Raw genomic sequence first — 72,089 nt, 5'->3', positions numbered from 1 at the left:
CATACATGTCGCGTAACAAGAGGGTTAACACGTTATGCTCTTATTGCGAAATTTTATTAATCGTCATACAACTCGAACTTGACTTGGGTGTATGAGTGAAATCGTGGATTTCAATATTTCTTTGGGTTTTAATTATTTTATGTAGTCCAAAAATATAATAAAATCTTTGTGGATTGCCACATCAGCTTGTTCTATGGGGAAGATTAAGAAATCCGACTGAGTGATCATTAAAGTGCAGCATGGATAGTTGAATGACTTTTCTGTTACAAATGAAAGAAAAATAATTTTACTCCACAATTTCAGATAGTTAATAATGAACTCAAATGTGATATTAAATATTCAAAATAACCCCGAGCACATTCATTTGTAGTTCAAATCCATAACCTTTTAACGCTATTTAATACCATCGAATTGCATTGTAGATTTCTAGGTTATAGTTTTTTACTTGACTTACTATTATGGAGTCCCTTTAAAAATACTAAGTAACTATTTTCTGTTCCGTTGTTTCCTAGACTGGAATCCCATAGAAATAGCAAGATCCAACTATCTGTATTTTGTGACAAATACATTAATTGTTTGCACCAAATCAAACAATTTAATCTTAGTTGATTAAATTAAAACTAGAGTATTTTAAGTGATAAAAGTGTGTGTAAAAACACATATCTTATATTTATTAGCTTGGTTATATATTTCAGACAGTATTGCTTGATAGAAACTACATTTTGGTTTTTCATTTCTTCTGCATTTATTAATGATGTTGAAGCAAATTTCACTTCAACGCACTTTTGGCTTAAATCATTACTTTCCAAGCCCCTTCCAGAGGTAGACTTATAAGAGATTTTTGTTGGGATTAAAAGATTGGTGAATGAAAAATGGAGGGAAGAAAGTGAAGGAAAAATAATCTTTCTTTTGCTTTGGAAAGAACAAATGTCCCTCATTGGTGGAGGAAAAAAAAGTAAATGTGCTTATATTGATAAAACACTTTCCTTGGTGTTAAATAGGTTGGAAAGAATGTAAGCCTCGCGTCGTCGTCGTCGTCGCTTCTCACTCGGCTTCGGCTACGGCTTTGGTCATAGATCAATTAATTAATTTTTTTGGACAAAATGTCTTTCAATTATTTAATTAATTAACTAAAAGTCCACCAGGAATAACCCAGGACCCGCGAATATTTTAAACGATTCTCGTTCCCGCCTATTCTAACAGCCATGGCTGTTTTTCAGAAATAATGCCAGAAAATGACTATAAATATGCCTTGATCCCAGAATCTTTCCTTACAAATTTTTTCGATCTTTTCCTTCTTCTTCTACACGAAATTGTCTAGTGTATTTTACAACCATTAAGTGGTTCGAAGTTTATCAGAGTTTTTGGTACTAATACACTGGTGAGTTAAGTCGTTATATCATGGGAGGATAATATTCTAAAACTCAGGTACTTGAGTGGAATAATTTTCTTAAGAGCACACTGTGCATTCAGTGGGCTCGATTTCATTCTAAAATATATTTTTAGATTCTGTTTCTGATTATTTAAATTTCTACTATACTACTATTTTTCTGTTTCTGTTTTTTTTTTTGTTTTAGAAAACTTGTTGTTTCATATATTTTATAGTATTACAGTTTGACTAACTATCTTAAGGAAATTATTAATATATTGTATTCTATATTCTGCTTTGGAGATTAAAACCTTTGCGATTTTCCACTCCGTCTGAATTTTTCTATTTCTGATTTGAGATATAAAAACTTCAGGGGAGTATTAAAATTCAGAAACGATTTGAAGAACATAAAAACTTCATCGTTTTATTGTGAAACAGTATATACAAAACTTTGGTTTTTGTATATTTAACGTACTGCTTATCATTATTTACAATATTATTTAATGTTATATTTTTTGCCATTAATTGAACTCTTCTGTTTTGGACAGTGAGAAATGGCAATTGATAATAGAAATTTTTCTGCGACTATTGTGGCAACGAAGATAGCCTCGTCAATTCGAACTGTTGTACCACCGATCGAAAAATCGGGGAAATATTTTGGAGCCAACTTCAAAGGATGGTCGCAAAGAGTGTTATTTTGTGTAATGACCCGGTCAGTAGTTTTGAGAGTTGTAGCCCTATTTTCCCATTTACTGCTCTTTTCCTACTTAATTGTTATTATATGACTTGCTGGAGTAGTTGGTTCGGTTCCAGGAAGGTCTCGGAATGAGCTAAGACACTTAGTCTCAAGGTGGGAAGCTTAAGTTAAAAGGTTGACTGGATGCTGACTTATGTGTAGACGACTCCGAAATGGGGTTTTGATGGTTCCGTTAGCTCCGTTGGGTGATTTTCGACTTAGGAGTGTGTCCGGATGGTGAATTGGAGGTCCGTAGTTGAATTAGGTTTCAAATAGCAAAAGTTGAAAATTTAAAAGTTTGACAGAGGGTGGACATTATGGTTACAAGGCTCGGATTGGGGTTCCGAGAGTTGGAGTAGGTCCGCAGTGTCATTTGTGATTTGTGTGCAAAATTTAAGGTCAATCGGACGTGATTTGATAGGTTTCAGTATCGAATGTGGAAATTTGAAGTTCAAAGTTCATTAGGCTTGAATCGTAGCTCGATTGATGTGATTTGAAGGCTCGACTATGTTCGTATCGTGTTTTAGGACTTCTTGGTATATTTGATTGAGGTCTCGGGGGCCTCGGGTGGAGTTCAGATGGTTACCGGATCAACATTAAAAGTTGAGAGGCTGTTGAAGCATACCAGTTCTGGTGCAATCGCACCTGCGGAGTGGTAATCGCAGGTGCGAGCTCGCAGGTGCGAGCAGGGGAAACACATATGCGATATGGAGTTGGGCGTGCAGGGGTCGTAGGTGCGAGGGAATTGCCGCACATGCGTGGCCGCAGATGCGACGACTAGGGCGCAGAGGCGGAGTTTGGATCAGGGGATGTGGAGCGTGGATGCAGAAGAATTTCCACAGGTGCAGACTCGCACCTGCGCGTGGAGGATCACAGAAGCGGATGCAGCGGAGCCTTGGCAAAACCGTAGAAGCGCGAGACCGCAAGTGTGACTAATTGAGTCGCAGGTGAGAAAGCATTAGGCAGAATATTAAATCGAGGGTTCTGTGGGTTTTCTTCATTTTTGAACAATCCAAGCTCGGGATTAGACTATTTTGAAAGGGATTTCGAAGGGATTCTTGAGGTAAGTCACTTGTGGTAAAATTTTACTCAATAATTTTGTTTTCCCATTGATTTTCCCACCTAGATTGTGTGGTTTTGAGGTATAATTTTGGGAGTTGAGGCTAGGGGTTTGAAGAGTTTAAATTGGGTATTTGGGTGTCGATTTGGTGTTAGATTTTGGTAAATATGGTATCATTGGACCCGTGGTTGAATGGGCTTCTGGATTTTGTGACTATTGCTGGGTTCCAATATGTGGGCCCGGGGGACGGCTTTTGAATGGACCTTTTAATGAACAACTTAGTGATTTCATCTGAATTGATTCCTTTAACTCGTGTTGATTATATCGAAATATTTGTGACTAGATTCGAGGCATTTGGAGGCCGTTTCGCGAGGCAAGGGCTTGTTGGAGTAGAGTTTCGCACAGTTTGAGGTAAGTAACACTTCTAAGCGTGGCTCTGAGGGTTTGAAACCCCGAAATTTTGTGCCATGTGATTTATGTTGAGGTGACGTGCATGCTAGAAGACGAGCGTGCGGGCGTGCACCGTAGAATTATGATTTGGTCGATTCCCTGGAATTACGTAGAATTATGGGCGAAACCCGGAGCAAGACCCACTCCCCAACCATGAATGCAACGTCGCGAACCTTCCAATCCGTATAACTCTACTTCCTGGACTGGGCTGTACGAAGTCGATCCTGAATCAATTTAATCTTCGCCAAGGCATCCTGAACCAATTCTGTGCCCAATAGTCTAGCCTCACCCAGCTCAAACCAACCCACTGGGGACCGGCACCATCTACCATACAAAGCCTCATATGGTGCCATCTAAATGCTAGACTGATAACTGATGTTGTAATCAAACTCCGCAAGTGGCAAGAACTGATCCCTAGCACCACCAAAATCTATCACACATGCACGAAGCATATCCTCCAATATCTGAATAGTGCGCTCGGATTGTCCGTCTGTCTGAGGGTGAAATGTTGTACTCAACTCCATACGAGTACCCAACTCACGTTGTAAGGCTCTCTAGAACCGTGATGTAAACTGCGTTTCCTGGCCAGAGATGATAGATACCGGTACGCCATGAATCTTGTCAATCTCGTGGATGTAAACCCGAACCAATTGCTCCGAAGAGTAAGTAGTAATTACAAGAATGAAATGAGCTGACTTGGTCAATCTATCCACAATCACCCAAACTGCATCGAACTTGCTCTGAGTCCATGGGAGCCCGACAACGAAATCCATAGTGATTCGCTCCCATAACCACTCTGGAATCTCTAACTTCTAAAGAAATCCACCCAGTCTCTAATGCTCATACTTCACCTGCTGACAATTTAGGCAACAAGCTGCATATTCCACTATGTCCTTCTTCATCCGCCTCCACCATTAGTGCTGCCTCAAATCCTGATGCATCTTCGCGGCACATGGATGAATGGAATACAACAAATTGTGAGCCTCCCGGAGAATCAACTCACGCAAACCATCTACATTAGGCACACATAGCCTCTCCTACATTCGTAACACACTGTCATCTCTAATAGTGACTTCCTTGGAATCACCATGCTGAACCGTGTCCTTAAGGACAAGTAGATGGGGGTCATTATATTGACGCTCCCTGATACGATCATAAGGAGAATACTGACAAACCACATAAGCCAAAACTCGGATCGGCTCGGAAACATCTAATCTAACAAACTGGTTGGCCAAGGCTTGAACATCCAAGGCTAAAGGCCTTTCTGCTACTCGTAAGTATGCTAAGCTGCCCAAACTCTCCACCTTACGACTCAAGGCATCACCCACCACATTGGGCCTTCCCAGGATGATAGAGAATGGTGATGTCATAATCTTTAAGCAACTCCAGCCATCTACGCTGCCGCAAGTTAAGATCCATCTGTTCAAACAGATGTTGTAGACTCCGGTGATCGGTAAAAACTTCACAAGGAACACCATACAAATAGTGCCGCCAGATCTTCAAGGCATGAACAATAGCTGCTAACTCGAGGTCGTGGACATGATAATCCTTCTCATGCACCTTCAACTGTCTAGACGCGTAGGTAATCACTCTACCATCCTGCATCAACACTGTACCGAGACCAATGCGTGACGCATCACAATACACCTTATAAGACCCAGATCTAGTAAGAAACACTAACACTAGGGATGTAGTCAAAGTAGTCTTGAGCTTTTGATAGCTCTCCTCACACTTCTCGGTCCACCTGAATGGAGCACCCTTCTGGGTCAATCTGGTCATAGGTGATACAATAGACGAGAAACCCTCTACAAATCGACGGTAATACCCCGCCAAGACAAGAAAACTCCGGATCTTCGTAGCTGAGGACGGTCTGGGACAACTTTGCACCGCTTAAATATTCTTCGGGTCTACGTTGATCCCCTCACTCGATACTACATGACCCAAAAATGCCAATGAATCTAAACAGAACTCACACTTCAAAAATTTTGCGTACAATTTCTTCTCCTTCAAGGTCTGAAGTGCAGTCCTCAGGTGCTGCTCATGATCCTCCCGACTCCGGGAGTACACCAAATTGTTGTCAATAAACACAATGACGAAGGAGTCAAGATAGGGCTGAAATACACTCTTCATCAAGTGCATGAATGTTATTGGGAGCGTTGGTCATCCCAAAAGACATCACAAGGAACTTGAAATGACCATACCGAGTCCTGAATGTAGTCTTCGAGATATCTGGCTCCCGAATCTTCAAATGATGATAGCCTCAGCGCAAGTCGATCTTAGAGAACACTCTGGCACCCTGAAGTTGATTAAATAGGTCATCAATATGTGGTAATGAATACCTTTTCTTCAATATAACCTTGCTCAATTGGTGATTATCAATACACATTAGCATAGAACCGTCCTTCTTATTCACAAACAAGACAAGAGCACCCCATGGCGACACACTCGACCGAAAGATGCCCTTATTGAGTAACTCTTGCAACTGTACCTTTAACTCATTCACCTCTGATGGGTCCATACGATAAGGTGGATTAGAAATGGGTTGAGTGCCCGGTAACAAATCAATGTCAAAGTCAATATCTTTGTCGGGCGCCATGCCCGAAAGATCAGCCGGAAATACATTTACAAAATCCCTAACTACCGGAACTAACTCGACGGTAGGAGTATCAACACTAACATATCTCACATAGGCCAAACACACATCACACCCCTTCTCAACCATTCACTGAGCTTTAAGAAATGAAACAACCCTGTTAGGAACATGATCCAAGGTACCTCTCCACTCTGTTCGCGATAGACCTAGCACAACCAATATCACCGTCTTGGAATGACAATCAACGATAGCTTGATAGGGCAAAAACCAGTCCATGCCCAAAATAACATCGAAAGCCAACATATTGAGCAATAATAAATCAGTTCTGGTCTCAAAACCACTAAGAATAATCAAACACGACTAATACACACGGTCAACAATAATGGAATCACCCACATGGGTAGATATATAAACAGGTAAACTTAGAGAATCACATGATACACCCAAATACGACGAAAAATAATATGACACATATGAATAAGTGGATCTTGGATCAAATAAGACTGATGCATCTCTATGACAGACCGAAATAGTACCTGTGATAACAGAGTCTGATGCAATTGCCTCTGTCCTAGCAGGAAGGGCGTAATATCTGACCTGGCCTCCCCCTCTATGGCAACCTCTACCTATTCGACCTCCACCTCTAGCTGGCTGTCTAGGTAAGGTAGTAGCTGGTGCTGTAATCATAGCCTAAGGACCCGGTGGAGCACGCGGTGCCTGAGAAATCTGTGGAGGAGTACTGCTCTTAAATCTGGGGCAATCCCTCAATAAATAACGAGCGTAGCCACACTCAAAACAAGCTCTCGGAGGACGTGGCTGTTGCGACTGACTCGGGCCTAATCGACTGGACTGACCACTGGAAGCACCTCGTACAGGAGGCACACTAGACACTGGCGATGCATAATAAAGATCTTGGGGCCTAGTAGTGGCCGGAGCACCGCTCGCGGCTGGAAGTGCTGAATGAACAGGGTGACCCATATAACCTCTGCCCTGACGAGCTGTAGTTGGAGCACAAGTACCACTGTAAGTGCCAGACTCTCGAGACATCTTGGTCTCTCTCTCCTCTCTATCCCGAGTGAGAATACCCTACAACCTCCTAGCAATCCCCACTACCTACCGGTACGCAATATCCATCTCCAACTCGCAGGCCATGCTGAATCTGATACTGGGGTTGAGCCCCTCAATGAACCACCAACCTGCTCTCGAACAGTAGCGACCATGGCTGGTGCATGCCTGGCCAAATCATTGAATCAGACCGCATACTCTGACACGGTCATAGCACCCTAGTGCAAGTACTCAAACTCCGCGTGCCAAGCATCCCTGAGACTCTAGGGAATAAACTCCCTCAGGAACATATCTGAGAACTGAGTCGAGGAGAGTGAAGCTGCCTTGGCCGGACTATCCACACAAGGTTAGGCAAGGTACTTACCTTTACGGAGTGAGACCGATATTCCAAAATTGCCTTATTGTTTGAATTGACCTCTAGAAAGCTCAAATCTATCCAAATTAACTATATAACTTCATTAATATACATCGGAAATAATTTCGGATAATAAAATATCGACTTAAAATTTCACATTAAAAAGTCAACAAAAGTCAATGCGGGACTCGCCTCTCTGAACCCGACATAATTTTCATGAAATCCAAACACGCATTCTGATACGAGTTCAACCATACCAATTTTATCAAATTCCGATAAAGAATCGTCCTCCAAATCTATATTTTTCTTTTTTGAAAACTTTTACAATTTTTCCCAATTTCCAACTCAATTCACTGATTAAATGATGAAGATAACAATGGATTCGTGTATTATAGCTAAATCTGAGTTAGAATCACTTACCCCGAAGAATTATTTGAAAATCCCATAAAAAATCGCCACAAACCGAGCTCCTAAAGTCTAAAAATGAAAAATGAGATGAAACCTCGTTCATATAGTACAAAATCTGACCCCCATTGTGCTGACCGCACATTTTCTTATGCGGTCGCACATCCCAGGTATTGCGGTCGCACTCCAAATTGTGCGGCCGCACTTCAGCAACTCTGCACTACCAGGCTTCAGTAAATGGACCATAACCTTCTGGAAACTAGATTTAAAGGGCTACAACTTTCGTTTTTGAATCATCTCCAAATTCGTTGTAGAGTAAAAGATATAAGCCTCCAAAATCGGACCATCTAACCTGCAGAACCCCCTGAAGTGCGGCCGCGAGAAGAATTGTGCTGTCCGCACTTTTGCTCTACGGTCCGCACTTTTTCCTCTGCGGTCCGCACTTTTCCTTTGCCTCAGCACTCAAAAATGTGCCCTCGCACTTCCAAAAGTTCTAAAACAATATTAGAGTGCCAAAATGCCTGGACTCGCTCAAAACTCACCCTGAAACTCACCCGAGCCACTCGGGATATCAACCAAACATACCAACAAGTCCTAAAATATAACACGGTCCTGCTTGAGTCCTCAAACCATATCAAACAACGTCGAAACTATGAATCGCACCACAAATCTAACTCATAAATTTTCAAATCTTCCAACTTCCAAAACTCGTACCGAAACATATCAAATCAATCCGGAATGACTTCAAATTTTGCACACGAGTCATAAATGGCATAATGGACCTGTTCTAATTTCCAAAATCGAACGACCCCGATATCAATAAATTCAACTCCCGGTCAAACTTTCTAAAAATCTTCCATTTTTTAATTTTCGCCAAAATGCGTCAAATTGTCCTACGAACTTTCAAATCCAAATCAGGACATACGCCTAAGTGCGAAATCACCATACAAAACTATTGGAGCCATCGAAATTCCATTTCGGAGTCGTTTGCTCAAAAGTCAACTCTCTGGTCAATTCTTTTCTCTTAAGCTTCTTAAATAAGAATTGTTCTTCCAATTTAATTCTGAATCATCTGAAAATCAAACTCGACCACACACGCAAGTCATAATACACATCACAAAGCTGCTTGGGACCTTAAGTCACTGAACGAGACGCTAATTTATAAAACGACAAGTCGGATCGTTACAATTAATCAACTGATCTTTGACCAAAGCCGAAGCCGAGTGAGAAGCGACGACGACGATGCGAGGATTACTTTCTTTCCAATCCATTTAACACCAAGGGAAGTACTTTCTCAATATAAGCACATTCACTTTTCTTTCCACCATCAACGAGGGACACTTGTTCTTTCCAAAGCAAAAGGGAAATCATTTTCCCTTCATTTTCTTCCCTCCATTTTCCATTCAGCAATCTTTTAATCCCAACAAAAATCTCTTTATTGATTTATAAGTCTTGCTCTGGAAGGGGCTTGGAAAGCAATGATTTAAGCCAAAAGTGTGTTGAAGTGAAATTTGCTTCAACATCATTAATAAATGCAGAAGAAATAAAAAATAAAAGAAAAAGAAATGTAGTTTCTATCAAGCAATGATATTTGAATATATATATCCAAGCTAATAAATATAAGACATATGTTTTTACACACACTTTTATCACTTAAAAACTCTCGTTTTAATTGAATCTACTAAGATTAAATTGTTTGATTTAGTGCAAACACTTAATGTATTCGTCACAAAATACGGATAGTTGGATCTTGCTATTTCTACGGGATTACAGTCTAGGAAACAACAGAACAAAAAATAGTTACTTAGCATTTTTTAAGGGACTTCATAATAGTAAGTCAAGTAAAAAAGTATAACCTACAAATTTACAATGCAATTCGATGGTGTTAAAAGGCGCTAAAAGATTATGGATTTGAACTACAAATAAATGTGCTTGGGGTTATTTTGAATACTTAATATCACAGTTTAGTTCATTATTAACTATCGGAAATTGTGGAGTAAAATTATTTTTCTTTCATTTATAATAGAAAAGTTACTCAACTATCCATACTGCACTTTAATGATCACTCAACCGAATTTCTTAATCTTCCCCATAGAACAAGCTGACGTGGTAGTCCACAAAGATTTTATTATATTTTTAGACTACATAAAATAATTAAAACCAAACAAATATTAAAATCCACGATTCCACTCATACACCCAAGTCGAGTTCGAGTTGTATGACGATTAATAAAATTTTGCAATAAGAGCTTAACGCGTTAACCCTCTTGTTACGCGACATGTGTGTTTTCAAATCCCATTACTCTGTTAGATCTAATTCTTCAGTAAATCTAGAGTTGTCAATATGGACCGGGATGGTTAGCCTAGCTTGTCCCATGTGGGCTTTAGCAATTGACGGGCTGGGCTAGCCCACCATTTTGAGGGGCCTTATAATGGTCAGCCCATTCCAACCCTATGTGGGCCACGAGCCCCACCGGCCGACCCATCATTTTTTAAAATATAATTTTATTTTTTCTTTAAGTTCTAACCTAAAAAAAGATAAATATTTTAAAGTTGAAAAATATCTTATAGGAAAAATTCCGCAAAACTTAAATAACTTTTTATATTGTTCTAATATATCACAATAAACACTAAAAAGGTAAAAGACAATTGTAACGACCCGGTCGGTCGTTTTAGGAAGTTATCCCCGAACCCCTATTTATTATTCCCTCTAATTAATTTTTGGGTATTGTGACTTGCTGGGAGGATTTGTTTGGGTTTCTGAGTGAAATGGGACACATAGTCCCTAAAATGGAGGTTTGAGTCATAGGAATTGACCGTAGTTCGAATTGTATGAAAACAACTGCGGAATGGAGTTTAGACGGTTCCTATAGCCCCGTAGGGTGATTTTGGTCTTTGGAGCGTGTTCGGATGTTAAATTGGAGGTCCATAGGTCATTTTAGTGCTAATTGGAGAAAGTTGAAAAAAAGATAATTTTTGAGAAGTTTGACTGGGAGTGAACTTTTTGATATTGAGGCCGGATTCAGATTCCAAAAGTTAGAGTAGGTTTGTAATGTCAATTATGACTTGTGTGCAAAATTTTAGGTCAATCAGACTTGATTTGATAGATTTCGGCGTTGGATGTAGAAGTTTGTTTGAAGTTCATTAGGCTTGAATTGATGTGTAATTCGGGTTTTTTGTGTTGTTTGATGTGATTTAAAGGTTCGACTAAATTCGTGTGATATTTTAGGACTGGTTGGTATATTTGATTTATGTCTCAGGAGGGGGGAGGGGGGCTCGAGTGAGTTTCGGATGGTTAACGGATCAATGTTGGACTTTGAAGATTTTCTAGTGTTGGGCTGGTTCTGGTGTAATCGCACCTGCGCAAGGTTGACCGCAGGTGCAAGCCCGCAGGTGAGAGCAATGGGGCGTAGGTGCGGGTCTAAGAGAATTGGTCAGTGGTCGCATGTGTGGTGAGAGGGCTGAAGAAGCGGTGTCGCTTCTGCGGGGTAACGATCGCAGAAGCGGGCGAGTACTTGGGGAGGCTTCCGCAGAAGCGGACGAGGGACCGCAGAAGCACATCCACATATGCGGAGATTTGCATGCAGGTTCGGAACTTGGGGATTTAAGTGAATTCCCGAGATGCGGAGACTTCACCGCAGACGCGAAATTTGGTCCGAAAAAGCGGATTGCCTGGGTAGATTCTATTAATTCAAAGGCTCGGGATTTTTATCATTTGTTGGGCATTTGAGTTCGGGTTTGGCGATTTTTGAGAGCATTTTGAGGGATTTCTTTAGGTAAGTCCCTTGTGCTTATTTTTGATCAATAATCGTTTTTCCTCGTTGATTTTTCCACCTAGATTATGTATGTTTAAGGTGAAATGTGGGAGTTTGAGGCTAGGGATTTAGAGAGTATAATTTGGGGATTTTAGTGGCGACTTGGTTCCGGATTTTGATAATTTTAGTATGGGTGAACTCGTGGTTGAATGAGTGTTCGTATTTTATGACTTTTACCCGGTTCCGAGACGTGGGGCCGGGTCGAATTTTTGGGATGATTTTTTGATTCCTTGCTAAAGTCATAGATTTATGATTTAAATTAGTTTCTTGTAATTGTATTCATGTTATGAAATTGCTTTTGACTAGATTTGGGCCATACGGAGCCAGAAAGTCGAGGGAAAGATATTCTTACCGATTGATTGAGTGACATTTGAGGTAAGTGACTTGTCTAACCTTGTGTGGGGGAAATACCATTAAGATTTGGTACTGTTGTAACAATTTGTGATATGTGAGTGCTGTGTACGCGAGGTAACGAGTGTGTACATAGGCTGATTATGAAAAATTCGGCTCTTGCTAATTTGTCATCTTTTAAAATACATTCACCGAGTTGTCATCTTTTAAAATACAGTAACTGAGTTGCCTTAGCATATGTAGTGATCATGTTTAGTTTATAATCGCATGTCTACGTGTATTTTTCCTTAGGCATTGAGTCTTATGTGGAAATTGTATGATTGAAAACCATGTACGCTAGGTGACGAGAACGTACTTGGTTTATATGTGCAAATTATGTTGGTTAATATTCGTAGACACCCTTATGTATTAAATTAGAAATATTGCTCGAACTAATTAAATCTCTTATTTGTCATGCCTCATTCCTTATTTGTCGGGGTTATTTTTATATGATAAGTTGGTGTGATTGCTACTTAACTTTTATGTGAACTCTGTATTTGTTTGAGTTGCCATTTTTATGGAAAATACTTTTATTATTGATTTTATCTTCAGATAATTTAAATGGGAAATGTAATTAATAAGATATATAAATCTATTTATTTCCTGAAGTTGTGATTTAAAAGAGGTGTTGTTCCATGATGAATTACTTTTCAATTCATGTTGTTAAAATTTGGTATTGAATTATAAAGGTCGTGAATCATATTGAGGCAAGTGCTAAATTGTAAAATATTATTCGGTTGAGTTGTTCACTCGCGAAAATTTTGTCAAGATGTTGTACACATTCTGATCGAGCCGTGTGTTCCTTATTGTGGAAAATAATATTATTGTCGATTTCTGTGGCAAGTTGGGATATTTGAACACTTGGTGTGCAATTTGTGATATGTTGCAATATTTGAACACTTGATGTGCAAATTATGAGATGTTGTGATATTTGAGCACTTGATGTGCAATTTGTGATATGTTGTGATATTTGAACACTTGTAGTGCAGTTTGTCAGCATATTTACTTTGGGACTACGAGGCGTTTACTCGGGAGATCCCCCTGTACTGTATATTTACTTTGGGACTACGAGACGGCACCTCGGGAGATCCCCTTGTCTTGCATATTTACTTTGGGACTACGAGGCGGTACCTCGGGAGATCCCCCTGTCTTGCATATTTATTTTGGGACTACGAGGTGGTACTTCGGGAGATCCCCCTGTTGAGCATTTACACTTGGGTTTACGAGGCGTTACCTCGGGAGCACTCCTGTTGTTTATCTCTATTTGTTGTGCTGTTACTTATCTGTAAATTCTTGTCGTTCACTTCTCAGTCATTTCATTAAATTATTATGTCTTCTGCCTTGTGAATTGACTATACGGTTGTGATAGAAATATGGGCACGAGGTGCCGTGAGATATAAAAGTGGGCAGAGACGTGAGATTTTTAGGATTATTAGGTGAGGTGTCAATCAATGGTTTTACTTGAAAGAAACTATATTTGAAAGGTCTTTATTTGAAAGAATTATATTTGAATTGTTGTATTTAAAAGAATTACATTTGAAAGGTTTCTATTTAAAAGAATTATATTCGAAGGGTTTTATTTGAAAGGATTATATTTAAAAATATTTTTTTGAGAGGATTATATTGGGAGATATTTGTTTGAAAGATTCGTAGTCGTAAGGTATTTACTTGGAGGAAGTATATTCGGGATATATTTAATTGGAAATGCTTACATTCTAAAGATTTTTATTTGGAAAACTTATAGATAAGATGTATATTTTGAAGGGCTTGCTTAATTAGTGATACTTGTATTTATTATTCGTATGAGAAATATTTATGGTATTCTTGCTGCTTTGCTGTTTATATCACCAGTTGATTATTGTTGTTATCATAACTATCTATTTTCTATTATCTTTATATGCTATATTGCACATGTTATTTGACTAGTGTGTGTTTTGACTGTACCTTGCCACTGCTCCACCGAGGTTAGTCTCGATACTTACTGGGTACCGACTGTGGTGTACTCATATTAAACTTCTGCACATTTTTGTGCAGAGCCAGATATTGGAGATATTGAACTCGGCAGAGTTAGTGTATTGATCGCAAGGATTCCAGGTAGAGTTGCTCGGTTGTCGCAGTCCCTTGGAGTCTTTCCATTTTTATTGTACTGTCACTCTTATTCGAATAATATTGTATACTCGATCTTTGAGATCATTGCATGTAATCAGTTAGAGTTCGCGATTCAGTACTACCAGTCTTGGGAGGTTTTTATAATTATTTCCGTTGTTGGTTTTGACACTTGTATTGAATAAAAAAAAAATGGCTCGAATTGTATCTGTAATCGGCTTACCTAGTCTTAGAGACTAAGTGTCATCACGACGCCTGTGGTTAGATTTTGGGTCGTGACATTAATCTTTTTGGATAAAATTTCTTTCAATTATTTAATTAATTAATTTAATCAACGAAAAGTCAACCCGGAATAACCCAGGACTCGCGAATATTTTAAATGATTCATGTTCTCGCCTGTTCTAACAGTCACGACTGTTTTTCAGAAACAGTGCTAAAAAATGGCTATAAATATGCCTTGATCCCAGAATCTTTCCTTACGAAATTTTCTGATCTTCTTCTTCATCTTCTTCACGAATTTTTCCAATGAGTTTTACAACCATTAAGTGGTTCGAAGTTCATCAGAGTCTTTGGTACCAATACACTGGTGAGTTAAGTCGTTCTATCCTGGGAGGATAATATTCCAAAACCTCAGATACATGAGGTAATAATTTCCTTAAGGATACACTGTGAATTCAGTGGACTCGATTTCATTCCGAAATATATTTTAAAATTTTGTTTCTGATTATTTAAATTTCTGCCATACTACTGTTTTTCTGTTTCTGTTTTTTTAGTTTTAGAAAACTTGTTGTTTCAAATATTTTACTCCCTCTGTTTCAAATTAGATGAGATACTTTCCTTTTTAGTCTGTTCCAAAATAAATGACACATTTCTAAATTTGGAAATAATTCAACTTTAAACTCTTCATTTTACCTATTTTACCCTTAATGAGAAGCTTTTATAACCACACAAATAATATTGCCCCACAAAACTTTTACCCCCTAAGTTTTTAAGATCACAACTTTCAAAAGTCTTCTTTTCTTTTCTTAAACTCTGTGCCGAATCAAATATCTCATCTAAATTGAAACGGAGGGAGTATAGTATTACAGTTTGACTAACAATTTTAGCTTCTTTTTCTGTTACACTATTTATAGAGGAATAATTCTCTCACATGAAAACAGTCATGACATACTATTCCTCCCAATTAAAAAGAGCTTGAGAATTTCGAGAACCTAAAAAATGTTGGAGTGTAACCTAAGGCTCTCCTCTCTCCTCTTTTTTTGTTTGCAATATTGACTTATCATATAGAGATATTTAAAACAACATATATATATATATATATATATATATATATATATATATAAAACTTACCAGTTTACCATTTCAAAAATATTACTTTACTTCTTTTGCGCTATTTTATATGAAGGCATCTGAAGAGAGAAGCTTAATAGTATATGTTAATTTGACTCGTATATGGTGTTATATTAGTCATGATTGAAAAACATAAATTTGACAGATAAAGCGTTGCAGTTTGAAAAATATTGAATAGTTTAATGAATTTGAGGTATTAAAAGTTATGGAAGTTGTAAAAGAATGTAATGTAGAAGAAGTGTGTGTTTGCGGGTGTGTGTGTGTGTGTCGTCTATTCCTGATCCAAAATTTATGGGAATTGAATGCACAAAGCTCTGAAAGTTGTACACATTTCTTGAACTTCAACAAATTTGTTGAAAAAAATAACCACTTAATACGACTTCCCAGAACTTACTAGATTCAGTTTTAGACTATCATGTGGCTACTTCCGCAAAATATGCAGCTCAATTTGCTTCAAAGACACTCATAGTCACATTACCAAACAGGGATTAAATAATTAACTGCATCTAGACTTGAAACAAGACTGGATTATAAAACACAGAAAATGCACAAGTCAAACTTGGATCTGTATTTTCAACATGGAAATGAGCCAGTTGCCCTTTTTCCCTCTAACTTCTCATATAAGAAACTATAAACAACAAATCTTGGAATTTGGTGATGAAATAAAGTTTATAGTTTATGAAAAAGGACTTCATTCAGCTTCACATTTTGTTGGTCTCCTACAGCATGCTACACTAATTTATCATCGACAGTATCATAAAGACCTATATTTAAGTTCTTAGGTGAATATATATGATGCAAAAGGATGAAAATATCCATGCATGCAGTAGGAGGTGAATCTAGGGTAGGTTCTATAGATTCAATGGAACTAATTGCTTTTGGTTCGAACTATATATACACAACATACACAGTGTATTTTCACAAGTAGAGTCTGGGGAGAGGATAATATGTACGCAAACTTTACCCCAACCTCGTAAAGGTACATAGGCTGTTTCCGGAAGACCCTCGGCACAATTAAGCAAAAACACAGCAGTACTCGAACTATATATACATATGCCAAAAAAAGAAAGGTAAAACAATATATTTATGCATACATCTTAAGTAAGACACGTATACATAAATAAGATCACATTGATTTCAATCCGCGAACTCTAGATCTTAGATTCGCCTCTGCATGCAAATAATTAAACTTCATCACCTAGTAAGGGCAGTAGAGGTATAATTAAGGATGAAAATACTAGTTAAAGATTAAGAAAAGAACACTTGCCCTGCTGAATATCTATAACCATACAGATACCAGTACCATAATTTTGCATCACTTCAACTCTAAGGGATCAAAGCTTTATTGTCCAAAGGAAAAACTTATGGACTCCCCTCATAAGCCAAGGTCTTTTTCACCTAACCTGTTCTTTTTCATCCTTCTTGTGTCCTCAAATCTCCTGACTTTTTTCATTTCTAACACATTTAAGAACTCTTCTTGTTCTCTATACCAGCAAACATATAAAGCCATTGCCACTACTTCATTAAATACTGCTATCCCTTTTGTTGTTGAGCCAGAAATTAGAGATGATGCTGTTCATGTATCTGATAAACCAGCAGCTGATTTAGACTTACCATCTGAGTTCCTTGCTTTCACATCTCCACAACAACTGCCATTTGGAGTCAACCCGAACTTTAATTCTGACAAACTCATCCCTCCTGTTGGCCGTCCATGTACTATGTTTCCAGATTTACTTCGTCGTTACATGTCGTACAAAATCAATGGTTCTTGCCCGGATGATGAGCTCCTGGCACAGAAGCTGCTTCTCAAAGGTAGTGTTAGAAATAAAGAAAAAACTTGTTTAAGGACTATTTCGGTGAAATAACAGTTTTCACTCACAAATCTTCAACTATTTTTCCATTTGAAATTCATATCCAGACACAAAATAACTTTCCAAGTACTCTTTTTCAACTTCAAGTTCAATTACTTTTTTTCTCAACGTCAACCAATATTGGCCGAACGCTTACCATGTAAATATAGGAAAGGTTTAGAATCACTATAATTGTGTAAATAAGAACAGGAGTTACTTCGAAGGGGAGCCTTGGCGTAACTGGTAAAGTTGATAACATGTGACCAGGAGGTCACGGGTTCGAGCCGTGGAAACAGCCTCTTGCAAAAATGCAGGGTAAGACTGCATACAATAGACCCTTGTTGGCCGGCTCTTCCCCGGACCCCGCGCATAGCGGGAGCTTAATGCACTGAGCTACAATTTTAAGAACAGGGGTTACTCAATTCATTCCTCAAAATCTCTTCTTTCTATTTTCTTTACAGGTTGTGAGCCTCTCCCTCGCCGCAGATGCCGTCCTGCTGCTCAACAGGAGTATGTTGAGCCTTATCCTCTTCCTGAGAGCTTGTGGACTACTCCGTCAGATTCATCTGTAGTTTGGACAGCATATACATGCAAAAGCTATGAATGTCTAATCAACAGGAAAAAAAATCAGAAAGCATTTGATGATTGCAAAGACTGCTTTGATCTCAATGGGAGAGAGAAAACTCGTTGGTCGTCGAAAAAGGGAGCTGGCCTTGACTTCTCTATTGATGAAGTACTAGCAGTGAAGAAGGCTGGTACAATCAGAATAGGGCTTGACATTGGTGGAGGTGTGGCTACATTTGCTGTAAGAATGAGAGAAAGAAACATAACAATATTAACAACTTCAATGAATCTTAATGGTCCTTTCAATACATTTATAGCATCAAGAGGAGTCGTACCTTTGTACATAAGCATTTCGCAACGACTTCCTTTCTTTGACAACACACTGGATATAGTTCACTCAATGCATGTCTTGAGTAATTGGATACCAACAACACTACTGCACTTCTTATTATTCGACATCTATAGGGTGCTTCGACCTGGTGGACTGTTCTGGCTTGACCATTTCTTCTGTGTTGGTGAGCAATTTGAGCAAGTCTATGCTCCCCTTATTGACAGCATTGGGTTTAATAAGGTTAAGTGGGTCATTGGGCGAAAGATGGACAGAGGCCCCGAGCTGAATGAAATGTATCTTTCAGCACTGTTGGAGAAGCCACTGAAGAACTCTTGGTGATAGTATTAGATGTTTCTTTTACTTTCTTACTTTTGATAGTTACAGAAGAGAAGACAGGAGGTGTTTTTATTTTTTATTTTTTATTTTTTTTTAAATTATAGATTCATTTCAGATGACATCTTCAGGCATAAACTAACAGTTTGAGGTAGCGTGAGTATGATTTTGTAATGTTGGTGGGCTAAACCTTATTTAGCTTTTGAATTTGCTGAAAACCAGATTCCATTATTCAGAACAGAAGGTTTTACTGTTAAAGTATCGAAATCCATTTGTGAAGCACCAGATTGAAAATGTTTGAAATTAAGATTAATATGTCATTACAATTGACAAAACCATTTCCAAGCAATAGTTAAAAAAAAGGTCCATATGCACAGCATCACTGATAACATTTAACAGAGAAATAATGTTCTGCACGAGTTAAGTTATCCTTAATAGATCTTCTGTTACAATAACTTGAATGTGTTTGAATATAGTAATTTCTAAGTCTTGTGTGATTCTTCCGAAAGGCACCTTAATATCAATCATTGTTTTCTTTGTATCATCCATGCTGAAACTATGAGAAAGTTTATGGATATATGCTTCATCAAAAGCATCTGATAATTCATAGGATAGCCTTTCTGAAGTTCACATGAACTGGAGCTTATCAGTAGACCTTTAATGTTTTCTGCAAGTTATGGTGTTTGACTTACAGGTTGCCTTAATTGATCATTTTTTATCTATGTAATATTTTGCCAAAGGAAGGATAACGCTAAGGACTTAGAATTTAGAAATGAAAGCTTGGAATTGGTTTGACCTTTACAGAGAGCTGAATTAGCAGAAAGCTCCTCTAACTGTGTGTATATATGTGTGTGTGTATACATTACATATATAGAATAATGGTAAACCCTGAATGTTGATGAATAGTGTTGAAAGACTGAAAAGACATTTAATGGGCACGACTGAAAGACAATAGCATATGAAATAGCACATGGTTTTGCATTTTGGTAATCTAACCATCACTTTCTAAGTCTGGCCACAAATTTCAACCCATGTGTTTAAAATATTTTTGTTTTGATCAAGTCAAGATCATGTTGATTCAACCTATAAATGTTAACAGGGTGAATATAAGATCATTTTAGAAGACAGTCATGTTGAATCAATGTTAATCTCAATAGAGTCAATATAAGATCTCTTTCGGAGCTTGTGATAATTTTCTTACTGTCCACTCGGTTCATTCTAATTAAATTGGAGTAAATAGAAAAATGCCAGAAGGAAGGGGACCTTGGAGGAATTGTAAAGTTGTCTCTGTGTGACCTATAAATCACGGGTTCAAACCGTGGAAGCAGCTACTAATGCTTGCATTAAGGTAAGTTGTCTACGTCACACCCTTGGGGTACGGCCTTTCTCCAGACCCTACGTGAATGCGGGATGCTTTGTGCACCGGGCTGCCAGAAAAATGCCAGCCAGAAGATGGAATCTAATTAAGCTCGTGTTTTGGACAAGTAAAGGGAAACATTGCAGTAATGGCAGAATCCTGCCCCAAAGACTGGCTTCAGCCGGAAAATGTAGATTTATGTTACAAATACAGAAATTGATAATGCAAGGTACAAGTACCAAAAAACTACAAATAACACTAGAGAAGCATAAACTGCTACAGTGGATTTATATCTCATTTGAAAAATCATCACTCAAAGCAATGACTAACTACAAGAGATTCTATTTCATCTTCAACTTGGTTGCAATATATACAAACCCCAAAGCTACACAGGATATAACTATATATAGACGAGGTACTCTCAAGTTGTTTCACTGATCAAGTACAACTTCTGACCATCAGAAATCAAACCTATATCAAGTATTTTACCTGCATCTTCTGATAAAATACAAGAGCCAGATGGAAAGTTGAGTTGTTCCGATGCTGTAGTAACGAGCTCTTCCATACTCTTAGGTATCCACAGTACAACACCATGTTTCCTGAGATCCTTGGGCTCCCATGGGTGGAAATGAAACACAGTACACTTCCGTGGGTGCATTTTTTCTGTTATACACAGATTATATGGTTAGCGAGCTTGAAAAAGTTTAGCTAATAGAAAAATGTAGCTAATAAAAGAAGTTATAGCCCCGCTATTCAGCTTTTGGGAGAAGAGTAATGATTGATGACCTACAGGTAATAATGAACATTCAGTTAACCCTTGTCTTGTTCCTCTTCAAGTCACTTTTTCTTGCTTTTTGGTCTTTGGTTTATGTGAGTAATAAAGGGGAGCGAGTGAAGCAAGGGAGTTTCCCAGATCAAATATAGGTACCACATAAAGGGTATTATTATAAACTCCTAAACAGAAATATTTTTCCATTGCATTTGGTGAAAGTGTTCATTTGTAATACCTGAGATCTCGTGTGGAGCAATAGGGAATTCCGATATCTGAGTTGATTTTGCTTCTTCCATAAGCTTGGTCAATTGATTGTTTCCACTTAGTCTAGCTTCATCAAATGGAGTATTCCCCCATCTGCAACATAACAAGTTCCCTTAAAGTTTTAAGCGGCTAACTAGCACAGATATGCACAATTCAGCTAAAGAGCAACCACGATGATTCACCTCGATTAGCCTTAAAACTTGAAGGAAAAAAACTACACCAAGCTCAGGAGAAGAATTGACTAAGAATCTAATAAGCTCGACCTAGAAATAAAACTACCCCATGTCTCCAGTGATCATGTACAATACAAGGCATTTTGAGCTTGAACCATGATGGACTTAACAACAAGCTCTCGTAGGTCATCAAAGAGATATTTTTATAACAGGTTTAACCTCAAGAAAATTGTGTTGGGATCTTTCCTCATGTTTGAGAATTCATTCACATTCTTGATTCGTCTCTATCTCGTTAAGTCGATGACAGGAAAAATACGAAAAGCAATTGTCTAACTTACGATTTCACTGATTAGTGAACAGAAAATCTCACTTTTCACAAGCCTGGAATTGAAGCAGTTAATTTTAAAAGCATGAATCTCAAATTGATTGGGCATTACTATGCTATAATTCAAAAAATAGTAAGAGTAAAAGTTCTCAGTTGTAGTTGATAGGTTAAAGGACGCAAGATTCAAGAACATAATTATGCCTCAATCCCAACTCCCAAGCTAGTTGGGGTTGGCTATATGAATTTGCACTATCCATTTCACTACATTTGGAACCGGATGCAAGATTCAACAATCAACAGGAAATAAATTACTCTCTTATAAGAATTTTCAAATACTGATAGCAACAATATAAAGTAATTTTCATGTTTCCCAACAAATTAGGCACGTAAGTCTACCTTAAGTGTATGACAAAAGGTAGCTTGCTCTAAACTAAAGATTCCATACTGAGCGTAAGAAGTGACTACAATAATGTAGCAATAATTAGCTGGTACCTGTCTTTTGAGAAAACAGAAGCACCAGCTCCCAGAAGCAATCTTGCCATCGTGAATAATCCTTGAGAAGCCGCTACATGGAGTGGTGTTCGGTGATCATAGTCTTTAGAGTCTGGATCAATACCATTGGACAACAGCCTTCGTAGTAGATCTGAATCCCCTTTTGCAACCAACACACACAAAAAGCTACCAGCATTTTCGATCTTCAAGAAAGCACCTTCCTTAACAAGTAATGAAGCAACACGATCGTGTCCATTCTTGATAGCTTCAAACAGCGGTGTGTTGTCAAAATTGTCTATTTGGAGAAGAGCATGAGTTACAATTATATTTGAGAAGAAGGAAGTTCACAGGTGAAGTTCAGTTTGGAAAACTTACCTGAAGCATTGAGATCAACACCTTCTTGGATAAGGAAAAGAGAGATGTCTTCATATCCTCTGGACGCTGCAAGATGCTGTTCATAACAAAACCTTGATTAGGAATATTTGTTCACTCTATCTTCAGCCTTATTTTAGACTCATTTGGTTTGCTTATTTTTCTTAGACAGAATCAGTATTTTGATAAGCAGCACCTGAAACTTAATAACCCATATTCCTTAAAGGAGAATCCTTCCAAACCGTGCTCTATGATTTACTAATTTGCACACCCAAGAAAGAAATTCATGAGCTTGGAAACAAAACTGATTATGAACAAAAAGAAAATCCCACTCATGAACTGACAATAGCTACTCATAACAAACTTTTTGTAAAATAAACAACTCGTCAGAAAATCGAGAAGAAGTAATGGAACAGAAATAATATATGTTTCCATTGGCTAAACCCATACCAAAGGAGATCTTCCATCATAATCTTTCTTGTTGGGATCAGCTCCAGCTCGGATCAGACTCTTCAGCTGGTGCAAATCACCATGATAAGCTGCACTATTCACTTTCAAAGCAAGCTCAGCCTCTTGTTTCCCAATATGGAATGTAATATCTGACTCCACTTGCTTCACACGAAGATCAGATTCCTTTCCCTGTCAGTTTAAGACTGCTTTTAGGCCTTTTGAGTCCATAGGTAGTTCTAATGCAAAAGCAGTTAATTTCCAAAAGGAGAAATACAATTAGTAAGGGTCAAGAACGGTATGCCACCTAAGACAGATTACCTCTAATAAGTTAGTCAAAATTCTTCTCCCGTCATGAAAGTAGATCTCCAAAATATTTGAAAACAATTGCTTATCAATCTGTATGAGTCTGCAGAGTTCACAAACACGGACAGTATATGGTTGTGGAATGTTGCAAAGAATGGATATTTCCCCAAACGAGCTATTTGGCTCAAGAAGTGCTACTGTCTCTTCTGACCCATCTTTCCCTATACCAATTTCCTCCTGGACCAAGATAACCACAATAAGTCTCAAACTATTAGCTGCAACTTGACGTCAAACATGATTAGACAATTCGGCAGTTGTAATATTTGTGAAAAGGTTGGAGCAATGGAAAACTAGAAAACAGGCAGCTATTTTCTCTCCTTTTCTAGAGTTTCTGATCACACCATCACAGTCTAACAATTTCCTACCTACAATTTGGGAACCAAGTCCATGAATAGATCCAGAAACCAGTGATAAAGGTTTGAAAACCTAAGCTAACACATGGTAGAAAATACATTTTCTAAGCCGACAAAATAATATAAGCTTATTATAGCATAAAAGGTGCACGGTAGTAAATACTGAGCAGCCATAACATTGATTCTCGAAATATGGAGCAGCAATAATAATAGTAGAACGATGTACCAGAACACCATGACAGACAAAATAAAGTTGGTCTATGACATGCCCTTGTTCCATGATCACTTCTCCTGGAAGGAAAAATTCTTCACGCACTCGAGTTACCTGAATTGTTTTCAAAAAATCAGTAACTCTCAATCAGCACTAGATTTATCTTCTTTAACTGGGCCCAATAATAATCAAACAGAAAGGTGTGAGGAGGCAAGAATTCAAAGATATACATTAATTAAGAGTAGAGAGAAGAAGCATGCATGTCAAATTGTTTAGCGGAGTGTGACAATGCAGGTTGAAAAGGCAGAAAAGCATGTCTACATGCAGAAAAAAACCCCAATAAAGTTACCTAGGACCAGTTCTTCAAATATGTTATCAACCTAGTATCCCAATCTTGCCTCTCCTTGGGGGAAAGTAAAACAGGTAAAACTCATTAAGCACATTGAAGAAGTACGACCTGCTATACAATTTAATTAAGCAGGCGAACTTGAACTAAAGACGTATTATCTAAGCCGTTTATAAAATTTAGAACATAAGCAAAGACCAGATGTTAGATTATTGACTCACTATGGAACATATGGTGTGGGCCTTCTATTCTTTTTCAGCTTCAGGGATCAGTATAGCAAGTGATGAGGATCTATATATAAAAGCCATCCTTTTCTAGAGGTGTGGCAAAGTATCTCATATAGTACCATGGATCTCAATTAGTGTGAAAATGAAAAGACCTCTTCAGAAAAGAGAGGAGGATAGAAACACTGTTTTGAGATTAAAATAACAATGATTGACCAAGAAAGTAACTTACAATTTGACTTATGAATTCTGAGGAGCAGCCCCTGAAAAGAGGAATATTTTCAATGCAAGACTGATATAATGTCTGGGATATCTGCAAAAAGGTTGAAGTTTTTGTCATAGTGTTACTGAGCGAATGCTATATGCATCGGCAGTGAAAAGCAAAGGTCAAAATAAAAGGCAAGAAAGATTACAAACTTTAGATGTAAATAACCCCCCACCCAAAAAATATTCATGCATAGTATCTTGCTTCTTTTAAAGTCACAATGTGTGGTTTTTTCTACCCTATGATAATTCCAGAGGGGCTCTGTGGGTGTGGAAAACCTAATGCTTTCTGCTCCAACCCTATTAACAAATCCCAAAATAGCACAACCAGAAAATTGTTTTTTATAACCGTGGTGTCCAGGCCAGCTTGTGCGAACCTCGACTAGTTGCACGGGATACTTGCTACCTCCTACCAGCAACAGGTACCAGGTAACTCTGTCCACCAAGGCTTGAACAGATTGGAAGAAATCACCTAGTGTTTTTTGTCTTCGGGATTTGAACATGAGACCTCATGGTTCTCAAGCCACTTCATTGATCACTAGGCCACAACCTTAGGTGCATAACCAGATAATTGTGTTACCAATGAATGATCTCTCGCAACAGACTTACGGAACTGAAAACCGTCCTACGGTAGCGAAATTCCTTCTCGCATAATTAGTGACCTGCAATGTTGTAACAACTGCCCGACCACATACATATACATTTATTTGTCTGTGTGTGACAGAATTAGATTTATATTTCAGAACCCACGACATCTAAGTTATAGATCCGCCACTTTTTTTTACATACCTATTAATCTCTCCACCTGTAACAAAGGAAAACTAACTCGTAATTAACTCGTATGTTCCAAATATAGCACTTTAAGTGAGGAAAACAAAAAAGAAACCCAGCAATTCAAAGAATTGAAACTAGCTGATTCTAATGTCCTAGAGTACTTGAAATTCAATGAATATAGGGCCATGCAAACAATCAGTTACATGGAGATTTTTCCTTTTGTTTATTTACCTTGGCACGGATTGAGATGGGAAGGTCCTGAAGAACAGCTGCATCAGTGTAAGCGCTTTCATATTGTAATCGCAAGTGATCTTTAATTTGAGTACGAATTTCTCTTCCGAGTCTATTTCTGTTCATATAGTTCATAAGATCTGTCATTTTATCCCTGTATCGGACAGTTTTTGATCCCTTGACAATCAGTGCTGTCATATTACCGATCAAATAAGCACCAAGAATCATGTCAAAAGAGACATAAACCATTACGAATATCATTTCCCTCAGATTGACTGCATGTATGTCACCATAGCCTGTAGGACCGAAATACACCTTCTACTATTAGTAGGATGTGATTGCATATCCAGAAAAGGTATATAAAGAATGTCATGAATTAGGAAGAGAATGTTCAAATTAATACTTAGCATGACGAAAGAAAAGAAATCTTCCTTCAAAATGTATGATTTTTTTTCAAAACAAACGACTTCTTTTTATATAGCCTTCAAATAATTTCTTCTGGTTAAATTATTCCTCTTAGCAGTACCAATTTATGAATATTTATATTTATCCATATTCAACAGTACTATCTTCCTATTTTTTGGTTTACCTATTTCCTCTTTTATCTTTTTCTTGGTGCAGGGAAGGGGATGTAGATAAGATCTCATGCATGATACTAGTGATAACTTGATGTGCACATACAATCATTCAATTTTTATGACTACTCAGTTCAACGCTGCCAAATTGATTATTTGTAAATAAAGATAACAGGACATCTCGGAAACAGAAATGAAACATGCATATTTTGAGATCCACCGGGTGTCACGCATTCAGTTTCGTTGATACGCTCAAAACATGCATAAATAGTGGATTAATTGGAAAAGAATGATTACTTAGGCAAATCTAAAGGTATAAAGGTTAGAGCTCCCTTTAGAGGATTAGAATAGATTGAAAAGCCATAACAAGCACTACCACTGTCAGCCAAACCATATTACTTTGTACTATTTCAGACCTGCAGTTGAGGATACTTCTATGATTCAGACATCCGATATAGGATGAGGTTACCAATTCAGACCTGCAGTTGAGGATACCTCTGGGTGCTAGAAAAAATGATCAGAACATGTGGCAAGGGGTCTTGGATAGATGTGCAAATAAACTGGTTCCCTGGAAGAAACAATATTTATCTATGGGAGGTAGAGTCACATTGATAAAAAGTGTGTTAGATGGAATGCCAACCTACCTGATGGCCCTCTTTGCTATGCCTGTTGCAGTGGAGAAAAAGATAAACACCATAAGGAATAATTTTCTATGGAATGGCAATGCTACTAAAAAGAAAATGCATTTAGTCAAATGGCAAGTGGTGTTGAATGATAAAGAAGGGGGTGGCTTGGGGATAAGGAATTTGAAAGAGCTTACTTTTTAAATGGTTATGGAGATTTACTCATGAAGGGGATAAGGTATGGAAGAAGCTGATCAATGCTATTTATGGAATCAAGACTGCTTGGAGACCTTCCTCTTTACACTTGAACGCAAAAGGAGGCATTTGGAAGTGTATTAGTAAACTTTGGGAAGAATTTCTGAAATTTACTAAGCTGGAAGTTGGGAATGGGCAAAGAATTAAATTCTGGACAGATTTATGGATAGGGGAGGAATGCTTACTCTATTCAGTTACTCTGTTAATAAGGGTGGTGTGATTGCTGATTTTTACACAGAGACAGGATGGAAAGTGGAGCTCAGAAGAAACTTGAACGACTGGGAGGTAGATGACTACTGTTTCTTACTTCAGCAGCTTGACTCAGTCTCAATTAATCATAGTAAGGTGGATGCACTGATCTGGCCAGAGGATAAGGATAAAAAGTTTTCAGTCAGAAGCTGTTATAATATGCTGATTAAGAAGTCAAGTCACAGGGTTAATAATTGGCCATGGAAGATGATATGGAAGACAAAAGCTCCAGTCAAGGTGGCATGCTTTGGCTGGATAGCAACCTGGGAAGCATGTTTGACGCAAGATAATTTGCAAAAAAGATGTTTTAATCTTAGCAATAGATGCTATCTGTGTGAAGGAGATCTAGAATCAGTGAATCATACTTTGCTTCATTGTAGAATTGCTAGACAATGCTGGGATTTATTCTTAAACATCTGTGGAATCTCTTGGGTAATGCCACAGATTGTTAGGAGCTTGTTGGAAGAGTGGCATAATGAAAGAGTACCTAGAAGACTGAAGCAAATATGGAGAACCATCCTATTATGCATCTTCTGGACTTTATGGCTGGAAAGGAATCGGGCTTGTTTTGAAGGACACAGGGAGCACATTTTTAGAATTAGAAACAAATGTATTCACAGCTTGTTTTATTGGTGTAAAAGCAGTGTATCAGTGGAATAACAACAGTTTTTTGAGTTTCTGGATCTACTAGGAGTTCTGTAGGATATGGTTGTTTTGGGGTGTTTTTTGTAACTTGTTGTACCATCTTCGTACCTTATTAATGAAACCTTTACCTTATCAAAAAAAAAAAAATCCTAAACTTAATCTAGTCCATAGAAGATAAAATGAACACAAATTGGAGGGCAAAGGTTTCAGTTCTAGTCCTGGATGGAAACTGCCACATGTTGAACTTCAACTTCGGGGTGTGAGAACTTTATAATTGTCAAATGAAATCTAGAGACACAACTTATATCATATGACACAAAATAAGAAGTATCTTTGCAGGCAAAATGTCTGCACCATCCGTTTTAGAACTGGAATATACTTTTTAGATATTTAAGACAGTGAAACTTGAAAGGAAGCAATAGACATACCCACAGTTGCCATAGTGACAATTGCAAAATACAGAGAAGTGATGTATCGCCTCCAGAGATCAATCTCTCTAAAGTGTGAATAACTGTAGTCTCCCAGGGTCAAACTCCCAATCCATGTGTAACCTTCTTTCTCTTCAGGCAGAGTGGTAGCCAAAAAGTAAAAGATGCAAGCTGCTGTATGCGTGCAATAGAGTTCAACAACGATAAGTTTTAATATCCTAGTGAAGAGAAAATTGATCCGAATATCTTTCTCCATCTTCTGAAAAAAGTCATTGACTCGGCGCACCCTGCATAACCTAATCCATAAAAGGTATCTCAATCCCTCTTTTTTGCCAGCAGCCTGATTATTTCAAATGGAGCAGCGTTAGTTTAAAAAGCACTACTTGAACCAAGTATCTAACATGAAATGCAGGTATCAGTTCATTTAAAATTTTGGTCTTCGCCAAGAGTATAACTAATAGGAAATAAAGTAGAAAAAAAGAGCTTCCACTCCATTGTCTTGCTGACAAGAAAGCTTTCGTTTCTCTTTACTAGGTTGCATGGAAGTTAATGGAGAGAGGAGCATATTAAGACAAGTGAGCTTATCAATTTATTTAAGTATAGTTATGCCTCTGAGCCTCTCAAGAATGGATGCTTACATTTACAAGCTATGGAGAGATGAGCAAATTTTTAAATGAATGTCACCAAACAGCAGTTTAATCCTCCCTATTGTTCATCATTATCATATTCTCTAATAACTTCCAAATACTGGTTTGCTTTGCATTTTCTAGAACATCTGGCGGATGTCCAAAATTAAGTAAAAGATTGACTGATTAAATGGTGCTAGGGAATTAAAAAGTGTACCTTATAAATGTTATCCCACGGCATGCAACTGAGAAAATCCAAGATAAAATGAGTTTTCAAGTACCTGCAATGAGAGAAGATCAGCTAAAGTACTTAAAAGGCATACCTTCTGTTGCATCCCTCTAGGTGGTGGATTCAGAATTTAGACGCAGAGAGTTTTGAAACTATAGGATGGATTCTGAAATGTTTATATAACTTTATCTATATTTGTTTTTAACACGTATATACTAGATTCGGCCATGAAACACTAGGTTCTGCCCAACCTGCGAAACGATGGTAGAATTCGTCACTATCTTTGTGCAAAATAGTAAAGTATGAGGAAAAAGGGGACTGACCGAAGAGCAATAGGGGTTCGTTTATGCACCATCTTGTAGGTCTGACTATCTCTGTAAGCTACAAAGAATTGCATGACTATGTCGACAAGAAAAGCTATTTGGCCACAAATGTCTAAGAGAAAAAGTTTCCTGGGCAATCCCGTGAAGAATGCAAACTCCATTGGAGTAAAAAAAGATGAATAAATCGCCCAAAGCAGGATAAACTTCTCCCATATCTTGTACCACCTGCATCAAGTTTTCTAGATTATCAGTTTGAAATGTCAAAGAAATTTTCCCTGAGGCTTAAAGGAGGTAAGAGATATGAAACCACTTTTGGCGCGAAAATAATTTACTAGAATAGAGAAAGCAACTGACGAAAATAAAAAAACTTTCATAATTTTCTTTCCATTATTGAATGATGTATTACAAAGAGTAAAATGAGAGTTATTTGTAAAAAAAATTATCAAGTTAACACATTTCATTTTATGAGTTAATACATTTCTACCTAAAAGATAATAATATGTAATCATTAAAAAAATAAAATTAGTGTCTGAATTATAAAACTTGTTCTCCACCACCACAAGTTAATCTGTACTAATAGCACAAATTTTTATTTACAGTGTGAGTATATATTGCGGCGGACCTAAGATTTGAAAGTGGCGGTAGCACTACTATCGAATAAAATGCCGGAGCAAGAATCAAACTCCGGCAAGTGCACTAAAGTCAAGTTGTGACTCCCAACAACCAATGCAATTTTTTAAAAGTTAAGTGTTATGGTGCCAATCAAAATATATATACATGTTATTTAAGATACGGAAAAGGGTCAGAAATGCCCTTAACGTATTAGAAATGACTCAAAAATGCCCTCCTTCCACCTATGAGTTCAAATTTACCCTTAATGTTATTTTTAGGCATAAAATACTCCTCTCTTAACGGAAAGATGACATGGCATTGATGGGCATTTTAATTAAACATGTAGCATTTATTTAGTCTGAAAAAAGTGAATTTTTTTACTAAAAACTGAAAAAAATGAAAATATTTTTTTTCCAGTTTTTACAAAAAAACTGCTTTAAAAAAAGCTGAAAAATATTTTCTAAAATAATATTTTTGTAAAAACTGAAAAGCAATTTTCTAAAGTAATGTTTTTGTAAAAGCTGAAAAAAAATATTTCCTCTTCTTCTTCCTTCCTTATTTGTCCATATGCTTTCTGAGTTCATTTTTTATATATTTTAGTTCTTCTAATGAGTCAGTATATCAAAACTGAAATATTTTCGTTTTTTTCAGTTTTTAGTAAAATAAAATTCATTAGTCTCGGAAAATGTAGCATTTATTTAGTTAAACATGTAGCATTTATTTAGGAATAGATTGCCTTTCTGAAAAATGATATTTTAATTAAACATGTAGCATTTATTTAGTCTGGAAAAAAGTGAATTTGTTTTTACTAAAAACTGAAAAAAAAACAAAAATATTTCAGTTTTGATGTACTAACTCATTAGAAGAACTAAAATATATAAAAAATGAACTCAGAAAGCATGTGGACAAACAAATAAGGAAGAAGAAGAGGAAATATTTTTTTTCAGCTTTTACAAAAATATTACTTTAGAAAATTATTTTTCGGTTTTTACAAAAATATTATTTTAGAAAATATTTTTTAGCTTGTTTTAAAGTAGTTTTTTTTGTAAAAACTAGAAAAAAAAAATATTTTCATTTTTTCAGTTTTTAGTAAAAAAAAAAATCACTTTTTTCCAGACTAAATAAATGCTACATGTTTAATTAAAACGGAAAAGGGTCAGAAATACCCTTAACGTATTAGAAATGGCTCAAAAATGCCCTTCTTCCACCTATGGGTTCAAATTTGCCCTTAATATTAAAATGGCCATCAATGCCATGTCATCTTTCCGTTAAGAGAGGGGCATTTTTAAGCCTAAAAATAACATTAAGGGCAAATTTGAACTCATAGGTGGAAGAAGGGCATTTTTGAGTCATTTCTAATACGTTAAGGGCATTTCTGACCCTTTTCCGTTTAAGATATGTACACATATATACATATAGTATTTTTTTGAAATTATTGGGGACCTATGAACCTCGCCTCTAAGGGTAAATAAGTTAAATTCAGCTTTTATTACTATGATGTTTCTTTGTAAATTTAATTTTTGTAACGTCACTAATAATTAAACTTAACGCCATTGATTGCGCACAATGCTTTCATGTCACACTTTACTTTACTGTAACACCCCAAACTTTAGTTTCACATTGGCAAAACACAAGAGGAATGTTGGGTATATAAGTTACCATGCGTTAGACCTTAGTGACGCGTTTTAAACTCGCGAGAGCTCAGGCCCAGAGCGGACAATATTACTAACGGGCTCAGAGCGGACAATATCACTAGTGGGCTCAGGCTCAGAGCGGACAATATAAACACAACTCGCTAGTGATATTATCCGCTCTGAACCTGGGCCTTCACGGGTTTAAAACGCGTTACTAAGGTCTAACGCTTGTTAACTTATATACCCAGTATTTGATACTTTATTTTAAGTTTGAGGTGTTACATTTAGTGTCTCAGCTCTAAGCAGCAATGCAATCCACGGTATTCCACCCTGTCAACCCACTAGCAGCTCTTCTTTTCTTCTAGCCCATAAATCTCGTGATCTTCTGCTTCTTTTTTCTGATTTCTCTTATTTATCTTGTTGCTACTTTTCTCCTTTTTCTTCTCCCTCCTCCTCCTCCTCAAATCTCTCTACTTAAACTCCGGATCCACTAGTCCAAATAAAATCAATTCTTTATCGAATTATACCACATTATTACCGTACATATTTTTCAACTATTTATTTATGAAATACTATAAACAAGTTAAATAAGAATGGATGAAATAATACAAACAACAATACGCTCATATCACCAAAAGGGACAATTTATTCTCTTAGCATTCTATAATCTGTTTTAGCAACTAACTTGCCATTTTTTTTCCTTCAAATTACCAATCAAGACGTACTATAGAAGTTATTATAAAATTGACCTCTTGAACTTGACTAGTGCAAATAATCTTTGCATGGTTATGTATGAAAATCAATCTGTATTAACAATTTGTTGAATAATCATCATACTTGTACAATCCCACCAAACTCCAGCATTTTCACATGTAGCAACGTATACATAAGAGTGCAGGTGGAGCCTCTCGCCGATTATTTTTTTGTCTTCAAGTTTCGTTAGTCTAGATCCAATCGAACCAAACTCACAAAAGCTACTACTTGAGAAGTCTAAGAAAGGTGACCACTGGAGTGGACCCCTTAATTAAATTTGAAATGGTTGTTTGTGATTTATCCTTAAATCAGTGGTAGGTTAAATTACACGTGGACACTAACAAATGAATTAATATAAATATTAATATTGAAAAATAAATTCAATTAAACATATATATAAAAGAAAAAAGGAAACAAAAAAAGAACGGCTGATAAATGACAATTCTCAAATGTTGCTTTCAGCCTTTCAGGTGCAGTTGTAACATGATAGGAGGAGAGGCAGGCAGGTAGCTTATCTGCAATAAAAGTCTTTTTCTTTTTCTTTTTTCTCCTTGCTTTTTTTCAAAAAAGAATTGTGTTAACAACAATTAAGCTAGGGGTGTATATAGATCGGGTTGGTTCGATTTTTCTCAAAACCAAATCAAACCAACTATATCGGTTTGGATTGGTTCGGTTTTGACCGATTTTTCGGGTTTTTTTCTCCTTGCTTTTTTTATAAAAAAAAATTGTGTTAACAACAATTAAGCCCTTAAATGTAGGGGTATATATAGACCGGGTTGGTTCGATTTTTCTCAAAACCAAACCAAACCAACTATATCGGTTTGGATTGGTTCGGTTTTGACCGATTTTTTGGGTTTTTTGTTACTTAAATATTATTTCAATCTTACTTTGTTAAATTTTTGATAAGTAAATATATATTTAGTAAAAATTTAAAAAATTGACAAACATATTATCTATTAAATATTATTATGCGATAATTTACTTAGTAACATATGATAGTTTTTAGTCGTCTGACAATAATTTTTCGTTGATGTACACTTTCAACGTTAACCGAATTTAATGATTAAACATAAAAATTAATATGATGCTTAAATAATAATAACCACTTCAAATTCGAATAAAGAGATACCTAAATAATATAAGAATTTAATAGATCTTGACATATGAATATGAAAGAACAAAGAGATTGACGTATTTCAGTAACACTTAATAAGAAAGTAATCATACAACCCATTATTTAAGGTTAATAAATATGGAACACTTCATATTTTTATAAAATATTATATCCCGTAAGAAAATTCTAAATATTTCTAGATATTTTTTAAAGAAAATTCTATATAAAAGCTTAAAAGTATATATAAAAATTAGTATATATTTATATGTCGGTTTGATTCGAGTTTTTTTACTTAATACCAAACCAAATCAAACCAAACCTAGTCGGGTTATTTAATCGGTTTAGTTTGACTTTTCGATTTGATGCGATTTTTCCGATTCTATTTGTACACCCTACTTAAATGCATCATGTATTATCACATGATATGCAAAGATTAGTCTGTATTGTGATGGTGAAATGGATTAGGCAATCCAAAACGAAGGTATATGAGTAACCATTTAAAGGACCAAAGGTCCAAACTGCAAAACTTGATAGAGGGGGAACCAAATTCATGGCCAGAAGATTTATTCGGCTTCTGTTTGTAGTTTCTTACAGTGACACATTTCGTTTTATAAGCTAAGCTGACGAACTTCCTTTAGTTAGGTCATATATATGTATTTTTTTCAATAAAAATTAAAGAAATCGTAAAATTCTTAACAGACTTTTTAATTCTCATAACATTATTAGACTAATCCTTAATCATCACTATTAAATCAATATATCCTTCTTGATAATGATATTACTGCAGTAAAAATAATCTGATAATTATGACAAGTAATGCAACAACAAACTTTTGAGATTAAAATGAGGAATTATTATTTTTATTTATTCAAACACATTTTTCTGGCAATTTATTTATGTGCATTAAATATTTTGTAGAAATTTAATTTCATTGAACACGCAACACGAGTATATATGGTACTCCCTCTATTTCATTTTATGTGTCTACGTTACTATTTGGGGAGTCTACAATATTTATTTTTGACCATGAGTTTCTTAAATATTTTAAAAGTATTTTAAAATATAAGTTGTTATGATTCTTTCTATGTAATTTTCAAATATATAAATTTTATTTCAAAAAAAAATAAAAAAATCTATGTCTAATTTTATGGTTAAAATTAAGAACTTTGACCCTCATATTCCGAATCAAGTCACAAAGGGAGTAAATGATTTCTTACGGGGAGTATCAAGTTAAAGCCGAACTATCAAAGGGGACGGAGGGAGTAAATTTTACGCAAAACCGAGCACTCCCTCCATTTCAATTATATATGACATAGTTTGATTCGGCACAAAATTTGAGGAAAAAAAGACTTTGAAACTCACATAGAGTTTAAAAGCTTTTGCGGGTACTTTTATTTGAGTGACTATAAAATCTTCTCATTAAATTGAGTAAATAAAAAAAATTTATTTTCAAATTTCAAAAAAATGAGTTCCAGAGACATATTCCATTCATATCGATTTGGGATTTTTCGCACCATATTTTGATCTGTCTCTTCTTCGATCCGCAAAATATATAATTTTTTTGAAATAAACTAATTATTTATGTAACACATTTTTTGAAAGTGTGTTACATATAGAAAGAATGTTACTTCTATGCTTGTATTAAATTTTTACTTGTAGAAGAATGCTAAGCACTACTAATATATACAGCAGTATTTATGTAACTGGAAATTTGAAGATGAAGTAATTAATATGAGTAGCACCAATAGTCTTATAGAGTCAAACTAATGGTGAATGTTCTCCCTAAACCCAATGAATCTTCTCGAATGTCCATAGGTCCCCTCGCACACCTAATACGCAAAATCCTCGCCGGGAATAACGCTTTTCTCACACGTAAATGATTCTTCTCTGACACTCAAAAATAACAAGTCGCCATTGTTTTTCTGCAAAGCTACTGAGACAGTAATTTTTACGTTTCTCTTCCAATTAACAGCCTCTTTTCAACCAAGTAAAGAGAGAGAGAGAGAGAGAGAGAGAGAGAGAGAGAGAGAGAGAGAGAGAGAGAGAGAGAGAGAGAGAGAGAGAGAGAGAGAGTACCTGTCATCGGGATAAATAACGGAACCTTGGGAGAGGCCTTTGATGCCATTGATGACGTTTTCTCTGCTAAACCTGGAGTGAGTACTGGAGTCCAGTCCTAGCTCCTTCTCCATTAACGCGAATCGCCTACTACTTCTCGACGGTTTCCTTAAATCCTCCATCTTATACTCTGCGCCTGAATCTCTTCTACTAATATTCCTCTCTTCCTCTACTTCTCTCCTCATCATCGACATCTTCAACCGCACTACAAAATTCACAGATCAATCTCACACTGTTCGTTAAAGTAAATATTTCTCTGTTTTTGCAGCAACTGGAATCGATTTTCCTAGTAATGTATCAAATGCGTTGACTGATATCGATCATCGTCCTTGTATTGAACATCTAGAAAGTTCTTTGGAGTAAAGAGAAATATCCTGAAGAATTGAAAATATTGATTTCACGAGAAAATTGTCTAATCTATGGCTATAGATAGACGAGCCTGAGATTTAGACAGAGATTTTATTCAGAGGGTGAACTTTTTGGAGAAAAGGGGAGGAGGAGGGAAGAGGTATTTATATGAAACTCAAACTCTGCCGCAATTATTAATTTCTCTATCTATATACGTTTTTAAATAATCCAAACTAGTAAAATAAAAAATCGTTGGCGTTACGTGTATACCATACAGTTGTACTGAATGTGATGTAATAAGCGTACAGTTGTTCCCGCAGAAAAGTAAATTAAATACTCTCTCTATCATATTTTATGTTTCATGTTTGTTAGACACGAAAAATGTCTAATTTGCCTCTTAATTTTTGCAAAATGATCTAACTTTACCTTTAGTTAATAGCTGGGTTAGATTTATCTTTGTCGCTATAAAAGTAAGCTAAATTTGTCCCTAGGGACTAAAATGATAAGTTTTTCAACACGTGACCCTCTTTATGAGTGAACACGATTAATCTTACATTGTATTTATGGTTCATATTTGCTCCTAAACTTAGCGAAATAATTCAGATTTGATCAATATTTTTCTCAGTTACCATTCCTCATCTCTCGAATCTCAAAAACACCATTTGAAGACCACTACTAGTCTATCACCACTTCCCGCTCCCACGAAATTAAAAAAAGAATACATAAAAATTTCATACAAAAACTACTCTACGTTCAGACGATCTCATACACATCTGTTATCTGATCACCACTTTTCTAGTCAACATTAATTTTATCTTCACTTAAAAACCATCCGCCCTTAACCACTTTAACCTCGCAGTGATAGTCACAATTTTGCTGCAAATGATTTAGAAGCTGAACTTTGACTCATGGAATTATATCCTTTTCAATTCTTTTATATAGATTATCTTCGTGGGGTACAACAAACACAATCACATGCGTTGCGGCTGTCTGAATCGCAAACCAAACGTTTGATAAATTGTGTAATGAACAAAGAATTGGTCAAATAACATGGTTCTTGGCTAAGTTATACTAGTTGTAGGAATGTCCGATGACCAAAAACCTAATAAATAAAACTAGGCTATGTCATGACAACCATGTTCCAGGTTATTTTTCAAGAAATGGATTGTGACCAGTTCATTCTAGGATGGCATTACACTTGTTACTTCAACGAAGTCATTTTCAAGATATATTTCTTTCCCCTTTATTCAAATTTTAGCCTGTTTTAATTTGCGGCAAATATTGTTTATACCTAAAGTCAACATCTAATAAATCCATTCTTGATATGCACAACAAATACTATGATACGTGTACAGCTTGATACGTATACTTATCAACCACTCTATAATTAAGAATTAAGAAGACTACTAAATTTTCCATTACTTTAATTTTGGGATTGACCGGAACTTTAGAATCGAATTATGATTTTGAGCATAGCTTGCTCACAAAACAATCCAGGAAAAAAAGATCGAACTTATTGTAATATTTTGATTGTTAACTTGGCCATGAAACAAATACTTAGTAACTAACTATGTATATTTTCTAAAACACATATTATAGCACCTAGATTGAGAAGGAGCAAAGTGATACTAAGAAGCAACAACAAAAGAAAAGAAAAGCTATTTGTTCTTAAACAAATTGCACGTTACATGTCATTGATTATATTTATGACAAACGTCACATAGCGAGTTAAGGGAAAATTTGCTTTAGCTTTATTAATAATTATGCATATTCCTGCATGAATCATATTAATATTATAGAGATGTATATTTCTATAATTGTTTTTTTAGGCGGGTTTATTTTGACTAGGGGTGCGTCCCACTAGTACTTTTTCAAATCATAAAGTCTATCCACTATATGTTTTTTAATTAGGATAAGAAAAGGTGAGCATGAATCTACAAAAACAACATCACTAACGCATATAATAGACTCATAAAGCAAAATGAGACAGAAAATTTGTTGAGAAGAGAAGTTTGCGTCTTCGTTATTTTTTATATAAATAATAAAACGAAATTAACTTTCTAATTTCTTAATACCCCACATCAGATTAATTTCAGCTTCGTCGTATTTAATTCAAAGTAGTAAAATAGTACGAAAGTTTGGTCAGGAATTCCATTGTTGGTTTATATATTAAAAGAGAAAAGACGCAAGACTGAAATTATAGGATAACACCTAGCTAGTGACTTTCTCTTTTTCCCTTTTTCCCCTTTTTCGGTCCAGATATAAAGCAGTTTTGTTAGATTGGGAAATTATATTTCATCATATGGACTTATTCTATAACAAAATCTTATAAGACACTGCACATAACATGTTTCTCCTCATACCTACTTGTATAATCATTTGAGTCATTGATAAGAGCATATCAGAACTCTGGAGTATTTCTTTAAAAGATACTCACTCTGTCCAAATGTCCAAATTATGTGTCATAACTCAAATTTCGAAAGTTAAATTTTTTAAATTTTGATCTTGAGTTTTGACATAGAATTCTTAAGTCTTTTGAAATAAATTTACATAATTTGAAAATTACGTAAAAGTTATATAAGCCATATTAATTAATAATTTAAATATTTAAAACCCTATAAAAATTACAATTAAAAATTTGTTTAACTTACGAAATCAATCACATAAATTGAGATAAAGGGAGTACATGTGACTTGGGATTTTTTAAGATAATTAAAAAAAAAAGAACCACTGCCAGCATATAAGATTTGATGTTCTACTTTTGAATAACTTTTTTCAACTTTAACTTTAAATTTTAGTTCTTAAATTTTGTTTCCAAATACCTACTAGATTGTTTCAGAAACAGGTCAAGAAATATCAAACTTCCTTTTAGTTTTTGAAAATTGAAGTAATTTTTCGATTTTTTTTCCGGCAAACGTCATTAATTAAAAAAAATCGGCTTTAATTTGCAAAAACACAAAAGCTATTCCAGATGTATTTTCAAGCATATTAATGATTCTAAATAAATATGTGCGGATTATTATGACTACTATATACCATTTCTCTGTTTTAATTTATATGACGATATTCGAATTTCGAGATTCAAATAAATTTTTTATTGTAATTTTTTCATGTTTCTTTTAAATATTTGGATTATTAATTATTTTGACTTATCCATAATATGTAATTCATCTAAAGTAATTTAAGGAAACAAAAAAGAAAAAGAGAATTAGACTCAGTCACCCAGAATTATGTTAAGTTACAGTTTTGTCAAACTAATGCATGTAATAAACGTAAAAGAAAAATTAAAAAAAGAACAAATTATAAAGAAAATTGTCGTGTTTGAATTTTACACATCGCATTAATTAAATAAATGTCAAATTATGATTTTATGTCTTAGTGCGTTCAGAGAATTTAAACTCCATGTTTAAGCCTAAATGGAGGATGATGTTGGATTGCATTATGCTAACAGCTTTACTTCTTCTAATCTCTAACATATTTTAACACAACCGCAGCTCGTCCACATCAGTTAGTATTTAAATAATCTAATGTGCGGTTGAACAAACATCTTCAACTTAATGCTGGACTAGTATTATATTTAGCTTTTTCTTATGGAATGCTTTTCTTAATTCAATCTCGTGACCTGCACATGTGTTTCGTTACATGGTATTTGGTAATGATATTTGTACGGTAAAACTTATTTAATTTGCACTAAGTATTTACATCAAATCAGTAACTGCTTGAGTTGTGACACTTGTCTAGTTGTCTTTCATATAGACATTATTCATTTAACATGGTTATATGATATGTATTTTTACTTTTTTTTTGGTAATTAATCACTTTGTATCAATCACCGGTATAACTGTACAAAGCCATAGTATCGCTTACACAACTAGCTATCTCATTACAAATCCAACATCCAATGTAAACACTAGCCTACAAAATCAAACAAGCATAAAACTACGAACTAATCTATGCATTTCAGTAGCAGCTCTAATGTTGCAAGTGTACGCTATTTCACGTGCAATGACATTCCAATCTCTAGCCCTTCTTTCAAAAATCCTCAGATTCCTCTCAATCCAAATGGCACGCGATAGTTCTGCATATACCATCCGAAATAGTTTGGCTCTTTGGGATTTTCCTTTAGTATCCACTGAAGGTGTTGCTCCCAGATATTTGTTATCCTGTATTCATGCTGCATCCATTGCATGGTCTTGCTCCATAAGCTCTTGATAAACATATTGTTGACAAATAGATGCTCCCTGCTTTCATCATGATCATGACATAGCACACATTGTGTCTCTACAACCATTCCCCATTGCCGCAACCTATCTATAGTGAGGAGCCTGCCATGTAGTAGCATCCACATGGTAAAATGTGCTTTAGGTCTTGCAGTGTTATGAAACACTAAACACTTCCAATTCGCACTAGGTCTTTCCCCCATCAACTGTAAGTATATGTGCCTGATCAAGCTAGCCCCAGAGTTCCTTTGCACTGGTTCATAGTTTCTCGAGCATTAAAAATCTGCCTGATCATCCATCAAGCTTGCTTATGCACTGGTACTTGTAGGAATCACTATCATTTGATGTAGTAGGAGTGGATCTATTTAATCCACAATGTGTCTTTTTTAGCTTCCACATCCCAACACACTTTGGCAATAGGAGCTTTATTCCACAATTGAATATTCACTAGATTCAGGCCTCCACTAGGCTTAGGAGAGCAGATCTTCTCCCATGAGACCAGGGCCTTCTTAGTAATATTATTGGCCGCAGACCAGATGCAGCTCCTTCAATAAGTATCAATAAGCTTTAGCACCTTGACAGGAAGTGGCAGCAGTTGAACCCAGTAGGCTTGGATGCCAAATATCACACTTTGCACTAGTTGTACCCTCCATGCATAGTATAGTTTCTTAGTTGTCCATAAGGATATTCTTTCCACTATCTTTTGAATAAGAGGTTGCCATTAGATCATTGAGATCTTCTTAGTTGATAGTGGTATGCATAAGTATTTGAAAGGTAGTTCTCTATGTCCATATCCCAGATGTTGTAGAATTCTATTTCTCTCAGGTGGAGACACCCCTACAAAGTACACAGAACTTTTTCCCAAGTTGGCTTGGAGTCCTGATGATTGTAAGAAATGGCTGAAACATCTATGCATAGCAGTAACTAATGGTAAGTCTCCTCTTGCAAATAACAGTAAGTCATCAACAAAGCTTAAATGTGTGATGCCCGATTTAGCATACTTTGGATGATATTTGAAGTCTTTGTTTCCTTTCAGTCCATTTAGGCTTCTACTGAGGTACTTCATGACAATAGCAAATAGGAAAGGGGAGATAAGATCCCCTTGTCTAAGTTCTTTTGCAGTATCAAATAAAACAGTAGTTTTCCTATTTATCAATATAGTATAGGTACTAATATTATGGTGGTATAATTTATGGCCTTGTACATTCTACCGGCGGTAAAAAAATCTTTTACAGCTTCAAAAACTTCCTCCTTAATAATTGGCCAGGTTCTCTTGAAGAAATAAGCTTTGTAACCATCCACCTCTTATGCCTTGTCATCACCAATAGCCTGTAAACCTTCAAAGATTTCTTGATCAGTGACTTCTGCACATAGCTAAAGTCTTTGTTGTTGTGATAGGGTAGGTCTTTGTTTCATGATCTCTCTGTTGATAGAAGGAAGAGCTTGGGCAGCAGTCCCTATCAAGGATTTGTAGAACTCAATAATTTCATATTTTATCCCCTCAGGATCATTTAGTGTCTGTCCATCCAGAGATGTAATTTCTTTGATCTGCTTCTTCTGAGTCCTTTCCTTAATTAAAGCAGAAAAATACTTGGTATTTGAATCTCCAAGTTTAATCCACTTAGCTCTAGATTTTTGCTTCAGCACACTTTCCTCTATGAGGGACCAATTTTCTAGTTGATGAAGTATATTCTCCTGGTCTAGTAGGTAATCGGTACATTGCGATACAATCGGCTTCTAAATACCTTGAAGTTCACCTCTAGCCTGGTCAATCTTAGCAGTAATAATTTTGAATTCTTCATTTTTCAATGCCTTGATTCTAGGCTTTAAATCTTTAAGTTTCAGCCAAATATTCTTCATTCTCCATTTTGCTAAATTCCAAGCCCATACATCCTGCACTAGCTGTAGAAAGTTAGCATGGTCTGCCCAAACATTTAGAAATCTGAAAGGAATTTTTTCAGACCTAGTAACTATGCAGATTGAGAGTAACATAAGTGAATGATCAGACATTAGGGGCAGATCATATTCAGTTTGCACAGGCCCCCATTGCATCATCCATTCAAAATTTCCAAAGACTGTCAATTCTACTACTAACTCTGTCTGGTCCATGTTGCTTATTTGACCAAGTATAGTAGTCTTCCATACATGGCAATTCACTGAGCTACAATGCTTGAATACAGTCAGAGAAGTCCTGAGTTTATGCACACGTTATGGGGATTACTCAGCAATCTATCTTGAGGGTAGAGCACAACATTGAAATCTCCACATACTATCCAAATTAATGTTATGTTTGTAGCCAAAGCCTGAATGTCATCCCATAATGCTTTCCTTTGCTCAACAGTATTGTATCCATAAACAACAGTCATTAAGAAATCCAATTTCCCAGAATTATCTCTTAGATGGCAATGTATGAATTGTTCACCAGCTTTTAGTAAATTTACAGTATACCATCTTGAATCCCAAAGGATCCAAATTCTACCATTCTGAGTTTATTGATATTTAGTAAAAATATCCAGTCAGGTACAATAGCTTTGCTCACTCTGTGTGAGTTATGTTCTTTTACTCTTGTCTCTATCAAGCCAACTAATTTGATATTCTTATTTTATATGTAGTGATGTAGCTCTTTTTGTTTATACATCTTATTGACTCCCCGATCATTCCAAAATAGCCAGTTGATCAACATGTAAGATGGCCTCGACCCCTGTCAAAGGGCAATATGTGTATATCTTCAGTCCCATGGGGTAATACCTCAAAAGGATTCTTCAGTTTAACAGCATAAAGCATAGGAAAGTTTGCCTAGTTAAACTTAGGGCTACTTTCCACTTGCTTCCCTCGATGACACTCTTTGGACATATGAGCATCATTTGGAGATTATCTGTTGTTTTGCCTTTGGCTAGTTTCTGGCATACTACTTGGGGAGGCAATATGCAAAACCTGCTGCTCAGTTGTTGTCATTGGTGCAAGTTGGTTTTGCTACTGCATAGGATGGCTATCAACTTTCAGTACAGGCCCTTTAGTTCTCCATTATATAGTCACTTTGTTGGGCTCCCTTATCTTCACATGTTGCTTAGTCCGTTGTTTAGCCTCTTGTGTATCTGGTCCCTTATGAGGAGCACACTTGTGATAAACTTTTTGGCATTAGTCACAGAAATCAGGTCTTTAATCATAACACACTCATTGCATTAACTGTCTCCCATTTGGATCCATGACACAGATCTCATTAGGTAATAACTTAGTCACAGTAATCTCAATTAACATTCTAACAAAAGATACCCTAGTTTTCTTAGTCGTACATTCATCAACAAATATAGGTGTACCAATAGCATTGGCTATTCTACTGAGTAAATCAGACCCCAACAGTTCATATGCAACTTTAGAAATTTGACCCAAAGGGGAATTTCAGTGATAACTTCCTCATTAAAATCAAATTTGAGGTCCATGGATTCAAGATCATAGGCCTATTATTGATGGAATAAGGCCCAGAATAATAGATCTCTTGCATGTCAGGAGCTGTTTGGAGTTTGACAGTGTAGTACCCTTCCTCATGCAGAAACACATCTGGTTCTGCAACATTTGCCCAATTGACATTGATATATCACTTCATATTATTATACCCTGATATCTCATCCAGTATGTACACAATTAGGGTACACTTCCATTTCTTTGTCTCAGATTCAACCTCATTTTTGTCCAATTGCACTCTGGCCATTTATGATCTATGGAGGAATATAAAATAAAGGCATACCATTTGATGTAGAGCGATTCTTCTGGAAGAGGTTAGACCATGGTTTAGGAGGTGCATCTGTCGGAGCAGGTGCAGGATTCCTCATCTCTCTAGGAGTCTAGGTTCCTCAACAGTTTTTACTATTCCATTCATTACTGTTCGATTCTTTGGCTGCTCCTTTGGTGCAGTCTCTGATTAGGGACAGTTTACAATTGATGAATGTGTTGTTAGATCTAGCTTTTTGAGACTCTAGAGTTAGAAGCACCTCCCATGTCCCTCCATTGAGCCCTGGTATCAGATTCCAGATCTGCATCTAGTGTATGTATAATTTGATCGATGTTATTGACCTTTGCTTGAATTCGCGAACTTATAGAAATACCTATAGTAGTAATAGGAGATTGTTTGGGCCTGCCACACCCTCTTCCCATGCCTCTCTATCACACCCTGAACCATGGCCTTAGTAACACGACATTCAGTGCCTGACTGCATGTGATCGAGCGAACCAACTAGATGGCTGGATCAACATGTGGTATAATTGTAAGCTGAATATAAACATGTAAGATGTTGATCTACTAAAGAGTTTGACTGAAATATCATAAATGCGGAAAGTACTAAAAAGTCTGCAAGTGTAAATGAGTAGCCGACAAGGCTAACACATAAAAGCCTGCTAATATCTGACTGACTGGACTATAGTCTGCGAAGCCTCTGAGAATACTGAAATGCTAATTGCTTACCGGGACAAGGTACCCGACATACCTTACTAACTGAAATACTATAAAGACTAAAAAAAATAGGGATAATGCCCTAAAAGACTAGGGCTCACCAATAGCGGATACGAGATGTTCTAGCAAGCAGAATCGTCAACCTGTAAATCGTTACCTGCATCGCGACATGCAGGCCCTGGGCAAAAAGGGACGTTAGTATATTTGAATTGCATTGGTATGTAAAACAACTGAAAGAAAGAACTGTAAATACTGAAATTGAAACTGAACTGATAACTGATAATTGAGAATTGATAACTGATAAACTGATAACTGAACAAGGAAGTAAGGATATGAATACTCCATCTTCTGAATGATGAACCATCTGTTTATCTGAATAAATAAACTGCGGCCTCAGGCCCAATATATATATGTACAAATTGTAATCTCGGGCACAAGTATACGTATACATAATTGCGGCCTCAGGCCCAAAAATACATAAAACATAAATTGCGGCCTCAGGCCCAAAGATCCATAAAGCATAAACTACGGTCTCAGACCCAAATACAGGTGTTCAATATTCATGGATTTAAAATCAGGAACTGAGAATTATACTACAATACATGATGCTAAAATACTGAATCATATTAAGTTACATGATACTGGAATGCAGAATAGAACTAGACTAGGATATGTATTCATCATAAATTAATTTGTCATAACTGAGGCTTATAGGATATTGAATGAATTAAGAACTAGGCCATCTAGAGAATAGAAATTCTAAAACTATTCATGGAACTGAGGCGTAATTACTTTCTGAGGAAATTCATAATTATCATAAAGAATGAGACGTAGAGAGAATCAGAAACATTCCCTAACGTAGAGAGTTAGCCTCACATACCTTAACTCTGGCCCTTTTTAAGAGTATCACAATGTTCGTCATCTCTTTCACGATAATCTATGGCAATGTATATCAAGAGGAACCAATATTAGCGCTAAGGCTCATGTTTTGGTAACTTAGGAATTTTATCAAACATCTTTTTTTGGCCTAAAGTCTCATAGCCCTCATTAATGGTATTTTCTTCACTCAATTCTCATTCTACTACTTCTAAGTGATTTTACAATCCCAAATAGATGTAACTAACACTATTTCTCATCACGCAAATGATTATAACAATCTTAAGTCAACAATGCAAAACCCTAGCATAGTTTATTTGATTCCCTTTATCAAACCCATATACTATTCTCCCAAAAACTCGTTAATTCATAGTTATAAATGATTAAGGAGTAGAAGCATTACCTTTTTGAAGTTCAATCCTCTTGAATTCGAGTTCTAGGGTTTCTTTTCTCAACAATGGTGTCTCGATCGAATATCTAATGATTTGAAGGATTTAACCATGTTAATAAGGGTTTGAAGAATTGAAATTAACTTAGAATCATTGTTAGAACTTACCTTGGATGATGGAGGGACCTCGGGGAAGTTAGGTTCTTGAGAGCTTCCATTTCTGGAGTAAATTTTCGTGTTTGGGGGTGTGGGGGACGATGTAGGGCTTTTAAATAAGTGTACACGTCCCAAAATTGAGGAGAAAATAAAAGTAGCTCGGATAAATATCGTTGATGCGGGGCATCATCAGAGGCGCCAAAATAACAGTGCAAGGCGCCATCACAGGCGCCAAAACTACATGGACTTGCATTGTCACGGGTTCGGTTAATGCCTTGGACAATGCCTTGCATTGTTAGGGGTACTAAGGTTAATTCCCTGGACAGTGCCTTGCACTGTCTATGGCTGTGAGTTTTCTTGGCCTTGCACTATCTAAGGCTGTGAATTTTCATGGCCTTGCACCGTCTAAGGGTGTAAGACAGACCTCCCATAAACTTAGTAGATTTTATTGAATTTTTTATACCTCACTCTCAGTCTTGATTCCAAAATAACTGTTTCCACTCATACTCATCCCGATAGGACTTCATATGTCTAAAAGGTCACATTAATACTCATTTAAAGCATCCACAACTAATCCGGATTTACAAAGTGTTACATTATCTCCCCCTTGGGATCATTCGTCCTCGAATGATTGTCCTGATTATAGCTACGACTAACTGTGGACCTTAAACAGGACTGATAGAAATATGTGAACACTGAAATGTCATGAACACATGTATATTAAACTGAATGAATGCACGATTACTGAACTGCTGAGATACTAAACTCAAACTGAATGGCTACTGAACTGACTGAATACTGAAAGACACGAAGATTATAATATTGGGGTATAAATGAGAAGGTTAGTTACCTTCTACATTTTCCACTTGCTCTTTAAAGAGATGTGGATATCTGGACTTCATGTCCTCTTTGGCTTCCCACGTAGCCTCTTCAACCTTTTGATTCCTCTAAAGCACTTTCATTGAAACAATTTCCTTAGTTCTGAGCTTGTGGATTTGACGATCAAGAATAGCCACTGGAATTTCTTTGTAAGTCAAGCTATCTTTAACCCCTATAATCTCTGTAAGAACCATAAGAGAAGGGTCTCCAATGAATTTCTTCAACATAGACACATGAAACAGTGGTGTACAACAACTAATTCTTGTAGAAATTGTAACTCATAAGCCACGTGCCCAATCCTTCGCAGGATTCTATATGGCCTAATATAGCGGGGACTAAGCTTACCCTTCTTCCCAAATTTCATAACACCTTTCATAGGCGAAACTTTCAAAAACACCCAATCATCAACTTGGAACTCTAAGTCTCTATGCCACATGTCCGAATAGGACTTTTGGTGACTTTGAGACGTCTTCAAATGCTCTTGAATCAACTTGACTTTCTCCATAGCCTGATAGACCAAATCGGGTCCTAATAACTCTGCTTCACCAACTTCAAACCAATCAATTGGTAATCTATACCTTCACCCATACAGAGCTTCGTACGATTCCATCTTGATACTAGAGTGGTAGCTATTATTATAAACAATCTCAATCAGGGGTATATGATCATTATTACCTTTAAAATTGATAACAGACGCACTCAACATATCCTCGAAGTCTGAATGGTGCGCTCTGCCTGACTATCTGTCTGAGGATGAAAGGTTGTGCTGAGGTTCACCCTTGTTCCCAATCCTTTCTAAAATGATTTCCAAAAGTTCGTTGTGAACTGAGCTCTACGATCTGAGATGATGGAAAAAGGAGTCCCATGCAATCGGACAATTTCCTAGATATACAACTTGGCATAATCCTCTACTGAATCTGTAGTCTTTACTGGCAAGAAGTGAGCTGACTTGGTAAGTTGGTCTACAATCTGACTTGGTAAGTTGGTCTACAATCACCCAAATAGAATTATGCTTCCGAAATAAGCAAGGTAAACATGTTATGAAGTCCATGTTTATCATCTCCAAATTCTAAACGGGAATTTCTATACTTTGAGCCAAACCACCAGGCCTCTGGTGTTCGACTTTCACCTGCTAAAAATTTGAACACTTAGCCACAAAATCTGCTATGTTCTTTTTCATGTCGTTCCACCAATAGATCTCCTTATGATCATGATACATCTTTGTGGAACCTGGGTAAATAGAATAGCTGGAATTGTGGGCTTCTGACATAATCCGCTCTCTGAGCCCATCTGCATGGGGAACGCATAGTCTGCCTCTGTACCTCAAAGTACCATAATCTCCCCCTTGTTCAAAAGCCATAGTCTTGTATTTGTGAATACCCTCCTTCAGCTGCAATAAGTAGGGATCACTGAATTGTTTTTCCTTCACTTCGGCTACTAAGGAGGATTCAGCCATGTTCTGAAGAACAACGCCACCATCTTCAGAGTCCAAAAGACGAACTCCTAGACTTGCTAAGCAGTGAACTTCCTTCGTCATAGTTCTCTTGTCTGCTTCAACATGAGCTAACCTTCCTATAGAACACCGACTGAGAGCATCAGCTACAATATTTGCTTTCCTCGGATGATAGAGGATATCAACTTCATAATCCTTGAGCAATTCGATCCACGTTCTTTGACGAAGACTCAATTCTCTTTGCTTGATGATGTACTGCCAATTTTTATGATCTATGAAAATATCAACATGCACTACATACAAATAATGGCGCCAGATCTTTAGCATAAATACCACCGCACCTAACTCAAGATCATAAGTCGGATAATTCTTCTCGTGAGCCCTGAGCTGTCTTGATGCGTAGGCCATGACTTTACCGTATTGCATTAACACACGTCCAAGACCAAACCCTGAAGCATCACAAAAAACAATGAACCCTTATGTTCCTTCCGGTAGAGTCAAGACTGGAGCTAAAGTCAACCTCTTCTTCAACTCCTCAAAACTTTTCTCGCAAGCATCTGACCACTGAAAGTTGACCTTCTTTTGAGTCAGTCTAGTCAAAGGGGACGAGATAGAGGAAAATCCCTCTACAAAATGCATGTAATAGCCTGCTAGACCAAAAACACTTCTTATATCGGATACTGGGGTGGGTCTAGGCCAATTCTTCACTGCCTCTATTTTTTGAAAATCCACCTTCACGCCTTTGCCTAAGATGACATGGCCCAAAAACGCTACTGATTTCAACCGGAATTCACACTTAGAAAAATTTTCATATAACTTGTGATCCTACAATGTATGCAACACAATTCTTAGATGTTCTGCATGGTGCATATTGCTATGGGAATAAATCAAGATATCATAAATAAACACAATAACAAACAAATCAAGATAAGGCTTGAAGACCCTATTCATAAGGCCCATGAAAGTTGTTGGTGCATTCGTTAAACCAAACGACAATACTAAAAATTCGAAATGCCCATAACGAGTTATGAAAGCTGTTTTAGGAATATCAACTTCCTTAACCTTCAACTGATGGTACCCCGATCTGAGGTCAATCTTAGAATAACACTGGGCATCCTGAAGTTGATCAAATAAATCATCTATTCTAGGAAGAGGGTACTTGTTCTTGATGGTGACTTTATTCAACTGACGATAGTCAATGTACATGCGCAAAGACCCATCATTTTTCCGGGCAAACAAGACCGGTGTTCCCCAAGGTTAGACACTTGGCCTTATAAATCCCTTATCTAGAAGATCTTTCAACTGGACTTTTTGCTCTTTCAACTCTGCTGGAACTATTCTATAAGGTGGAATAGATATTGAATTAGTAACAGGGAGTAGATCAATTCCAAAGTCAATCTCCATATTGGGAGGGACTCCAGGAAGATCTTCAGGAAACACTTATGGGAACTCATTTACAATTGGTACTGACTGGAAAGTGGGAATCTGAGTATCTGCATCCCCAACTCGAACCAGGTGATAGATATACCCTTTAGAAATCATCCTTTTGTCTTTAAGGTAGGAAATAAACCTACCCCTAAGTGTTACTGCATCACCCTTCAATTCTAAGATTGGTTCACCGGGAAATTTGAAACTTACTATTTTGGTTCTATAACCCATTGTGGCATAACAAGACTCTAACCAATCCATGCCCATGATTATCGAAGTCTACCATCTCCAATTCTACTAAATCTGATACAGTAAGGCGATGATATACTTTGACTGGATATCCCCTATAGATACATCTAGCTATAACTGATTCTCCAACTGAAGTGGATACTTCAAAGGGTTCACACAACTTTTCTGGTTCTATCCCAAATTTCTTAGCAATATATAGGGTTGGTTACATAAGATAGGATGGATCCCAGATCCATAAGAGCATAAACATCAAAAGTGAAGACTGTTAGCATACCTGTGACAACATCTCCACGAGCTTATGTATCCTAACGGCCTGTCAGTGCATACAAGAGGGTTTGACCACCCCCCGTATTATAGGACTTTGCTGCACCACGCCCTTATTGGGCTTGAGAGTTATGAGAGGCTACTGAATTAGTGGACTAGCTAAATTGCCTCTATTACTCTGCCTATCTGATGGACAATCCTCAAGAAGTGGCCCTGCTGAACGCACCCAAAGCAACCATTTGTGCCCAAACGACACAACCCTAGGTGCCTCTTACTACACGTGTTGCAAATAGGGTAACCAGGGACTCTGTAGCCCATACTAGCCTGTGACTGTGAGTCTGCTGCTCTGAAATTCTAGTTTTTCTTTTTAAACTTGAACCTCTGAACTGGTGCACTAGCTGAAGATGGTGCAGGTCCTGATTTTGGTTTCTTGAAGAACTGACGATTACAACCTCCTTAAAATCCCCCATGGCTGAAACTTCCTACAGACTTAGCTCTCTTGTTGAATTCCCTGTCCTTCTCTCTCTGTAGCCGCTCTTCTTCCTTCAGACTGTCTTCGTTCCCTTGAACAAAGGCAACCATCTTAGTAATGGTCATGTCATTGGTCTGAGCAACTATATTAGCATCAACAAACAAGTCATCTAAAAGCCCCAACACAAATCGCCTAACTCTGGCCCTCATATCATGTACCATTTCCGGAGCATACTTGGTCAGAGAGATGAACTTGAGGTAGTACTTATTCACACTCATCTCATTCTGTTTGAGTCTCTCAAACTCTAAAGCCTTAGCTTCCAAGACCTTAATGGGTAGAAAATGCTCAAGAAATGCATCTGCAAACTCCTTCCAAGTCATAGGAGCCGCATCCTCCCCTCGAAACTCTTCCCATATTTCATACAAAGTGTTAGCAACATCCTTCAGACACTCACCCCTCAGTGTCTGTAGCGCTTGGGCTGAAGGAGCCCATGCGGAGTCTGTACACACCCCTAGTGAGCGTAGGTACCTACTGAGTGCGAGTGCCGAGTGCTGAGTGACTGGGAGGCATGAGTGATGGTGAGGAATGCCCGAGTGGAAAGAGTGATTGTGAGGTATGCCCGAGTGGAACGAGTGACTGTGAGGTTTGCCCGAGGGGCTGTATATGAGTGATGTTCTGCCCGAGGGGCTGTTTATGATTTTATCATTGAGTTGCATTGTATTGGCATGCACACATGACATACATGCATAGAGATGTATTTTCTCGTGCTGTACAACATCACATCATTCATGATTTCTCACATATTTTTGACAGATGGGCATAGTGATGCATTTGTTTTTACACGGGTTATCCGGAAGGAAAATGAAACATCTTATTTATTATTGACAAGATTTTGGGAGAAATTTATTGTTTTCAAACTATTTATATTATTGGAAACTTCGGCAAACGATTTGGGTTTTCACTGAGATATTTGAAAGGAAGAACTATAATTTTTGAAATTATTATTTGGCTGAGTATTTTATCCCTGAGTTATTTCTGATATTATTTGCTTTATATTGTTATGGATTGTTGTGGACTATTAGTTTTGGACCCGACCTTGGTGGAAGCTCGTCACTACTTTCAACCTATGGCTAGGTTTGTTACTTACTCAGTACATGGGGTCGGTTGTACTGATACTACACTTCTGCACATTATGTGCAGATGTTGGCTGTTGTTGTCATCAATAAAGTTTTGCGGATCCTCATCCTTTCTGGACCCTGTGAAAACTAGGGGTTTCATGTTGAGGAATTCCCTGGACCTGGAACTACCCGTCTCATCAACAACAGTTGTTCCCTGCCTTTAAGCCTGAGTAGCAACAATTTGGGTGAACAATATGATAGCTCCCCTGACATCCATGTCTGAAGCAATGGGCACTGAGCCCGATGCAACTCCCTGGGCCGGAGTGACCTCCTCCTGAGCAGCATTAGCCGTAGCCCCCTGGCTAGTAGCTGAGGCCCTCGTGGTATACTTTCTTTTTGCAGGCATTTTCTGAAATACATAGTTTTCACGAGTTAGAAGGATTCCTGAAAGCATAGCTCTAACTGCAGGATCTAGAGTATGAAAGAAATTAAACAATCCTAGATATCTTAGTGGTCAACCGCTTATACGTCTGGCGCGCACACATACATAAAAATGACCCCACTATACATAACTCCATAGACTCCCTAGGAATCTTAAACCTAGGCTCTGATACCAAGCTTTGTCTTGCCCCAAACTATGGCATGGGCGTAAAACGACACTAGGTGCCTGAGTGTATGTGATCGAGCGAACCAACTGGATGACTGAATCAACATATGATATGACTGTAAGCTGAATATAAACATGCAACATATTGATATACTAAAGAGTCTGACTGAAATATCATAAATGCGTAAAGTACTGAAAAGTCTGCAAGTGTAAATGAGTAGCCGACATGGCTAACATATAAAAACCTACTAATATCTAACTGACTAGACTATAGTCTGCGAAGCCTTTGAGAATACTGAAATGCTAACTGTTTACCTGAAAAAGGTCCCCGACATACCTTACTAACTGAAATACTATAAAGACTAAAAAAAGAATGATAATGCCCCAAAAGACTAAGGCTCACCAATAGCGGATACGATGTAATACCACATGTTTATATAAGGGCATATTAGTCTTTTAACATAACTTAAACTAAAAATAAATAACAAAAGATGAATCAGGGCCAAGCCACTACGTTAGCAGAAGTAAAAAGGAATAGGGGCAAAGTAATTGAGTTTGGCAGAGGCGAAACTCACATAAGCGATCGAAGGGAACGACGAGTGGGTCTGCTTCTTTCTAGCGAAGGGATTCACGAAGCAGGAGAACAAATTAGGTAATTAAATTCTAAATGTTTCCAGGGTAATCTATCAGAGATTCCCTTTACGCAATACCTAGCATACTATTAGTTATTATTTCACTAATTAAGGGTAGAAAAAAGACTAACAACTTAAGATATTCTTATTTAGCAAAATAATGAATTCCTATTAAATTGACTGAAGAATCTTTTAGGTTATACCGACACTCTAATGTACATGCTAGAAATATTTAGTACAAGTAATAATTGAGGGGAAGAATACAACTTTTGTGCAAACGAAATAAATTCTTCTTTCCTTATACAAATAGTTGTATCGATCGCAATGTAAGAACAAACAGAGAATCATTGCTCGGTTCCAAAGGAATAAAAATAGGGGAATTAATCCGATTAGAAGGATTGGATCAGCAATGTTGGTAATTCACAGAGTTAATACATAGATTGGTTTTTGTTACAAGCAGGTAGTTGAAGAAGTTGAACAAAGTGCTCGAGGTGGCGCGTTGGGTATTCCTGCACGAGTATTATGAGTGATAATCTTACCATGATTTGTGTTTTCATGACCTGCATGGTTTATATATGATTTTAAAAATAAATGTGTTACCGATGCTTTGAAATTGCATGTGGGACATGTGCTTTACTTGATATGGTACAGAACAATTTACTTCAGATGTTTAGCGGCTAATCAAAATGTTTTCACCGTACTAGATATGTTTTTCCGTTATTTGAGATGTTACAGTTATTTAAATTATTCTCACTATTACTAGACATTGCATGTTTTACTGTTACTTGAGACATGATTACCGTTACCGAAATAAAATTATAAGATTTGATAAGAAATGATATGCCCTTTATTATTTTGAAAATGCTTTCGTACTAGTATTTACTGCTTACAAGAAAGAGTATAAATGGGAGGAGACTTTGAAGGATCCCGTAGCTAATGACGGGTTCGTTAGACCTGGTGCACCTTGTATTTATATATTACCGATTACAGCTATAGCCCTCGCTAGTGGGAAGGTAGAACTAGCATACAATTACAGTTTTCCCTCGAGTAGGGACCTACAGATATATTTGACTCCTTTTACGAAGGGGTCAATACAGTGATACATATTACATGATCCTTTCTTGGAAACCTCCCAAACATAAAAATTTGCTATGAGACAGTGTTTACCGAGTTTATTACTAATTTGTTAAATTGATTTATGTTACAGGAAACACAAGAATGTACTGATTATATTTTTCATTTTAGAAAGGGCATTCTTATGATATTTTCTGCTTAATATACTAGCATATTTTCTGACTTGTCCCCATTAAAAACGGTTGTAGTTAAGTGTTATTACTCACTGAGTTAGCGACTCACTCCCCGCTATTTTTTTTTACAGAGACAGCAGTTGACGTGAGCGAGAATTTCGTTAATTATAGTACACGAGTTGATAGATCCTGGTGAGCCCCGTACTTGTTCGTGTGGGCGAAGAGTTTAATTATTATCATCGTCTTTTCTTTTGAACTCTTAGAGTCGCTCCATAGTCATTTTTATTAGTGTCATTAGTAATCATTCGTTATGTTAGACTAGTTACTAGTATTGCACATTCTTTCCGTATTTTGAGATGGGCTTAGTATTATTATGGTAATGTTGGTAAAAACTCATTTTTGATTTTCATGAAGATTGTGGTTGATTTATGTGAATATTGGTTGATTGTATTTTGTTTATGAGACAGAAAAACTTTTGGATAGTCCTAAAACAGGGGAGACTCTGTCCGATATTCTGTAAAATACCAATGAAACTTACTTGGGAGCACTTGCTTCTAAGCACCGGTCATGATCCTAAATTGGGTCGTGACAATATTGGTATCAGAGCTCTAGGTTATTCCTGTGACTAATAGAGCACACATTAGTAGTAGAATCTCAATTATGGTTATGTAGCCGGCCATTCCCATAATCGTGATTCTTCGAAGATGTGATAGGATTTGTCTTGTCTTTCTTTCTTATTCCTCCATTCGTGTGTGGTGATTAAGGTCAAATAACTGAATCTAATATTACTTATCCTATTCATGTATGGCTCAGACCAATTACCCGATAATAGAATTCGGCTAGAGGTTCAAAGATATCAGATTTCGCAAATAGACATGCAACCATCTCCCAGCAAAGAAATGCTACATAAGTAGTATACAAGACTAGTGAAATGTTCATTGTACGACCGTGAGTTGCTTCCATATTTGTAAGATACGTAATAGAGTTCATTTCGGAAATTTGTTCTAGTCCACCACTATAGCGATAGAGAAATGCTATCACAAAAAGTACTTACCTTCGTGAAAATAAAAGAAAATAAAATTGAGATCTTGATAGATATAGTGGATAAACATGAGAAGAATAATCAACAGAATATGTCTCTAGAGTCCTCATGCACCTAGAAGATTGTAGGGAACAACGAAGTATCCATAATAAAGTTCCTAAAGTTAAAACTATCAAGTTTACTATTTCTGATAGTTCCGAGGATCCTTAAAGATTTTTAGTAAACTACTTACCATATTACGAGCTATAGGATATTTCATGAAGCGGTTTTTGGAACAAGAAACTTTTAGACTAGAGAACATGGTGAATACATGAAATGTGGGATGCCAACAAGAGCAACACAACTAATTTGGGAATGATTTCACTAAAGTATTTATGAATCATTTCCCTCTTGACAGTTTGTGACGTAAGCTTGCCAGCTAAATCGTTTAAGAAATTGATTTAGACGATGGGATACTTACATATAGATCCAAAACTTTCTCAGCTAGATATGCAAGCAACATATTAAGTTTAGAGGCTTATTGAAAGATTGGTTAATTATTTAAACAAGGTAGTAATTGTATATACGAAAACTTAAACCTATTCTGTAGCAGTTGTATTTACCAGAAAGATTGAAAATATGGACATGATAGGCGTTAGGGGTGGACATATTTCGGTCTGAACCAAAGAAACTAACCGAACTGAAAATATTTTTAGTTCGGTTATTCGGTTTTTTCGGTCGGTTTCAGTTTATCGGTTCGGTTTTCGGTTATTAATTTATTTGGTTCGGTTAACCAAAAAATTAAATTATTAGCATATAGATTCTTTAAGTTATATATAGGCTAAGCCCATAGGTAATATAATATATGCCCAATTTTGAAGTCCATCAAAGACCCAATCCAAATAAGTAACCCAATCGGCTATTCCTAATTTCCCATTCCTTAAGACTTTTAACTCTAACGAAACTTATCATTTTATTCTAACTTACCAAAATTTTGAAAGAAAACCAACAAATTCGTCAGTTCAATTATTACATAGGGAGATCCCAATATGATAATGTTCAAACCGAAAATCGATTAGAAATAAACCGAACCGAAATTAGAAAATCGAACTGAACCGAACTTATTTCAGTTCGGTTTCGGTTACTACTTTTACAAAATCAAAAATCAAATAACCGAACTGAACCAACCGAACGCCCACCCCTAATAGACATGAAATAACTCATATAAGAAGATCGAGATTAGATATCTTTTTAGTATGGATTTTAATATGAGTCAAAGATTTAAAAATCAAGGACATTTTGAGATATTAAGCGGTCCTCTTTGGGTTACCACTTATGTGAAAAATCTATAGTATTGAGACATGTGTTTAAAGCTTTTAAGATTCAAGTTAAGAGAAGGAAACTGTCACGACCGCATTTCACTCTCCGTAGGATGTCGTGATGGCACCTAGTCTCTAAGACTAGGTAAACCTAATAAATTTACGGAAATACATAATATAAAACTGAAGCCCAATTCTCAACACATGAAATAATTATAAAACTGCCATTCAATAATTACAACTCTCAAAACCCAGTAGAAATAAGTCACAAGCTTCTAAGAGCAAATACTAAGTGTCTTTATACATCAGAGTCTAAAGAAAAATAAAGAAAACAACATAGTAAGGATAGGGGGACTCTGAGGTCTGCGGACGCTGGCAGATATACCTTGAAGTCTCCACGTACGGTCCAACTCACTGGTATCTAGTCTGGTGGGAAGAACTTGGATCTGCACAAAATGATGTGCAGAAGTGTAGTATGAGTACACCACAACGGTACGCAATAAGTACCAAGCCTAACCTCGGTAGAGTAGTGACGAGGTCAGTACCCTACTGATTTAAAAGAAAAATAAGGCAGAAGATATAATAATATTTTGAAATGACTGAGAATTTAAACAATAAGAAGTTTCAGAAAATATCAGCACAACAAATAGAGGTAAACAACAAGGGGCACTCCTGAGGTACCGCCTCGTAATCCTAAATGTAAATATGCATGACAAGAGGAATCTTCCGAGGTACCTCCTCGTAGTCCCAAAGTAAATATGCAAGACAAGGGGATCTCCCGAGTAAACGTCTCGTAGTTCCAAAGTAATTATGCAAGAAATGGGGGATCTCCCGAGTAAACGCCTCATAGTCCCAAAGTATATATGCACTATAGAGGGACCTCCCAAGTAATTGCCTCATAGTCCCAAAGTAAATATGCAGTATATGGGGATCTCCCGAGTAAATGCCTCGTAGTCCCAAAGTAAATATGCAGTGCAGGGGAATCTCTTGAGGAACCGTCTCGTAGTCCCAACTTTTTATTCGTTAGCCATACGGAAACCACCCGAGGCCTCCGAGACCTCAACCAAACATACCAACCACTCCTAAAATATTATACGGAGTTAGTCGAGCCTTTAAATCACATCAAACAATGCTAAAAACACGAATTGCACATCGATTCAAGCCTAATGAACTTTAAAACTTCAAATTTTTATATCCGATGCCGAAACCTATCAAATCAAACCTGATTGACCTCAAATTTAGCACACAAGTCATAATTGACACTACATACCTATTTTATCTTCCGAAATTGGAATCTGACCCCGATATCAAAAAGTCCACTCCCGGTCAAATTTTCAAAATTCATTAAATTTTCAACTTTCGCCAATTGACGTTAAAATAACCTACGGACCTCCGATTAAACATTCAAACATGCTCCTAAGACCAAAATCACCCTAAGAACTATAGGAACCGTCAAAACTCCATTCCGGATTCGTCTTCACGCAGTTCAAACTACGGTCAATTCCTATGACTTAAGCTTCCATTATAGGGACTAGGTGTCCTATTTCACTCAGAAACCAAAAACAAATCCTCTCGACAAGTTATATAACCACTAAATGAAGTAGAGGGAGCAATAAATAGGGGTTCAAGGCTAATTTTGTCAAAACGACCGGCCGGATCATTACATTCTCCCCCTCTTAAAACATACGTTTGTCCTCGAATGAGTATAGAGACATAGCTGAAGTGGTGAAAAGATGAGGATAACTGCTGCGCATATCATGCTCGGTCTCCCAAGTTGCCTCCTTGACCGGATGACCCCTCAATTGAACTTTCACTGAAGCAATGTTCTTTGATCTCAACTTTCGAACCTGCCTGTCCAAAATGGCCACTGGCTCCTCAACATAAGATAGATCCTTATCCAACTGGACTGAGCTAAAGTCTAACACATGAGACGGATCGCCGTGATACATTCGGAGCATGGAAATATGGAATACTGGATGAACTGCAGAGAGACTTGGTGGTAGTGCAATTCTGTAAGCCACCTCTCCAACCCTCTCAAGGATCTTAAAAGGTCTGATATACCTAGGGATCAACTTGCCCTTCTTTTTGAACCTCATAACACCCTTCATGGGCGAAACCCGGAGCAAGACCCGCTCCCCAATCATGAATGCAACGTCGTGAACCTTCCGATCCGCATAACTCTTTTTCTTGAACTGGGCTATATGAAGTCGATCCTGAATCAATTTAAATTTTTTCAAGGCATCCTGAACTAAGTCTGTACCAAATAGCCTAGCCTCGCCCGGCTCGAACCAACCTACGGGAGACCGGAATCGTTTACCATAGAAAGCCTCATATGGCGCCATCTGAATGCTCGACTGATAAATGTTGTTGTAGGCAAACTTTGCAAGTGGACAGAACTGATCCCAAACACCCCCAAAATCAATCACACACGCACGAAGCATATCCTCTAATATCTGAATAGTGCATTCAGACTGTCCATTTATCTAAGGATAAAATATTATACTCAACTCCACACGAGTACCCAACTCACGTTGTACGGCTCTCCAGAATTGCGATGTAAATTGCGTAACAGGAGCGCTAAGGTTAATACTTGGACAGTGCCTTGCACTGTCAGGGGCGCTAAGGTTAATGCCCTGGACAGTGCTTTGCACTGTCTATGGCTGTGAGTTTTCATGGCCTTGCACTATCTAAGGCTGTGAATTTTCATGGCCTTGCTCTATCTAAGACTGTAAGATGGACCTCCCATAAACTTAGTCGATTCTATCGAATTTTATGTATCTCACTCTCGGTCTTGATTCTAAAACAACTGTTTCCACCCATACTCATCCCGATAGGACTTCACATGTCTAAAAGATCACATTAATACTCATTTAACGCATTCACAACTAATCTGAATTTACGGAGTGTTAAACTCTCGCCATGGATGAGACGAGGTCAGCGCACGTTAACTAAGATGAGCTGAGAGCATGTAGAGAGAATTAATTTTTGTACTTTAAAACAACATTAATCTAGCTAGCTTAGTCAATTTTATTTTTTCTTTAATGTTTAACTATTAATTAAGGTTAAATTATTTTATTTTGATATAAACACGGCGTACGGGTCATATCTATTGTGTGGCTGTACATAGTAAAATTCACAAGAGAGTAAAACTTACGATAAAAAGATAATTATTTTTTTAAAAAATTATGTTGAGAGTTAATTCGTTTCAAAGGTTATGAGATTCAAGAAAACAAGTATTTTATGTTGGAAAATATTAAAGACGGAATAATATATATGCAGAGGAACATTAATATAAGTAAGATGCAACTAACAATAACAATAAAAGATAAGACAGATTTTTTAACATGAAATATTGATTTGAGGCATGACACGGAAGGCGCTGACTTTATAGTAGATTTTTCTAGTTATTCAGATGCAAATAGCAAAGTGACGTACGACTCTTAAGATACAAAAAACCAATCAAGAAGCAGAAGCATAAAATTTGAGCTTCTCCCTGACAATAGAAAAACAACTTATTTTTACTGCTCAAAAGCACTTTTTACTTTTTGCCAATCATATCAAATGTCGAAAAATACTTTTTTGAAGAAAAAAAATATTTTTGACTTTCCAAAAAATTGGCCAAACAAGTTATAAAAAAAATTATTTGCGGATTGAAGTTTGAATTCTTTGCAAACATACTTTAAAACTGCTTGAACATGTTAAAGCCTTATCTACAAGTTAATTAGAATTATCGTTCTACAAGTACTTTCATTTTATCATCAATATTTATAAATGGTGACACAACTTCCATATATATCTAGGAAAAGTTTTTTTTTTTACTATAGCAATGATTATATTGTATGTTTTTTACTTTTAAGTTTTCCTTTATGCACTTTAAGAGTTAACAAAGAGGTGAAAATGATAGTTAAAACCTTCACTACCACAACTAAAAAAGTTATTTTCATTTTTATTTTAGAGTGTATTTACCAACAAAGCAATTGAGCCCGAAAAATTGACAACACAATGCTTATAAAGAAGAATAAAGTGATATGTATAGTCGCTTTCAAAATAATAATCAAAAATATATGTTTTCGTATATTTTTTGTATATACACACATATTTATGTATGTTATATACAAAAAGTATACAAATTTTATCCACTTTTATGGCTCCCAAATATAAATTGTTTCTGTCGCGGGTTAAAAATAATCTATACTATAAAAATAAAATAAAAATTGGGCCCGTGTTAAGAGCTATCATCTAGTTAACATATAAGACTATAATCTTGTGGCCATTTATTATGCTTATAGTCATATAATAACTAGGAAAAGGATACATTAATCATTTAACTCGTATATAAAATTATGTAGTGACTATAGCACACTGATTCTAAGATAAGAATTAATAGTCAGTGGTATATTGTTTGGTGAATATCTTTTGGCAGATGTTATGATCTGAAGAATATCTTTTTTAGCAGATGGAATGTTCATTGTATTAAGATTGAGATACAGATGTATAATATAAATATTTTGCAAGTTTGCCCTTATTTTAAAAATAAATAAAAATAAAAAGATGAAATCAAGGTTAATTTGGGATTTAGGTATTTTATTTCTGTAAACCTCAAGTTATCTCATGTTGGATCCGATATGCATAACACCGGAAATTGCAACATAAATATTATACTGATATTACTTATACCACAAAAATTATGCCAAGTAAACACGGTATAAAACAATACCGAATTATTTAATAAGATTATTTTTCTTTTATTTGATATTTCCTTCCACCAAACACTTCATTCACTTCTCTTCAAAGGGTGGAATGCTTTGTTCATTTCTAAAGAAGTTTGAGGGATCCACCTTAGTCTTCACTTGAACCAATCTATCAAAGTTATTTTTAAAATACTTATAACCCCAAGCTTTAGCTTGTTCATAGCTTGTGTTTCCATTTATGTTGTTGGCCCCAATATCAAGATCCCTATAATTCACATAAGCAGCTCTTGGAAATTTCGAAACTAAAGGAGTCATGTATTCATAAAGCTTTCTTATCCAATTTATGTGCCTTTCTGTTTCTTCTTCTACTTTGTCAAACCAACTCACAACATATTGGATTTCATATAAATTTCCAGCTCTATGTGGGTATGGAATTTCATTCTATGAAATCTCATCCATTTTTCCACCATATGGAATTTAGGAACATTAGTCTCAATGCATCTTCACCTTCTTTGAATAAGTCCCATATCCCTTTTAGTTCTCTTTCTGAGATTGGCTTTTGTACCAAGTCTGATTTTACCTTAAAGTAATGTCCAAAAGATTGACCCCTTTTTAGTAGAACATCAAGGGATTCTCCTCTTGAGTATCCGCAAAATATAAAGTAGACTCAATCCAGCTCATCTCAATGCAATCTTCTCTTTTTAATCCTAATTCAGGGAAACTTTCTTGCATTATACCAAGTAATTGGTCAATTCCATTTCCACCTAGGAATATGGAGTAGAATGAAGCTACGAGGGCATTTTGTTTGTTTTTGCGGATCACAACTCTAATGAACAAATCTTGATGGAACTTTGTGTGAACATCCTGAATTGAGCGGGATTTTGGGAAGAAGCTGGTTAGGGTTTTCTGTAGAATGTTCGAGAAGAAAGGAAATAAGAGAAAGTAATTTGTGGCTCAAAAACTGAATTAGCCATTCAGCCTTTTTCTATTTATATGTAGTTCTTTTACAAATAAGTGCTCATTACAAAAGAAACCTAACTAATCAACTAATGGCTATGTACAAGTAAAATAGTATCTGGCCAAGTCATTAAGGTTGCCTTATTGGGCCTGAGGCCAAGTAGTCGGATAGCCCAACACCCCCCTTCAAGTTGGAGGGGGAGAACACCTTCAACTTGGACAAGAAGGACTGATGAATTACACCAGTAAGAGGCTTGGTGAAGATGTCAGCAAGATGATTAGATGTGGAAACATGAAACAACTGGATCAAGCCATCTGCTAACTTCTTCTTGATAAAATGACAATCCACCTCGGTATGCTTGGTTCTCTCATGAAACATCGGGTTCTTAGCAATGTGAATGCCAACCTGATTGTCACAAAAAACAAAAACATGATAAGAAATAGGAACAGAAAGGTCAGGAAGAGGCGTAGTGAGCCAAGTTAGTTCAGCCACAACTTTACTAAGTTCCCTATATTCTGCCTCAGCTGAGGAGAGGGAAACAACAAGTTATTTCTTAGATTTCCAGGCCACCAAATAGTCACCCAAAAAAACACAAAAACCAGAAATAGACTTGCGAGTATTAGGACAAGCTACCCAATCACTATCAGAATATGCTGTGAGAGTACAATTAGGAGAGTTAGAGTAGAATAGCCCAACATCAATGATGGCCTTCAAGTATCTCAACATATGGAAGGCAGCAGTAATATGAGGCAACCTATGGGCTTGTAGAAACTGACTTAAATGTTGCACACCAAAGCAGAGATTAGGTCGAGTATGAGTCAAGAATAGAAGCTTCCCAATTAGGTACTCCTGTACCTTTCAGGATGAGCAAACAACTCCCCAGAACCAGCTTTGAACTTGAAATTCAAATCCAAAGGAGAAACAATAGGGGTCACCTCCAAACAATTATGTTCTTTAAGTAAATCCAAGAGAAACTTTCTTTGATTTAGGAAGACACCATCAGGAGAAGTAATGACCTCAATGCCCAAAAATATAGTGTAACAAACCCAAATCTTTTATTTTAAACTCATTATCCAAGAATTCCTTTAAAGCATAATTCTCAATAAGATTGTTCCCTGTTAAGATGATATTATCTACATATACAGCAAGAATTACAATGTCACCAGAAGACCCTTTTACAAATAAGGAATAGTCATTTAAGGAATGAGTGTACCCTCTTGAACACAAAGCTTGGAACAACTTTGCATACCATTGTCTGGAAGCTTTCCTCAAGCCATAGAGGGATTTCTTTAGCTTCCAAACTAAGGGGCAGATAAGAAAGATGAAGAAATAGAAAGACCTTAAGGAAGCTTCATATAAACCTCTTCATGTAAATCACCATGAAGGAAAGCATTATTCACATCAAGCTGAAGTAGAGACCAACCTTGCTTTATAGCAACAGCTATAAGACATTTAACAGTAGACAACTTCACAACAGGTGAAAACGTTTCAGTGAAATTCACTCCCTCAACCTGTGTAGTACCCTTAATCACAAGCCTTGATTTATACCTTTCTACACTACCATCTACTCTATACTTTATTTTATAGACCCACTTGCACCCAATAGATTTTTTTCCAGTAGGTAGTTCAACAATATCCCAAGTCTTATTGGCATCTAGTGCCTCAAACTCCTTTCTCATTGCTTCTTGCCAGGCTGGAATAGGTGCTACCTGATCATAAGTGTATGGTTCAGATTCAGTAGGCTGAGCAGAAGAACAAGAAAAAGAGGCAGGTAGCTGACATTTATAGTCATGTAAATAGGATGGAAGATGATGTGGTCTATCAGATCTCCTTAATGGAGGGGCATTAGGTGAAAGAACAAGAGGAAGGATGTCAGGATTGAATGTTAGGGATTGAATAGAGGAAGCAGGATTGGAAATAATAGGAGAATCAAGTGGAGTATGTAGAGAAGCAGAAGGTGCAGCTGGAGAATTAGAACTAGGAATAGTATCAGTAATGGAGGGTGATATATGAGTAGGTGGCTGAGAAGGTGCAAAATTAATAGTGTCATTAAAGGGATCCAGCACAACACTGGGAGGAAGAGTATGGGACTGTATAGCAGGAGATGGAGAAGGAGAAGATTTATCAAAAGGAAACACAAGCTCATGAAAGACAACATCTCTAGAAATGAAAATTTTGTGAGTATCTAAACAATATAACTTGTATCCCTTTTTGGCAAAAGGGTATCCCAAAAATACACATCTCATGGCCATTGGTTGGAGTTTATCTCTTTGTGGAATTGGTACAGTTGCATAACACAAGGAACCAAAGGATCTTAGGTGAGAATAATGTGGGATTTTCCCATGTAATATTTCAAAAGGTGATTTGTTGTTGAGTAATTTAGAAGGAAGTCTATTGATGATGTAAGTGGCTGTTAATAGGCAATCACCCCAGAATCTAAGTGGTAGTTTGGACTGAAAGAGAAGTGCTCTAGATGCTTCAAGTAGAGTTCTATGCTTCCTCTCTACCACACCATTTTGTTGTGGTGTGTGAGGACAGCTGGTTTGATGAATGATGCCATTATTAGAGAAGAAGAAAATGGCCATGTGACTGGACCCAAGCTCCAAGGCATTGTCACTTCTAATGGTTTGAACATTCATATTGAATTGAGTTTTGACCATAAGAACAAATACTTTTAGAAGAGAAAATGCATTACTTTTAGACCCCATTAAGTGAGTCCAAGTAGATCTACTAAAATCACCCACAATTGTTAGAAAGTATCTAGAGACAGAGTAAGTAGGGGTGTGATAAGGTCTCCAAGTGTCAACATAAAAAAGTTGGAAAGATTTATTGGTCTGAATACTACTGTCAGGGAAGGGCAACCTAGTTTGTCTAGCCATATGACATACATTACAAGGAAAACATTGTTTAGAAGAAACAGAGAAATAGTTTTCATTCTCACAAAAGGAACATGTGCAAGTCTTTAGTGCCAAACAATGCCCATATCATCTTTTGCAGCTTTATTACAAGTGGAAATGGAAGTATTTACAGAAGTGGGAGTGTGAGCAGAAAGATCAGAATATAAGCTGCAAGAATTAAAATTTTCGGCTATAGAGTTGTGTGGGATAGATGTCAAAAGCAAATCTAACTTGTAGAGTCCATCATCCACTCTACCAAGCTCCAGAGGCTTCTTCAGAAAATGGTCCTGGATAAAACATCCAATATGAGTGAACATAACTATACAACGCAATTGTTGTACCGGTTTATTCACAGATATTAAATTGTGATGAAAAGAAGGGACATAAAGGACATTGTGTAAAGTGATAGATTCATTTAATGAGTAGGAACATGTACTTGTGACCTTCACTTTATAGATATTTGGAAGAGATACTAGATAAGGAATAGTTAAGGGAATTATATTGAAAAGGACATCTTTATTTGAGGTCATGTGATCAGTGGCACCAGAATCAATTATCCAGATTAACTTTGTAGAGTTTGTGGTTTGTGTCAGCATACAAGAACTAGAACCAGACACTATAGGATCAGATAATAATATACCAGCAAAATTGGCAGATGCCATGAGATGAGGTGGAGTGATCGAATCAGATAGTTGAGATTGCTGAAGCAGATATATCAATTGAGTGTACTGCTGCGGTGTTAGACCAGGTACTGCAGACCTTTGACCCTCAGAAGATACAATAACACCAATGTTGGCAATAGGAGTGAGGCCAGATGAATTTGAGTTGGAATCATTAGGAAATTCATTTTCTGTAGTCACATTGGCTGCAATTCTCTTGCCTTTGGTAAACTTGAAATTAGAAGAAAATCCATAAAGCTTGTAACACTTATCAACTAAGTGCCCAGGCTTCTTGCAATATTTGCAAAAGAGATTACTCAGGTTTCCTTTAGTCTGGTCAAAATTAGCCCTTTGGGTATACTGTCTTTGAGGCTGAACAAAAAGTGTTTTGTTGTTCAGGCCAGACACATTAAAGGATGCAAATTCAGAACTGAAATGTGAACCAGGATTTACTTATCTTTGTTTTTCATCTTGTAACAGGATGTTATAGGTGCTATCAAGTGATGAAAGTGGTTGCATCATCAAAATATTACTCATAACCCCAAGATATATCTCATTCAGACCTATAAAAACTGATGGACTCTATCTTCTTCTTCCTCTTTCAGAAGTTCAGCTTTAATAGGATATGCATGAGTATTTACTTTATTACTGCGCATTACCCTTAGTTCATCCCATAATTTCTTAAGTTTGTTGAAGTAGGAAGCTATGTCAATAGCTCCTTGCATAGTGGAAGCATGCTCTTTCTTTATCTCAAAAACCTTGGTCTCATTAACTGCCCCATATCTTTTATTTAATTATTCCCAGATGCTTTCAACAGTTTCTGAGTATTGAACACTTTCAGCAATTTCTGGAGAAAGTGAACTGGTCAACCAAGAGATGACCATATTATTACATCTCTTCCATTGTTTAATGTGTGGAGAATTTTTAGCAAGTTTGGGGCAAGTACCATCTACGAAACCACAAGAGATGACCATATTATTACATCTCTTCCATTGTTTAATGTGTGGAGAATTTTTAGCAGGTTTGGGGCAAGTACCATCTACAAAACCAATTTTATTCTTAGCAGATAAAGACACAATTATACTTCTTTTCCACCCACCAAACCCAGTACCAGAGAAAGGTGTGTGGACTAAGGAAATCCCAGGAATATCAGAGGGATGGAGGAACATTGGATTCGAGGAATCAATAGCACTGTTATTACTGGTTCCTTCAATACTACCCATTATTCACAATAAACCAAGCACATAATATGCCTCAGAGTTCGAGGAACAATCAACAACGTTATTGTAAAACATAGAGTTTTGAGAAAGAACTATATTACCAAGCTCTTTTGCAACCGAAAAGAGTACGGCCTTGATAATCATGAGAGTGTCCAGAAAACTAGAAGTTGAAGATACAGATGAAAACTGGAACTTGAAACCCTAACTTCGACGGTGGAACTTGAACCCTAGCTTCAAAGTGAGACTTGAACCCTAGCTTCGACAACTACAGTCACCAGCCAAAACCAAGAGAAAACCTCAAATCGACCGAGGTATTGAAGATATAAACTGTAAATTACAGAGATTTCGAAAAAACGAAGAAAGTATTTTTCAAAAAAAAAAAATGATTTTGAATCTTCCTCGAAAATGAACAAGGGTACTATCGCTCGATTCAGCGTGACGAGATCAATCAGGATCCATGCTCTGATACCATGGAACATCCTGAATCGAGCTGGATTTTGGGAAGAAGCTGGTTAGGGTTTTCTTTAGAATATTCGCGAAGAACGGAAATAAGAGAAAGTGATTTGTGGCTCAAAAACTTAATTACCATTCAGCCTTTTTCTATTTATATGTAGTTCTTTTACAAATAAGTGCTCATTATAAAAGAAGCCTAACTAATCAACTAATGACTATGTACAAATAAAATAGTATCTGGCCAAGTCATTAAGGCTGCCTTATTGGGCCTGAGGCCAAGTAGTCGGATAGCCCAACACTTTGGTGAGACATATTGCCATTTATGAATAAGTTTTGTTGCATTTTGTTCCAAGGTTTTGTCAATGGTGAAGACTATTACCTTTTCAGGAACGTCTACCAATTTGATTTTCCATGCAAGAACAAGTCCAAAGGTATTGGCTCCACCTCCTCTTATAGCCCAAAAGAGATCTTTCTCTATTGACTCCCTATCAAGAATCTTTCCTTTCATGTCCATTAAACGTTCATCTACAATATTATCTGTTGCGAGACCATATTTTCTAATCATAACCCCAGTGCCACCTCCACTGAATACACCACCTGCACCAACTATCGATAGACTGCTGCAGAAACCCTAAGGTTTTACTTTTTTCGTGATTTTATAATAGAGTTCGCCAATACTGGATCCAGTGTCAACCCATACACTTTTTTCCTCAACATTGATAGTGATGTTTCGGAAGTTAACGAGATCAATTAAGACGAATGGAACGTCAGATACATAAGAAAGGTCTTCAGGGTCATGCCCTCCACTACGAACCCTAACGTGCATGCTAGTTTCCTTAGCACACAGAATGACTTGTCGGATTTCTTGTTTACTTACTGGGGTCACAATTACAAGAGGTTTAGGGGTTTTCGTCGAATTTAACCTCAGGTTCTGCATAGAGAACTGCAAAATGGATGAGTAAGATTTGTTGTTTTGAGTGTAAAAGGAGATCTTTTGGTTATTGCCAACAGATAAGCATTGAAGGAACTTTTCCTGAGAATCAGCAGAAGCTGTGCATAAAGATAATGATAAACGAAGAAGTGAAAGATAGGAAAACCAATAGATCATCATTTTCTTTGATGTTAATTACTTTGAGAAAAAAATTTGCAAGAACCACTATTTATAATGCTAATAGGACCTATGTTATGGTTGATTTTGTTTTTCAATTTTAGGCACATGAAAGATTGATGCAACTTGTTTCTTTCAAGTTGTATCCGATAAATATTGGACTTATTCAACCATCTAGATTAAGGTTGTTCAAATCTTTGAAATTGTTAGGAAACAAAATGTAGAACAAAAGGAAAATGATATTTTAAAATGACAATTTTACAATTGATGGGATGATTTAAATGTAAACTACGTATTTGTAAAGAAAAACAGGAGTAGGAAAAAAAGTTTAATTTGTATATTATTGCACAAACAAGTTTAGGAAAACTACGTATTTAAGGGCATAGAGTTAAGGGCAAAGGACGGTATAAATAAAATTTTAGTAACATAAAATCCTTAACCACTAAAAAAGAGTCCAATTCAATTAGCAAGTTAAGAAAGCCATTCAATTTATAATCCACGGACTAAAACCCAACTTTTAGGTTAAATATCTGTATGATAAAAGTCTGCTTTGGCTAATGTAGCTTAACTTTCAGCTAACTAAGGGGGACGAGGCAAATGACTCTTTCTTCTAAAAAGTTTGTGGCACATGCGGTCAGACTTCAACATCCTTATATAACAAATATTCACTATAAAAGTTATATTTTTCTCGTAACGGACTTTAATTATATTATGTTATAAAATATATCTTCTATAAAAGCACTTTACTATAGTAACAAAAAAATATCAGAACAAATAAAACTGTTATGGAGAGGTTTAACTGTACATAGTTCAAGCGCTCGAGCCCCTTAAATATCTCAATTAATACAAAGAGTCATCATGATATCTATTCCATGTGATTAAGATAATATTAAAGTACTTTAAAAGTATAATGAGTTACGACTCAATCTATATATAGAGAGAGCTATAAATTTTTTATGAACGTTAGGTTTTATGTCCCTTCTTAATGTATTCACTTTTTAGGATTTTAATTTATTAGGTATGAGTCAATGTCAAACTTCCTGCCTCAAGGGCAAATCTAAAACAACGAAGCGACCTTCCATGTCCCTTACGTATATGATATATCTATTTAATTTTGTTTATTTTATAGTACCAAATTAAATTAGATTTAGCTCTACATTTGGTATTGTGGAAATATTATTAGAACTCTTCTTTGCCAAATGCCAATGAGTAGAGTAGAAACAAAATCTTTCTTTAATGATGAACTGTTGAAAAGCAAAAATAGGAAGGACGTATAAGTTGAAAATACAGAAAAAAGGCCAAACCTGCCCGTGGATTATCGGATTTAGTCTATAAATACCTTTCCCTCACCTATTTTGCGGCCTTTGTCCCCTAACGTTACACTTATGTTAATAAAATGTATAATTATTTATTATGTGGCAATGTTTTATTGGCTCTGCCTAAAATCTCACCCATATCTATTTAATAACTCATCAACGGCCCAAAAATTTTAGCCGGATCGAAAAATAGTTATACCCAGCTAGACGCGCATAAAGAATGAATAAAACATCACTAACGAGCTACACTATGTACATGTCATTTTTCAATTGGGTATTAGCAACTAATTACAAGTGGGCCTTTTTTATTTCTAATTTTTTTGAGATTGTTACACAAATAGCGGTCATATTTACTATTATTTTTTTCTAGCCGGTATACGTAGATTATATTTGGTTATATACATATTATATATGAGTTATACATATATTATATATCCGCCGGCTATTTTTAATTTAAGAGATTATGTGAGCAGTTATTTAGGTTAATTCTTAAAAAAAAAAATATATATCGTTTCTTCTCTTCTTCTTTCATCATTTTCTCCGTATACCCTTTCCCGAGAAGACCCAAAATCTCCTCTACTTCAATAGAAGTTTTCGATGGTAAAGGACCATTGTTGGGAGAGATAATGAGATGTGAGAAACGAAGCCACTGGTGAAGGACCTTGGAATCTATTTTGCTGGGTAAAACTATTTTTCGTTTGGCTTTGCATAAGTTGAGGAAGAAATTAATGAGAGCAACTATGGAAATAATAGCTCTGGAGCAAACACTGAAATATAGGAAATTGTTATTGGAAAAATTTTCTATTTGAAAGGAGAGGGAATCCATAGCGTGAGATGAGAAAGAAGATAGAATAATTTTGGGTCAAGCTAGAACTTCTCGGTCGTGGGTGAGTTATTAATGTCGGGAATAAATCCCCTTCAGAAATAATATTCACGGTAATAAAAACTGAATAATAACGTAGCACCGAGATACGGTAATTAACAAAAATAAAAGAGTAACAACGATACCAAGATTTTACGTGAAAAACACTTTTGAATAAAAAAAAAAAACCACGGCCCCGAGAGGAGCAACTGATATCACTATAGCAAGGAATTTTACATTTTGTAGGTCCGAGTAAAATACTCCAAAGACCACTACAACACTCAAAACAAATACTCTAATTCTCTTTCGATATTACCACATCACTATAATATCGCTCACTCTCTATTTTTCTCACAGACTATTTTCTTATAACCTGTCTGTGGAACCTCACTCTTTCTTTCTAAGTCTCAGATATATTTTTCCTCTGAGATTGGTGTATAGAGATGAGCGTTGAAGCTCTCCTTTTATAGGTGGAGCCTCACTCTCTCACGCCTAGTATATTTGACATTTTCCTTCAATGTTGACAATTCAGAAACAGTGGCTGCCAATTCAAAGAAAAAGACTTAGAAGTCTTTATCAAAGGCCTTAAATCATGGAATGAACCCCCACAAATCTCCCACTCCAGTCCCATTCACCTGAATGAGGTAACACCAGAGATTCTAGTTTCAGTGCATGCCGACAAGTTCTTTGCATAGCTCAAACTTGTCTCTTGGTACTACCTTGGTCAGCATATCCGAAGGATTCTCACTTGTATGGATCTTCTTGACCTGCATAGATCCATCCTCTATCCTTTCTCGAATCCAGTGATATCTCATGTCGATGTGTTTGGTCCTTGCATGGTACATGGAGTTCTTGCTAAAGTCTATTGCACTTTGACTG

General features: G+C 36.5%; 3 protein-coding genes and 1 pseudogene across 3 annotated transcripts; 1 reads left to right on the top strand and 3 right to left on the bottom strand.

Moving 5' to 3' along the window:
• The first annotated feature begins 17,057 nt into the window (after nucleotides 1–17,057).
• On the top strand, nucleotides 17,058–18,777 carry LOC104103385 (probable methyltransferase At1g29790). Its single transcript, XM_009611283.4, has 2 exons — nucleotides 17,058–17,505; nucleotides 18,005–18,777. The coding sequence occupies exons 1-2, from the start codon at nucleotides 17,058–17,060 to the stop codon at nucleotides 18,775–18,777; spliced, it is 1,221 nt and encodes a 406-aa protein (XP_009609578.1).
• A 1,616-nt stretch (nucleotides 18,778–20,393) lies between these two features.
• On the bottom strand, nucleotides 20,394–36,445 carry LOC104103384 (potassium channel SKOR-like). The gene is made up of 13 exons (XM_009611282.4): nucleotides 35,885–36,445; nucleotides 29,696–29,920; nucleotides 29,361–29,424; nucleotides 28,518–28,857; nucleotides 25,743–26,038; nucleotides 24,706–24,786; nucleotides 23,919–24,017; nucleotides 23,295–23,516; nucleotides 22,977–23,165; nucleotides 22,530–22,605; nucleotides 22,155–22,449; nucleotides 21,136–21,257; nucleotides 20,394–20,791 (listed from the first exon to the last, which is right to left on the bottom strand). The coding sequence occupies exons 1-13, from the start codon at nucleotides 36,115–36,117 to the stop codon at nucleotides 20,550–20,552; spliced, it is 2,484 nt and encodes an 827-aa protein (XP_009609577.1). The 5' UTR covers nucleotides 36,118–36,445; the 3' UTR covers nucleotides 20,394–20,549.
• Nucleotides 36,446–51,086: 14,641 nt separating this feature from the next.
• On the bottom strand, nucleotides 51,087–51,482 carry LOC138891978 (uncharacterized). The gene has a single exon (XM_070175668.1). The coding sequence runs from the start codon at nucleotides 51,480–51,482 to the stop codon at nucleotides 51,087–51,089; it is 396 nt and encodes a 131-aa protein (XP_070031769.1).
• Nucleotides 51,483–61,824: 10,342 nt separating this feature from the next.
• LOC104103390 (tetrahydroberberine oxidase-like) lies at nucleotides 61,825–69,343 on the bottom strand (annotated as a pseudogene).
• Nucleotides 69,344–72,089: the final 2,746 nt, after the last annotated feature.

The sequence above is a fragment of the Nicotiana tomentosiformis genome, chromosome 5, assembly GCF_000390325.3.
Source record: "Nicotiana tomentosiformis chromosome 5, ASM39032v3, whole genome shotgun sequence".
NCBI lineage: Eukaryota > Viridiplantae > Streptophyta > Magnoliopsida > Solanales > Solanaceae > Nicotiana > Nicotiana tomentosiformis.
The sequence above is the reverse complement of the archived record's forward strand: the minus strand, read 5'-3'. Positions and strand labels throughout refer to the sequence as shown.

What these genes read in the sequence shown, in the direction of transcription:
- LOC104103385 (XM_009611283.4), top strand. Translation starts at nt 17,058, where the DNA reads ATGGACTCCCCTCATAAGCCAAGGTCTTTTTCACCTAACCTGTTCTTT. An exon ending in ACAGAAGCTGCTTCTCAAAG is followed by an intron (nt 17,506 to 18,004) that starts GTAGTGTTAGAA and finishes TTTTCTTTACAG; the next exon opens with GTTGTGAGCCTCTCCCTCGC.
- LOC104103384 (XM_009611282.4), bottom strand. Translation starts at nt 36,117, where the DNA reads ATGTCGATGATGAGGAGAGAAGTAGAGGAAGAGAGGAATATTAGTAGA. An exon ending in GTTATTTATCCCGATGACAG is followed by an intron (nt 29,921 to 35,884) that starts GTACTCTCTCTC and finishes AACTTGATGCAG; the next exon opens with GTGGTACAAGATATGGGAGA. An exon ending in CCATCTCAATCCGTGCCAAG is followed by an intron (nt 24,787 to 25,742) that starts GTAAATAAACAA and finishes ACCTTTTTGCAG; the next exon opens with ATATCCCAGACATTATATCA.
- LOC138891978 (XM_070175668.1), bottom strand. Translation starts at nt 51,482, where the DNA reads ATGACTTGGAAGGAGTTTGCAGATGCATTTCTTGAGCATTTTCTACCC.